Genomic DNA, 72,089 nt, shown 5'->3' with positions numbered 1-72,089 from the left:
GCACAGTCCGTCCTCAAATTTTGTATAACTTTAGACAATTCCATCTCATCGGTAGGGCAAAGCATGAGGGAGCTGGATGTCGTTTTGTTGGAGGTGACGTTTGAGCAAGAGTGTGGCACAATTTTTTCAGCTAGATTTTTTCCAACATTAACAAAGTAATGATTTACTTTGTTGATGTCATTTTGAGGGTCCGTCATAGAGAGTAGGCTTGCAGCTGAGATTTCCTGCTTTGTTGGAAAAGTCGTTCTTTTTAGGATGTCCCATAATTTTTTCTTATCAGTGCTAGCATTTCTAACTTCCCCTCTCTCATAATCTCTTTTAAGTTTTTTTAGAAGTCCGTTGCAGAAATTCCTGTACCTTTTGTAAGATTGTTTCAAAATAGTATCATCTGGTTTTTCTTTAAGTTTTAGATGCATTCTATCTCTATTTCGCATACATCTAAGAATTCCTGCAGTTATCCACGGCTTTTTAATAATTTTCCTATTAGGTATGCGAACTAAAGTAAGATTTTTTTGAATAGTCGAAGTTAAGGCATAAATTAAAAACTCAGTAGCAGTGTCTACATGACTACAGTTGAATATTGGTGCAAAGTCATAATTCTTTAGGTCTGAATCTAGTTGTTTAAAGTCTATACGTTCGTAAGTTTGTTTCTTGTAAGTGTATTTAGTAGGAGTTTTGTCTAAAGTAAGGAAAAAGAAAATGGTGTCATGGTCGGTAATTGATGTCTGAGCGACATAGCAATATGCATTTAATTTAGTTCTTATTATGACGTGATCTAAGCAAGTACGCCCATGTGTAGGAAGAGTATGTGCTGGTAATAGTCCTTGTCCTGCTAGAATATCCAGATAGATGGAACTTTTAGGGTCAGATGTATTTTCACGTATATCAATGTTAATATCGCCCGTAACAATTAAATTTCTAAATTTAGAATATTTATTTAAAGTTTCATCTAAACTTTCCAAAAAACCTGTGATTTCTTTATGTCCTGGTGCTCGATAGATAGATAAGATAATTATATCATTGTTAACATTTAAAACTAAGGCATTAGCATTAACTAACTCAACTTCTACTACATTGATGTTCATATTATCTATAAAGTATACAACAACACCTTCATTTTGAGTGGTATTTCGAGTGGTGTAGGCAAAACTATAACCTTCGATTGGTGGAATGTAAGGTGTAGAGGGTAACCAGCATTCGGTCAATATAATTATATCCCACTTGACTTGGCTTCTAGTTAAGAGTGTTAAAAAGCTGGGCATATTTCTATTTATACTGCGTATGTTTTGACTTAGGACTTTAAGACATTTATTAGTATTAGGGATTAGTGTTAGGGAATCTTCAATATTGCATAGTGAAGAAAAGGCTACTGAGACTTCGTCAAGGTTATTAATTATTCTTACGTCTTTATTACAATTATCGAATTTTATTTAGTAACGAGGGCCACATATTACAGGGGAACAACGAAAAAATTAAGTGATACAGAATTTTAAAAAAGGTATTAGAATAAAAGAAGTTATGTTTGCGACTTAGATAAATAAAGATAATACTGTGATAGGGATAATTCAATGAAGAGAGACACTTGGTTATATGTATATTTATAATTGTTAGTATAATGTAAATCGTACAGAGTAGAATGTTATGTGCATTGTGTATATTTGCGTTTTTACACCCACTAAGAGTAATTTTTACCATATATGTATTTGACATATTCATTTTATGAAAGTAAATCAATAATAAATTCTTGTATGTATTCTTTAAACTTGCAGTAATACTAAATTTATATTTCAGTTTTAGTATAAAAATATGTTTAATAATTATTTTGCAAAACAAAGAATAAAGGAATAACAGCAAAAATAAATTATATCTATTATGTATACTTGAATCCATGCACCTACTAAAGTTACACCTTAATCTTATCAAAAAAATAGTTTTAACATTTACCTTACAATACAAATAATAATGAAAAAACAATAAAAATAATTTATATCTATTATGCATACTTCTATTAATGCACCTCCTATGCCTTATTTTCAACATAACCGTATATGTAAAACTAGAGAACTTGTAAAATAAACAGTGAAAGAAAAACACTACAGTTATCAAACATATTGAGTTACGGTTCGTGGTAATAAAAATATGAGTTACAATATTTTTTTGAGATCTTCTTGCTGGTCTATACGTGTTATAGGTGAACCTTCTATTTTTTGGATAAAAATTCTGCCAAAAGAGGTCCAGCACCTGTGGTATCCTTGTTCTCGCGATTGCTGTCTGGCAAAAAAATATAGTCGTCGAGCTCTGCTGGTCAGAAAATCCGAAATAAAAATAGTCTTCTGTGGGCCTTGAATATTGAGGTTAGTCGTGTTAAGGGTCGGTTGACGTTGTAATTTCTGGGATTTATTGTAATCAATGATATGTTTTATAAATGATGATTTTCGCGTCGTAGTCGTAAAGTCTACCACAATAGTGTCGTTTTTCGATTTTGGACGGTAGATGTCTCTTATTTCTACATTTTCACGGAATGCGGGTTGCTTTATTATGGAACCTACATGACTTATAATTTCTATTAAATTTTCTTTACTTTCTTTCTCTGTTTTTGGAATGTTTCTAATTTCAACCGACGTAGATCGCGAGTTCCGTTCTTGATATTCTAATTTATCTTCGAGTTCTTTTATTCGAGATTTGAAACTTTTGTTTTCTGACTCCAATACAGCCACTTGGTTAATCAGTTCATCATATCTTTCAGACATAAAATCAACCGATTTTTTAATTTCAAAATTCTGGTCTTTGATAGAACTCAACGTGTGGTTGATAGCTTCTAATCTTCTGTCCTGTTTGCTTGACAAATCCGTAATCATTAATCGTATTTCCGAGGCAAATGAAGTTGTATTGTCTGTTAGGTCTTCGAACGAGCGTTTATACCTTTTTTTAATGTTAATATATGTTTCACTGTCATCTAAATCATTCAAGGCTGGTTCATGCAATTGGGGGCTACTCTTTGACATATTTGTATTAGGTGGAGTGCGTTGCAATGACATTTTTTGTTATTGTTATAAGTAGCGTAGGCCGGTTTGTAGCGATTTGCGTCGGCAAGCAATGCAAAAAGAAAACCGTTTGTAGACGGGCGTGATTAGAGGTCAAGCGGGTGCGTCAACGCAGCTGATTATTGCGTCACCGTGTCGTTGCACTTTGTGATGGGACAGAAGCACATGGCAATCAAGTATCACTACACACACTATGTACGATCGTTTCTAAATAAAAAGCACTATGCACTATTCACACACGGTCCTGCTAAGTATAGGCGCCTAGTAGTCTAACCGGTTTCGTTTAGCGATTTATTTTACTAAAATGAATTTTACTCCAGCAACAAACACGTCCGTACAGTTCGAGCATCCACGAGCGAGCGACAAATATCTTCACCTCCAGCAGCAACAACATCATTATAGAACATGGTATCAGGGAAACAATTAGATGTTATCTTTGATTTAACAAATTTCCAAAAATATTTACTGTTTCTTTTAATTTGAATTTCAGCTTTATAAATGTAATTCTCATAACAAACGATTTGAGTATTCTTTTGTCTATTGCGTAATAAGCTGAAAGAATCATAATCCATGAGTCTATTGTATATTTTCCATTTTTTGTGATATCTAAGTTTTTCTGCAATAATTTTCTTTAAGGAATTAGAATACCAAAACGGATAGCGATATCCACAGACGGTTTTATTGGGTATCATATTACAGATAATTTCATTTATGGTTCCATAAAATAGGTCTACTGCATTTGTAATGTCAGTCTCATCAAGCAAATCCAACCAATCCAACTCAGCTAAAACTTTATTAATTTCGATATAGTCTGCAATATGAAACATACGCACAGTACGAGAGGGAATAGAAATTTTACGAGATGTGTAATCGATCTTAGGAGAAATGCTTAAAGTAGGATGGTGTGTGTCTTCGGGTACCAAAGGATCGTTACACCTGGTTACCGAACATTCACAATTTCCAATCACTAGATCAAGGTATCTATTATTAATGTTGCATATAGTGTTATATTGTTCAAAATTATTAAAGTTAAGAAAATGGTAAATGGAGTCCACGAAAATGTCAATAGTAGCAAAATTTTGGAGATTCATTCTATTGTCAAAATACTTCCAATTAGCATTTGAGATGTTAAAATCTCCAACTATTAAAAAATAATCGTTAGGGTAGTACACGATATCCGAAGATACCAACTCATAAAATTCACACAGTGATTCATAATGGTATTTTCCATGAGGAAAATAACAACAATAAAGATGCAATAACCTCGACGAAGGAGATAAATGAAGCGAAACGGAGACTCTCACTACTTCAGCTACCGAATTTGATAATTTGACTGTTGACGATGAGTTAACATGTAGATGTGACCGAACTGCAATTAAGACACCTCCACCAAGTGTGTCTCCACGTGAAGCGTAATCACGATCATTTCTGTAAATGGCATAGCGGGCATCGAAAAATTCGTAGTCCAATATGGAATCATTTAACCACGTTTCACTGAGACAAACTATGTCACAGTCAATGTTTATAAGATTTCTATAAAATATATTAGTCTTAGATCGAAGTCCTCTGACATTTTGATATAAAATACTAAGATCATTAGCCATGTAGAATGATATAGATTAAATTACACACTAAACCATCATAAAAGATTAATATTAACCGTCTAACTTCATAACTGAATAAAAAGTTATAATTTTTTATAAACATTACATTAAAGAACAAGTTGTAATGTACCCATATTACAAACCAATACCAGATGTGAAATAAAAATGTATTAATTCTTTTTATAAAAGCCAAAGCTGCAAAAAATATCTCGTCTAAGTGAAAGCTGAGCCAATAATAACTATTTTTCTTTAAAAAACGTATATGAAACAAAAATTCGAGTAAAAAGCCAAATTCAATAAATAAAAAATCAAGGCATACAACGTTATATAAAAATAAAATATTAAACAAATTGCGATGGCACTTAAGCGATTTTTTTTAAATCAATTGAATTAATAATATGTAAGACAGGACTAGTATTATTCCGACGCACCATGATGCTACAATTTTTTACCCACACATATTTATAAAACTTTTCTTTTGCAGTTTTTTTTGCCATTTGAAGCAATAGTTTATTAGAGCTCGTCAGATGATCATTGAAGTAAATACTAGTATTATTATTAGACATAAACCCTATATCATGACACTTTAGTTTAAGTTTCCTGATCCGCGAGAGGAACTCATCTTTCTTCCAACGGCAGAGAAATTTTACAATTATAGGTTTATTCTTTTTAACACTTTTATCTTTAGCTGCAACTCTTGTTACGAAATCAATGTCCGTATTGATATTGAGATTAAAATCTGCTTTGTCAGCAATGCTCTGAATAATCGTGTTGAGAATTTCATTCTTTTTTTCGGGAATTCCATATATTTCGACGTTAGATCTCCGGGACCACTGTTCTCTGTTATTATTTTCAATTTCAACGGCATCCATTTTAGATTTAAAGGAATTTAAATCCGAGCATTGCGCAGAGAAGTGCTTAATTTCAGATTCACAGTTGTCAACTCTCTTATTTAATTCCTCAAATTTATTATTAACAAAATCCAAGCTATCTTTAATACCAGATACCTCTTCACGAACACAACGTCGTCGTCGTTAAGTAAGGGAGCAATAGATGATTTAATTTCAGTTCTCAAAATAGAAATTTCCGACGTTATTATAAACCTCACTTGATCCAGGAAGGAAGTATCTTCAGATTGACAGGACGAGTCCATTTCACAGGTTGAGGCTCCTCGACGTAAATTAATATTCTCACTACACTTTGACCTTGACATATGACCTCGGATAGGCGTGTTGTCATTGTTGATTTGCTTGGGCAAGGCGAGTTTGCAATGGGGGCAAATCCAGTTAATTACATCTTGTATTGCTGACTTTTTAGTACTTGCTGCATTTAAACAACTATAATGGAACATAAGTCCACATTTGCTGCATGAAATTCCATCTGCCGCACCTCCAGCCATAGATTTACAGCATACTTCATTTTGTTTTTTGATTATAAAAAGCAAAAGAGGAAAACCAAGCCGAGGCCAAGCAACGTTTATTTCGTTCGATAAAATAGCGAATCACTCAAAGCTGTGTGCGACACCAGTAACGAGGACCGGTTTTATTGACCGGCAGCGTAACGACTCGTATGCACTCAAAGTCATTCAATGTCACTGATTATAAACTTGCAACTATTACTGACAAAAGACAAATACACTGATGTGGAGGATTAATCCGCACGTAATTGTCTTAATACAATGTTAGAAGAACTTTATATAAGTAAATGCCCTAAATTCAACTAAGAAAGTCACTGTTTGTAACTATTAAATACGGACACAAACAATATGGCATCTGCTCACTACGGAAGTACAGACGCGACGCGACCTTATCAAACGTTTATGAATTTGAAATGAGATTATATTTTTAAAATTAAATCTTACGGGGGATTGGAGATGCCTGAAGAAAAAGTTTTATGAATTAAATGAGTGTAAAACCATGAGAGTTTAGGTTTTTAGTGGGAGGAATGTAACATATGTAAGACAATTGTCAGTGTGAGGGTATTTTACAGAAAATAAAATAATAATACCCACATAATTATTTATAAAAGAGGAAGGGAACGGCTATAAAAAGTGACGTTTTTGAAGGATTGAGTCAGTACGTCGTTATTCTGCCTGTCGTAAGGTGTAAAATTGTGACAGTGTTCAAGTATTTAAAATCAGTGTCATTGTTGGAACTATGCGTTTTAAAACGTGTATAAGTGTAAAGTGTTATATAGAAACAGTGTTAGAAGTGTGTATATGTAAAAGAGGAACAGTAAATTATGGTTATTTAAGTATTTTCTTATACTTACCACCTGACATATTTACAAATGTCAGAAGTGGGATCCAACACCTAAAGATAACTGGTGTTGTTACTACGCCCAAAGCAGACCAACCGGCGCACGACGACCAACACGGTACGTCTGCGACGGTGATCGTAGACAGAATAGACGCGGAGATAATAAGCGGAAGCGATCACAGCAACCGGAATAACCGAAGTTGTAGTCAAAAGCATAGTTATGGTCGCCGTCCAAGTAGCAGAAGGTACAGTCGAAATCGCAGAAGACGTGAACGTGAAGAACAGGGATGTCTCAGCAGGCGTAGGTGCGTGGGAGCAGGCGTGCCCGTAGTAGTGTTCAACAAAGCAACAGCGACCATGTTTATAAGCCGAAGCGTGAACAGTATGTTTGCCGCTAGCGTGACAGCCGTGCAGATGACTCTTCTAAAGAAGACAATGAAAATCATCTTCCTTGAAGTAAGCATCGTTATGAAGGTACGAGCATTTTATTAATAGTAACAGTAATATTAATCAAGTAGAAGTGCAGAAGCGGCACAATATGGTAACAAAATTCTAATAAGATATTAAGATTCAAAGTCAAAGTAGTCGATATAATTAAAGTCTCCTTTATAACAAATCTAACAGTGTGCTAAATGTCATCTTTTAGTTTACTTGGTTAAAGTCTGTAGAAAAGTGAATCGCGTAAATGAAGTGAAAATGTAATAAAAAAAAAAGTAATACAATTAACAGTGACGTGGTCTCAGTAAACGGCATTGTTTTAAATTCTTTCATTAAACTAGGAAGAACTTTAAGTGAAATAAAAGGTCAGTAGTATATTAAGTAAAATAAGGATAAAACGGAGCCTTCGATAGGTTTTGATAACTCGACAGTTACACCCGTAGATAGTTATGATATTTAAATTATTATTAATAGCATTTTTGCAATAACGGAAGTGCTTAGTGTCTAATGAATATTTACTTAGGTTATGCTGTTACAGAACAAACATTTATAATGTTTATGACTTACGATACTTTTAAAATAATAGCTAAATAAAATTATAATACCCGCAGTATTATCATTTAGTAGAATTGAACAAAAAAAGTCTTATTAAGTCAAAGCATCAAACAACGGTTTATCAATGGTTAGTGTATAGCAATGGTAGATGTAATAAACTTATAGACGTGTAAAGAATATTTTGTTTTATAAGAATTTAATGAATTTAACGATAAAAAGGGCAAACTTATTCTAAAATAATTTGTTGAAGACAAAAAGAAATAAGCTTTCAAAATATAGTTTAAAGATAGTTATAATGTGTTTCAAAAATTATAAAAGTAATAATAGTAATTTAAATACTACTAATATTACTACTAATAAATTAAAGATCTACTCGCTTTAGTGAAACACATTGGGGCCGTTTCTAGTGTTAATATAGATGATAGTCAAATACGTGATATATTTCGACTGACTCAGAAGAAGGGTGGCAATAAGACCATAATAGCGGATTTTTCTTCTGTTCCTCTAAAGGAGAAAATTTTAGCTTCTGTAAAAACTTATAATCGTAATCATAATACAAATAAGTTAAATACTTCGCATCTTAACCTAAGTGGGGAACCCAAGCCTGTCTATATTAGCGAGTGTTTAACCCAAAAAGCAAAAAGAACTTTTCATTTGGCACGTGAGTTTAGCATTAACAACGGCTACAAGTTTTGCTGGACTGCTCATGGAAAAGTTTTTCTCCGTAAGGCTGAAGGCGGTCAGTCTTACAGAATCGACACTGAAAACGATCTGGCCCGCCTCCTCTCCTCGTCTAAGCTGTGACTAGCTGTAGCTGCCGTGTTTATTATGTTTTGCTATAATTTTGTATTTTCACAATATTTTTATTATTTTTTAAGGCTTACTCAGTTTATATTTATAATTTCTTTTGGTTTATACATGACTGTTTTGTGTTTTACTTATTGTAATTATCCATTTTACAATACTGTGTCTTTATCATTCTCTCACAATACTCTTCAATTTACCATACTGCTATACACTCAATCACACATACCTCATCTATACTCTCTCTGTCAGAATACACTGCATCGAAATACAAGTTATCAAAAAAGGTTAAACTCGTACTTACTAAAGAAATGCCCCAATAGACCATCTGGTTATAATGTTGCCCTTAAATGATATATCTAATGACATAGATTCTGCTCAAGTGTCTGATGCCATGGTGTGTTCTCCGGAAGACCTGGGTAATCATATTAATATATCTCAGACTTCTCTAACTGTAATGCACACCAACATTCGTAGTGTATCTTGTAACTTCGATGCATTTGCTGTTCTCCTCGAGAGAATTTGTATCAGGTTTGATGTACTGATTCTTACTGAATGTTGGCTTTCTAATACAACAAATCCACCGTGTATTGAAGGATACACTTCCTATTGTTCGGATTATCAGAACCAAAACGATGGTGTTATAATCTACATCAAATCACTAATAAAGCATTCAATTACTAAGTTTGCACTATCCGATGCTAGTTCTCTTATTCTGCAATATAATAATGAATACGCTGTAGTGGCAGTCTACCGATCACCAGCTAGCAGTAATATTAGTAAATTTTGTGATAGCCTTGATTTATGTCTTTCATCCCTTAAGCACGTCAAATCTGTAGCTGTAATTGGTGATATGAATATTAATATCGCTCCAAACAGTTCCGACTTAAATAGTGGTACATATTTGGACATGATGGCTTTCCACGGTTTTTTAAGCGCTCACAATTTTCCGACTCGTAACGAAAATTGCATTGATCATGTAATGCTACGAACTAACAGACACGCAGCTACGTATATTCTTGATTCATGTGACTGATCATGCGCCGTTGGTTTTGTGCTTATTATGTAACATAAAATATGATAGGTCTAAAATTATGATCTCTAGAATAGACTATCCGTCATTATTTCAATCCCTTTCTGAGATTGATTATACATGTGTGCTTAACTCTACTGATGCCAATACAGCCGCTACACTCCTAACTAATATAATTTCTGAAGCTATAACTGCTCACTCAAGATTAATTAAAGTCTCACATCGAAAACGTCCAATCAAGCCATGGTTGACTCCGGGACTAGTACGATGTATTAGACACCGTGACAGACTGCACCAAAAGAGTAAACGTGACCCGACCAATGTGATACTAAGAGTTACTTACACCAGATATCGTAACTTTTGTACTAACTTGATAAAGAAAGTAAAGATTGCTTATGAGAAAAATGAATTTTTGAGATATAAAAATAATCCAAAAGGTACATGGAACACAATTAATAAAATTACTTATTTTAAGCCGACTTCACCTTCTCCTGCGGTGTTACTAGATCTACATAGTGATCCTCATGTCTCGGTCAACATTGTTAATAAGCATTTTGCTGAAATTGGTGCGACATATGCCAACGCCATACTTACTAAACGTCCTCATAATCAAAGTCCAGAAAATGCTATCAAAATTCCCCATCCTTATATTTCAAATAACTCCATGGTACTTTATGACACCGATAATGAAGAGATCAAGGCTATCATCTCTAATCTAAAAGAAGATTCTGCTCCTGGCATTGATGGCATTCACACAATGGTAATTAAAAGGGTTAGCGTTAGTGGGTCATAATCAGAAAAAGTGTACATTTTGTGTCTTTTCTTGTCCCGCTACTTTGAACGCGTTTTAAAAATACAATTTTAAAGATAATTTAAATATTTTGCCATTTACGATAAATTTACTTATTAACTTAAAGATTTTTGTAATAGTTTAAATGTATTAAGGCTAATAATAGTATTTTTTGTTAGTTGCAAAAAATCTTTCAAAACGCTTCCATACAATTTTTCGTGTCCCATTCACCACTTTACTTTTTAGAAATGGATTTGTTACGAATATTTATGGTTTTATTTGATTTCAGATATGTTTATATTACTTTGCTTTATGCATAATATTAAATAGAACTACTTTTATTGATACATTATTTAATAAATAATATATATGAATTAAGTAAATTTGTCCCAAAATATTGTCTTTTTGTTACTCAGGGCTAGTAACGTACAATTAAAATATGAACGCAATTATTTTGAATGGTGTTTAATATTAGTTTTTATTGGGGCACCATATTTCTAAAAGTCAATGCTGTCGTAGCTACAACAAGTAATGTTCTCGCAGCAGTAGAGGGGTTCAAATGTTTTAGAGTGAATGCGTGAAATTACATCTCAGGGTTATAAACGGCTTTTATTTTGGTAAGTATTCTATAATTTCGTTTTCTTCTTTATGTTATTTGCTTCTTTTTATAAAATCTCAAAAAAGAACTTCAGGGCTTGCACATGCAACACATGGCTCATAAGCAAATATTTAAAAAGGTTAGAATTTCTCAGACGTTATTCTCAATTTTGTTATATTTCGTTACGTAACGAAACTGAGAAAATATGAAACCTAGTTCATAATTACGTTACCATCGGAAGATATGTATATAAAAAAAAATTATGGTATATGAAAAAAATAATTACTTATGATAAAATAATGGCATAAGATAAAAATAATTACTATAATTACTTTTGATAACGTAAAGTAACTAAAAATAATGTTTTTTAAGTTTTTTGCCTGTTTGCTTGTTTGTCTAATGTGTTTGTGCACGCTTATCTCAGAAACGGCTTAACCGATTTAGTTAAAAACATTTTTTTATTCTTCCTGAAATTAGTTGTGATTTTGTAATTACTATTTTTTTCTCTGGAGATAGTGAATTAATAAATATGTAGCTCAAGCGGGTGAGGCTTTTATTTAAAAACAAATACGTTCTGTACTAGCGTTGTTAAAGATCTAAACAATAAACATGAAATATTATTAAATACTTATTGATAAATATTTTTTTATTTTCAGTAAGCGTCATGGCTCCTATGTCAAATGCTGAAAGATAATAAAGATATAGAGAACGTCTTAAACAGACCAATCCTATTAAATATGAAGATATGCGGAATAAACACTTACAAAGTTAATTCCAGTGATAACGACTCAAATTTTGATATATTTTAAAGTGGATTTAATTTTATCATTAACTTTGTGATCTCTAGAAATATAAGTTTATTACGTTACGAACTACCATTATTATATTGTTAATATTGTCACTTTGTTGTTTTCTTACATTTATAATCTGTTAAATCAACGATTGAATCTTTAAAATTATAATTTGTTTCTCATTAAATAAAAAAAACAATAGTTTTATTCATATAATATTCTTAGTTTGTTGTGTATAATGCCTTATGTCATCAGTTTCGTAACAAACATTATCAGTATTGTTACTTATCAGTTACGTTACGAAAACAAAAATGTCCACTTTTCTGATTATGACCCTAGTATAATCCCTGCTCTTACCCATATATTTAATACATGCTTTTCAAGCGGTGTTTTCCCTGATATTTTTAAAAGAGCTCTGATTCATCCCATCTATAAATCAGGTGATAGAAACAGTGTCAATAACTATAGACCGATATCGATTCTTTCAGTCTTCTCAAAGATCTTAGAAAAAATATTAAATAAAAGATTAACACATTATCTACAACGCCATAATATCCTTGCTAACAATCAATTTGGTTTCATTAAAAACAAATCCACAGAAGATGCTACTTTGTTGCTTACGGAAACCATAGCTAAGCACCTGGACAATAAATCAAAAGTTATCGGACTTTTCCTTGATTTATCTAAGGCATTCGACACTGTTTCTATACCCATCTTGCTTAACAAAATGGAAACTTTTGGTATACGTGGCATGGTTCTAGATATCTTTCGCTCGTATTTAACTAACCGCTCTCAGTATGTTAAAATTGATCAATTTGTAAGTGACAAAGCAGGTATTTCATTTGGAGTTCCGCAGGGAAGCGTTTTGGGTCCCACTCTATTCCTATTATACGTAAATATCCTATGCAATATGTCACTGCCCAACTGTAAAATCATTGCTTATGCAGATGACACTGTGTTAATAATACATGGGAGAGAATGGATTGAGGCCAAAAATTACGCCGAGTATGCTATCAGGTTGGTGACACAATGGTATGATGACAACCTTTTGACTATCAACATTGATAAAACTAAATTTGTAGCTTTCTCTCACCGACTCAGCTCCCAACCGACATCTGACTTTGTTATCAAAGCGCATACTTGCTCTCATCAAAACAACTGCAGTTGTCTTAATCTTTCTCGCGCCTTCAATATTAAATATTTGGGAGTTACTATAGATTGCTGTTTAAGCTGGTCACTTCATATTCACAATTTATCCAACCGCATACGTAAAATAATTCCGGTATTAAAAAAATTAAGAAACTCGTGTGATTCTGACATCCTACTCACAGTATATTATGCTCTCATTCAAAGTCTTCTAAGCTATTGCATCGTTGTTTGGGGGGGCGCCAGCAAAAACACAATACTTTCCTTAGAACGCGCACAAAGAGCCATACTGAAAGTTATGCTACGGAAACCTAGGCGTTACAGTACCGATCTACTCTACCGTGACACCTCTGTTCTATCAGTCAGGAAGCTCTTTATAATGTTGGTAATACTCCGCAAGCATAAAAGTATTGTTTTCAGGCCTAATTGCAACCGTAATAAGTCCAGGGACTGTGAAACTTTGTATTCCAGAACGAGGTCTGCTCGCACACACTTTTACATTATCAGCGACCACATTTATAATAAAATTAATAAACATAAATATATATATCCACTACCTTTTATTAAATGCAAAAAAATAATTAGAACTTGGATTCACAAACTGTCCTACATTGAAACTGAGAATTTTCTTCTCAACTAAATAAATACACACTTACATATCTAAAAGTAAACATACACACACACATACATAAACATACTCACACACGAATACGAATCACATACTCTCTCATACGAATAATCACACATACATATACTCACACATACACATACTCACACATCCACATACTCACACATACTCGACGTGATAATTACGCTTTGTTCATTGATTAATAATTTTATAAGTCTAGTTAGTTTTTTCTTTTTTTTGTTTTGACGATTTTGAAAGATTATATAGTGTTTCTTGTTTTCCACTTTATGTTTATACACTTTATATTTATAATATTTAACTGATAATGAATGCTTCAAATGTCTAAAACGTCATTAAAAATTGTAAAGGGGCAAAGACGCTGGTGGCTGTGACACAGTTTATACTAGTACGGCCACCAACGCACTCCTCTTAACTCAAGAGGCAATTTGTAACATTTAAGTTGATATGAATAAATATATTTGATTTTGATTTTTTTTTTTTGATTTGAAATAAGCAGACCAAAACTTAAAGTAACTAAGAAATAGAAAAGGAAAAAAATAATAAGCGTTAATATAGATGTTTCATTAAAGGAATACATATTGAAATTGTTTTGCTTGTAATTCAAGAGAATTAGGCGGTGATCTAGCAAATTAAATTAATTGATATTAGTGCAGTAGTTTCTGCGTTACAGTGCTTTAGATTTTATTCACTGGTCTAAAGGTTAAAATGGTGACATATTGTATTCATTGCGGGCAACTTTTGAAAAACGTGATGTTAATTAAAAAACTCGAGGGAGTTACTCGCTGGTAGCGCCAGATTCCATAATGTAATTGGCACATTGAATAGTATGGCTAGTAAAATGAGCCACGCGGATGTTTTAAGTCTTAATCCAGTTTTAAATGATGAACAGAACACTGATGTAGTCATTTATGTTTCAAGTAAATTCAACAAAGTGCAAAAAATACGTACGGTTATGTTTATATTGTGTTTATCACAAAACTGATGCAAAACCTAAAAGATTAGTAATAAAAATAGTTAATTGTTGTGAATCATTGATATATTTTCCTAAACTATGAAATAATACAACCAGTTAAGAGGAACAGATGCTAATTATGTAAATACAATATAAAATGTTATATTTTATATTCACTACTTCAGTTAGACTGACCAGATAGTTGACTATAAGACAGACATTTAAAAACACGAATTACGTGTTAAGTCTATTGTTACCGTTATCTCTACTCCACGATCTAATGAGCAGGTGGAGAGGATAATCGTATGTTCCAGTAGTGGTTTGAATATAGGAATAGTAAGGCGAGCAGCGTCATGTTCTGTTGGACTCTCATGACTAAACAAATTGTTTATTTGTATATTTTCGAGCTTATTGTCAAATGAGCTACTTTTATATTTTAAATTTGTACAATATAGAAAGTAAAAATATTTGTCACAGTATTATTTACTGAGTATTATGTCAGAGTGTCATTAATTATTAGTTATAATTGAATTGAGTATAACAGACTGGTTAGAGGTTTTAGAATAAAAGTTATACAATAGGAAATAGAATACAGTGTTGCTGGTGCTAGTTAAAAGTGCTTTTTATATAGTAAATGAATCTACTTAATTTAAAGTGTCATTACTATTATAATAACAAACCCTTTTGATGTATAAAAAAGATAATAAATAGAAATATTCTATTTAGTATTGCTAGTGCTGTTTAATACGTACTTTAATTCAATCGTTAGCAATTGCAGACAATAATTGTGTTGTTAAATAATATTCATAATAAAGGAATCGGTTGAACGCCGACTGAGGTTTAAAAAATGAGTAGCAACTTTGAGAGTTTTATATTAAAGTCATTAAGCGTAGATGTAAAGAATAAAATAGAGAATCAATTCGTAATAAAATTATAAATGAAGTATTTAAAAAAAAGGGGTCAAATATATAATAGCATAAAAGAACCGCCGTGTAAGTACCAAGATGAATTTGTCGTTAGTTTTTCGTAATAAAAAGGTTACAAGTTTTTAACAAAAAAACAAATATGACATTTAAGATCTTCTCCCAAGTACAAAAAGTGTAGGGGTGTTTATAAAGCAATAGTGGCCATAGATAAAGATAGAGCGTGGGTAGTGTTGACCAACTTTCAGACGATAGTGATTCTCAAGCCAAATCGGGTAGTCATGATGATAACGAATGTCAGTCTCGAATTATTTAATTTAATGAAGTCTTGTATAAGTTGATAAATAGTCTAGATAATATTTTAGTACTATTATGGATAGATAGATAGATAGATATATGCTAGGGAGGTATGTAGGGGCCCGTGGCGTTTGGCGCTCCTTTCTCTCTTGACTGCTAGGAATAAAGCGTGGCGTTAAGTGAAGTTAAAAGTATAGTATACAGTGTATACTTATGTCACGTAGATAAAGTATACATGTATATGGATTTATTTACTTCAAAGTGAATTGTTATGTTTAATGTATAGTTTTAGATTTAGCTTTAGAGCTACTTGCTATTGCCCCAGCTCAAGAGTGGCAGATTGCCCCAGTTCAAGATGGGCAGATTGCCCCAGTAAAAGATGGGCAGATTGCCCCAGTAAAAGATGGGCAGATTGCCCCAGTAGATGATGGGCAGATTGCCCCAGTAGACGATAGGCAGATTGCCCCAGTAGAAGATGGGCAGATTGCCCCAGTAGAAGATGGGTAGATTGCACCAGTTTTAGTTGGGCTGATTGCCCTAGTTTCAGTTGGGCTGATTGCCCTAGTTTAAGTTGGGCTGATTGCCCTAGATTTAAGTTGGGCTGATTGCCCTAGATTTAAGTTGGGCAGATTGCCTTCAGTTTCAGTTGGGCAGATTGCCTTCAGTTTCAGTTGGGCGGATTGCCTTCAGTTTCAGTTGGGCGGATTGCCTTCAGATTCAGTTGGGCGGATTGCCTTCAGTTACAGTTGGGCGGAATGCCTTCAGTTTCAGTTGGGCGGATTGCCTTCTGTTTCAGGTGGGCGGAATGCCTTCAGTTTCAGTTGAGCGGATTGCCTTTAGTATCAGTTGGACGGATTGCCTTCAGTTTCAGTTGGGCGGATTGCCTTCAGTTTCAGTTGGGCGGATTGCCTCCAGTTTCAGTTGGGTAGATTGCCCTAGTTTCAGTTGGGCAGGATGCTGCCAGATTCGGTTGGGTAGATTGTGCCTAGTTTCGGTTAGGTAAATTGTACCAGTTTCATGTAGACAGATTGTCCCAGTTTCATGTGGACAGGTTGTCCCCAGTTTCGGTTAGGTAGATTGTACCAGGTTCATGTGGACAGATTGTCCCAGTTTCATGTGGGCAGATTGCCCCAGCTTCATGTGGGTAGATTGCCTCAGTTCTAGGTTAACAAATTGCCGCAAAGCTGATCATCTACCAACTTGGGCCAAGTAGACGCGCAGGTAGCTGCCGCGTGCTACCTTAAGCAGACCATCAATGATGACAGCATCACCTTTGACCCCGTGAGGTGCCTAGCAGACTTCTGCCGCCACGTTTCACGGAGGATTCTAATCTTCGCTGGCTCGCAGCCAGTGGGAGTCGAGGAGCAGCACTGTGAGGAGGGACATATTGCCGCAAGTTCAGGTTGGCAAATTGCCGCAGGTGAAGGTGAACAAATTTCCGCAGGTTAAGGTTAGTAGATTTTTGCAGGTTTAGGTGAGCAGATTGCCACAGATTAAAATGGGCAGATTGCTGCAGCTTAAAATGGGCCGATTGCCGCAGTTTAAAATGGGCTGATGGCCGCAAGTAAAGGTGGACAGTTTTCCGCAGGTTAAGGTGAGTAGATTTTGCAGGTTTAGTTGGGCAGATTGCCACTGATTAAAATGGGCAGATTGCCGCCGCTTAAAATGGCAGATTGCCGCAACTTAAAATGGTCAGATTGCCGCAGTTTAAAATGGGCAGATTGCCGCAGCTTAAAATGGGCAGATTGCCACAGCTTAAAATGGGCAGATTGCCGCAGCTTAAAATGGGCAGATTGTCACAGCTTAAAACGGGCAGATTGTCGCAGTTTAATATGGGCATATTGCCGCAGGTTAAGGTTAGCAGATTACTCTAGGTTCAGGTGGGCAGATTGACCCAGGTTACGTAGGTAAAAATTGGCCCTAGTTTAACATAGCAGATTGCCTTTAAATATTGTTTGTGAAAGCTGTAAATTATTTTTGTAAGAGACATTGTTACAGTCAATTATGTAAGAGTTATGAACCATAGTTATTCTCTTTTTGTTTTGTTTTTTTGAAACACGAGGTCGTGTTTCGGTGCAGGACGGCCGAACTGTAAGACAATTGTCAGTGTGAGGGTATTTTACAGAAAATAAAATAATAATACCCACATAATTATTTATAAAAGAGGAAGGGAACGGCTATAAAAAGTGACGTTTTTGAAGGATTGAGTCAGTACGTCGTTATTCTGCCTGTCGTAAGGTGTAAAATTGTGACAGTGTTCAAGTATTTAAAATCAGTGTCATTGTTGGAACTATGCGTTTTAAAACGTGTATAAGTGTAAAGTGTTATATAGAAACAGTGTTAGAAGTGTGTATATGTAAAAGAGGAACAGTAAATTATGGTTATTTAAGTATTTTCTTATACTTACCACCTGACATATTTACACATACATGTAAAATTCTTTTAATAGTTCGTGTTCTGAGCTTTATTTTACTGAATAAACTTTACGGGCAACATACTTTTGTATGAGTTAAGGATGGTGACTGTGAGTGTAAAAACAAGACAACTACGGAAAATTAAATTTGGTTAATTAAGCGTTTCCGCCCCATTTTTACCACAAAACAAAAATTTTACTCTTAAAATGGTAAAATTTCAAAAAAAATAAGAAGTTTTGAACAACTAATTACAAGTGCCTCAAAAAGAATATCAAGTGAGTGCATTCGATGTGGGGAACCTTCTAGACCTCAAATGGGCAGGTCTGAAGTTATCATTTGTTCTAACAAAGTTTTTAAATTCAGGTACAAGTTATGGAAAATTTCTCTTTTCGAAAGTAGAAGGAATGAGAAAACTTTAGTTTTGAGAGTATTTGAATTGTTTATGAACAATGCTAAGTACAAGCTCATAGAATATGAAACAGGGCTGGATCGAAAAACCATCTAGCGTATAATGAAAATATTTCATCTCTGCTGGTTCCAAAATACGGGTGTGGTCAATTTTAGGTAGCGCGGGAAAAGATAATGACGTGGTATAGCATATTCAAGAAATATTTAAAAAAGAAATTCTAATAGAATTATTTAATTATATTCAAATCTGACAATTAAATTAATTTATTTAAATCTTTTAGCAAATAAAAAAATATAAACTGAGGAGCAATCTTTTTTGTTTTAATTCGGAATGTAAATGTCCTGTACACCAGGTACTCTGTTAAATTTAAAGTAAAATTCAACTAAACTATTTATTGTGGAACTACTACCAACCAACATCTAATACCCCTCTTTGTTAAAGGATTAAAATAATTATAAAATATGACGTAACATGATGATGGATGGGGTGTCCATGACAAGCTATGTGTTGTGATAATGTATATCACAGTAAATTCTCCTAGATAATTATTAGGATATCTATAATCGCTTAACCCTTTATTTCTTAAAGTACGCTTCAATCTAGACCAAAAGGGATGTAATTGATTGGGTGTGAGCTCTTGTAACTGGATCAACAAAATTCTGGCTGTGATTTACGGAATAGTGTTGATAATCAGTGCTGGATACAAACAGAGACATGTAAGAACTCCAACAGTCACTATGAACTATAGAATCTTCAATCACACTTTTTAGCACCGGTCTGCTCCTGTTATTGGTTAATCTAAGACAAAAGTTGTCTGTCAAATAACCATTAGGAATTAACGATCCTGCCTCTGTTGTATTTTTGTTTACGTATGAAAAATTCATCAATTTCAATTACTCCATTGGCACCAATTTAATTGAAACTCTCATCACAGTACCTTGTATAAACTTTTCTCAGCGCCCCAAAAAAAGAAACAACCTTTGGCTTTGAATAGAAGCCTGTACAGACATCTTTTACGTATTCGTCCTCCACACAAGCATAATCAATTGTAAAAGCTCATTAATGAAAAACGTATATTATAAAAATATGTTCGGTTGATGGCAGCTTTCGAAGAACATCATTTTTTGCATTTAAATAATCCGCCTATTTTGTTAAAAAAAAATTTAACCCTTTAAATGACTTCAAGTTCTTTTAGAACACAAATACTTCCAATTATTGGAGAAGACGTGAACTTGATTATAAACTTTCTGAAGTCAAAGAACCTTATTTGAAGAAATATGAGTTGTGATTTCTGTTTTGAGGGTGTTGAGTACATATAGAAATAATAATTTATACCCCTAGTTTTTATAATAAATAAATGGTTAGTCGTAACATGGTGGAGATGTGTGGTACAGAAAACAGAATTACAGTAAATAATGTGGACAAAGCGAAAAGTTTATGGGTTTAAGATAATTTTTAATTTTTAAGTGACTAATCTCTATTTGAAAGTTTTTTTGAACAATGTTTTTTAATTTCTTAACATATTTTTTTGCATTTTCTAAGGACAAAGTAGTGAAAAAAGAAGCAGGTATTTTTTGGTCTACCATTACCTTCTTTGTGGGAAAAATTATTGTACTCGGTGTATCTTCTGTACACTATAGAGACTGTTGAGACGCTAATACTGTAGATTTCAGCAATACTTAAAAATGTGTTTTTCTGGTCATATAAAGCTATGCTTTTAGCTCTTTCAGTTTAACTTACTTGTTTACTCATAAAGGACTTGATTTTAGAATTAAAATTATATAAATTTTTGTAATTTAGCGATATTTTAAAAATTTTGCTTTTTTTTTTGCAAAACTATAAATTAATCGAGAAATTTACAGGTCAAATGACAAAAAACCGTAACAAAAATATGTTTCAGAAGTACCAAAAATTATGTAATGTACCAAGAACTAATAAATTATCTGCTTTCACTTTCCTTTTGCATCGTTGGTTTTTTTTTTTACAAACTGTATTACATAATTATCAATTTCAATATATTTTTGGATAAATTCGACAAAAATAATTTTTAGACAAAGCGTAACCTCAAGCCTCTATTTAATAAAAAAAAATTGGAAAAATTTAAATAGAAACAATTTTTTGGTCATCATAGCGTAAGATTTCTCCACACCAAATGTTCACACTATGATTGTTTAAATAATTTTATCACTGTTTACTTTTTACTTAAAATTAGAAAACAAAACAAACTGAAAGACTAGATACCATTCAAATCGTTTCGTGTTTAAAAATCAAAAATCTTTTTTTCTTTAAAAAGAGTAAAACAACTACCTTTTTTATAATTTTGTACTTTTACAAAAGGATAATATAAGAACAGATATCAGAGTTCCGGATGTCCTTGCATAAGGGCTAAAAGTATAATTTTTGCAAAGATGAAGATTTATACGACATAAGAGATTGTGTTTACATAAATTTCACTAAAAAAAACACTTGCTTTTTTTATAAAAAGTATGTCAAAGCAGTCAATCCCCTAGGCATTGTAATTGAACATACTTTTGATTATAAAATGTGCACTTGATTAACTTATTTTTATTTGTATAAATCCACTTTATAGCTATGCAAATTCTTTGGAATTAAGGTAAGTGACGGTAACTTCGTGATAGTACGTAGTTAAACTTTCTAATTGAGAATTTACTTGTTTAAAAATAAAATACTAATTTAAATTAAAACTATTTAATACGTCTGATCGATTTGGAGATCACAACAATATTAATTCTTAAAGTTAAAAAATATTTGTATTACAAAAGTAATAATGTATTACGACATTTAACATGAATTTTTACGAAACAATAAAAGTGCTTATAACAATAATGGGAATACTCCGGTGGTCTCGCTGAGCCAGCGGAATAATCTCGCTTAACCTAATACTGAGGGTTTGGGTGAGTGCATAACTAGGTTGGTTTGAGGTTTATTGACTCTTTCAAATTTTTATCGAGTAGTTTAGATTCACTAGCTAAGAATCTTAATGACGATGAGTTCCGCGAAACGAGAAAACAATATCCCTCTGATAAAGACTTTCAGTTGTTAAAGCGGAAAGGTGTTTATCCATATGAACATATGACTTCGTTCAAATCATTAGAATTATCATCTTTGCCGTCAATTGAGTGTTTCGCTAGTACATTGACTGGTGAAAGCATTTCAGTTGATGATTATAAACATGCTCAAAAAGTATGGTCTCATTTCCACTGTCAGAGTATGGCTGACTATTCTAATCTTTACTTAAAAACTGATGTAATACTTTTATGTGATATTTTCGAAAATTTTAGAAATGTTTGCATGAAGACTTACGATTTAGATCCTGCTCATTACTATACCGCTCCAGGGTTAAGTTGGGATGCTATGTTAAAATATTCCCAAGTTGAACTAGAATTATTGACAGATTTTGAATAAAATGCTTTTGTCAAATCCAGTATTAGAGGAGGCATATCGCAATGCAGTAATCGCTATGCAAAAGCAAATAATCCACACATGAAAACTTTTGATAGTAATGATCTTATTTCATATTTAATTTATCTTGATGCAAACAATTTATATGGGTGGGCTATGTCTCAATACTTGCCTTTGTCTAATTTTGAATGGGAAGATCCTTATGTAAATTATAATGTACCAATCACCTCTGATATTGGATATATATTAGAAGTAGATCTAGAATATCCCGATAGCTTACATGATACTCATTCCGACTTTCCATTGTGTCCAGAAAATATTTGTGTAGGTAATTCGAAAGAATCTAAATTAGTTACAAATTTATATAACAAAAAAAAATATGTTATACATTATAGAAATGTTTTGCAATGTGAGAAATATGGTTTGCGAGTACAAAAAGTTCATAGAGTATTAAAATTCAAGCAAAAACCTTGGTTAAAAAAATATATTGAATTAAACACTCAATTACGAACTTTAGCAACATCCGACTTTGAAAAAGATTTTTATAAGCTGATGAATAATTCTGTATTTGGAAAGACAATGGAAAATATCGAAAAAAGAGTAAACGTGAAATTATTAACACATTGGGAAAATCATGGAAAAATCAAAGGTGTTGAGAGTCTCATTGCTAGCCCCGAATTCCACAGTCTTTCCATTTTTTCTGAAAATTTGGTCGCAGTCCAACTTCGCAAAACTAAATTGTTTTATAATAAGCCCATATATTTAGGTTTTAGCATATTAGAGATATCCAAGACTTTAATGTATGACTTTCACTATCAGTACATGAAAAATAAATTTACCAACATAAAATTGTTATATACTGATACTGATAGTCTGATATACCAAATGTTTTGCGGTGATTTTTACAAAGAAATTAAGGAAGATTTAAATTCATATTTCGATACTTCTGATTATCCTTGAAATAATCAATTTCACTTTCCTAAAGTAAATAAAAAGAAATTAAGATTTTTTAAAGACGAGAACAACGGAAAAATTCTTACTAAATTTGTTGAATTGCGATCAAAAATGTATGCAATGAGTGTTGAAGATCGTACTATCACTAAAGCTAAAGGGGTTAATAAAAGTGTAACTAAGAAATTAAGTGTTAGTGACTATAAGTCATGTTTATTTAATAAAAAAATACAACTTGCTGAAATGTATAGATTTAGAAGCATCAAACATGTTATATTTACACAAAAAAATAATAAAATTTGTTTGTCATACAACGACACCAAGCGACATATTTTGCATAACTCTATAGATACATTAGCTTGGGGTCATTATAAGTTAAGATAGTATTAAGATGTCATATTTATTGTATTAGTTAAGAAAATATATTATAAAATGTTATGTATTTTTTTATATGTACATATTTAGTTTTACCTTAAAAAAATATGTATGAAACATTATTTATTATGTAATAAATGCTAATGTAAAAAAATATTATTTGGTTTTATTAAAATGCCTTTCAAATGAAAATAAAACAAAGTAAAATTTTAGTAAAATAATTTATTTAGTCTTTTTGTTTAAAGTGATATTTTTTTAGGTTTGGTGCACTAGAAATTTCTTTGGTGATACTATGTACCAACTTTCGTGTAAGCTGGTGGTGGTTATTTTTGTTATTTTTCTTGTTATAATATTTGACCCTCACATCTGCATGTTTCCAGTGCTCCTCCGGTGGTACATCAACCAGTTTTTTCAGTTCAAATATCTCAATTTTTATGAGATGTGTTGCATTGGATCCATCATCTTCGTTGGTAGTAATATATGAGGTACCTTTGTTCGTCGCTCGCCCCACCGATGAAGAACGTAGTTTTGTCTTTTTTATCTTCGGAGGAGGTTCTTGAAAGAACTCGTTTAGAGAGTCACTGCTCTTTGATCTCTCTCGCTTCTTGATAGGGTATGGTGAGGTACGTTCATCGTCAGATGTTGAGAAGTAATACTGTTTATATGTGTTTTCTTCATATTCTGTCTTATTCCCACCCAGGCATCACGAAAGCTACAACAATGAATACAATAAATTACATTGTTTATGCTGAGTTTGATTAATACAAATAGACAAGCACAGAAACATAAGTGTAGATTTTAGTTCTTAATTAACAGTAGGTCTTATAAAACAACATTCTCCATTTTATATGTTCTATGTATTTGATAGCTTTTTTTTTTTTTTTCTTCATTTATTTATGTACCACACAAGATAGAAAGTATAGAAAACTTATAACAACAGGTAAAAAAGTGTACAAAGGATAACTTATCTCTAATAGAGATCTCTACCAGAAACCCTTGAATGTAGGAGATGTTATAAGAAATGATTCGGGTGCGGTATTTTAATATTATGTTAATAATAATAATAATAAACCTACATACAAATATACATAATATTAATCAATATTCCTATACCTACATAAATATACTTATACAAACATACACACACACAAACATATAAATATATACAATGACATAAAAGAGTTGAAACAGAAAAAGAATTAATAAAGAAAAAGACAAAGCGACTACTAAAGATTCTAATTGTGATGGAGAAAAATGTTGTTTTAATTTGATTTTAAAAGTATTTAGAGATGGATTGCCCGACAGTATAGAGTTAGGTAGTGAGTTCCATAAGTGCACTGCTTGAACTGTGAAGGATTTTTCATAGAAAGAGGTATTACATAGAGGTACGCAAGCTTTCTTTGAGTTACACATGAGCGTACAGGTCTTTCACTTGGAAGTGTCAATTGAAAACGCTCCCTTAAGTAAGGAGGAGAGGATGACTTTAAAATGTTAAAAAGCATAGTGAGAATGTGCAGGTTACGACGTAAACGCACAGGAAGCCAATTCAGTTGTCGACGGAAATCAGACACGTGGTCAAATTTACGTAAGCCGAAGATAAAACGAATACACATATTCTGAAGTCGGTCAAGTTTGTCGAGAGCCTCTTCATTAGCATCAGGATAACAAACATCAGCGTAATCTAGCAGTGGCAGAAGAAGAAATTGAGCAAGAATGATTTTAGTGCGAATGGGTAAAAAATCTTGAAGGCGTTTAAGAGAGTGCAGAGAATAATGTATGCGTTTACTGATTACATTAATGTTCGCAGACCACGACAACTGGCTATCAATTATGAGACCCAAATTTCTTGCTGAATCAGACAACAGTATTATTGTCTCGTTTAATGTAATGCAAGGCAAGGTCTTAAAATCTACTCTAGCACGTAATTGCCTACTGCCAATTATTAGAGCTTGAGATTTGGAGGGGTTAATAAGAAGGCCAAACAAAGTCGCCCACTCACTAATATGAGCGAGATCAGTGTTAATGTTCAAAATTGCAGTGTTTAAGTCTTCAAGAGTGGCGTGTCTGTATAGCTGTAAATCGTCAGCGTAGAGACAAGCGTAGAGGTATTGACAAGATAGGATTTTGGTAATTTCATTTATAAAAAAGGGAAAAGAGCAGAGGAGAGAGTACGCCGCCTTGAGGTACACCAGTTACCAAATCAACCCAGTCAGAGCAAAGCTCTCCGGTGTAGATTCTTTGCTTGCGACCCCGAAGATAAGAGCGAAACCATTCAGTGGCAGCAGGAGAGATGTTAAGTGCGGAAAGGATACCAAGCAACACATCAAAATCCACAGAATTAAACGCGTTACTAAAGTCAAGTAAAATAAGTATAGTTAATTTTTTATTATCCATCGCGAAACGAATATCATCAGTAATTTTAATTAACGCTGAACATGTACTGTGTGATGGGCGGAAGCCGGACTGGAATGTATTTAAAAGATTGTTTTGGAATAAATAGTTAGAAAGCTGTTGAAAAGCTGATTTCTCAAGGAACTTCGAAAGGACACGAAGGATGGAAATAGGACGAAAGTGTGAAAAATGAATAGGATTAGATTGTTTAGGTAACGGGAGGACATGTGCACTTTTCCAGGCAGTAGGGAAAGATTTTGACTCGAATGAGAAGTTTAGAATGTGAGTAATAATAGGAGTTACAAGATGTAGCACTAGCAGCAACATGTCACGACTTAAGTTATCACTTCCAACAGAGGAAACAATCACTTCCAACAGCTTTAGAGGAAAAAAGATACGATACTCTTTCTAACTTCTTCTACTGTCACTTCATGGAAGGCAAAAGGATCACAGTTAGGCTGGGTGGCCTGAGCCAGTTTTCGAAGACATAAAGTTTTATTGGATTTGGCCATACGCACGGGGGAAGTAGAAAAGTAACTATTTAGAGAATTCAAATCAATGGACTGATAAGAAATGTTACGAGATTTACCCACGCCTAGTGACTCAAAGAATCTCCATGTTTGAGAAGGAGAGAAATTGTCAATGCAGGAAGTTATATACCGGCGTTTTGCATCTCTACACAACCTGTTACACCGATTTCGCAGCTTTTTATAGACAGCAACATTCTCTGGACTCAGGTGCCACTTGCACTTTCTCTTGGCTTTGTCGCGTTTCTTCATTATTATCTTTACGTATGAAGTGAGCCAAGGGGTAGGCGGGCGTCTAAAACGGACTGGTTTAAGTGGTGCATGAGCGTCAAATAAAGATAATAAGTTATTGTTAAAAATTTCAACTTTTTCGTCAATGTCAGAAGATGAATAGAAATGAGACCAATCCATTAAACTAGCGTCTGAAGCAAACGAGTCGTGATCAATATGCTTATAGTTACGACGCATTAACACTTTGCCTCTTCTCTTAGCCTCCTTACAAACAGGAGGTCATGGTACGAGAAGGGGGCTGTCAGTTGACCATGTATACGTACGTTCTCCGGTTTGGAGGCCATAATGACATCAATCAAAGAGGGGTCAGAATTTGGAGGAAAATGTGTTTCAGAGAGGGTAAGAATAGAGAGATTAAAAGAAGTCATTAAAGATTGTAACCTTTTAGCTCTGGAGTCTTGTTTTAGAAGGCAAGTTCAAGTCGCCCATAATGATTGTGTGTTCATAAGAAGAGACAAGGCTTTCAAGCACTATTTCAAAGGTATGGAAATAATTAATATTCATGCAGGGACTATAAACAACAAGAAGGACTTTAGTATGGCGGCAATTAATTTCAAGAAAGAGATATTCTAAATTGGCTGAGTATTCATTGGGAGAATGTTGTAAGATCTTATAAGAAATATCAGTTTTAAGGTAAATACAGATACCACCGCCTCTTTTATAAATACGATCATTTCTGATGAGATTAAAGTTTGAAATGGAATAAAGAGAAGAAAGGAGAGAAGGTTTAAGCCATGACTCTGAGACCAAGATACAGTCGACGGGTGCATTGTTAAACGACACAAGAAGGTCGGTGTAGTGCGCTGGTATGCTTTGAGCATTGATGTGCACCAGATTCAAGCAAGAGCTCACATTGAATACTGATTGAAGTTTACAATCCAAAGAAAAATCACTAACTCCCAAATCACTACCATCAGTTGTTACACTATAGTTTTATGGTTAAGTTATTATGCAAAACTATTATTAAGGCTTGAAATAATAAGTCCACGATATTTGAACACAAATAGAGTTTATTCAAACACAATACAATAACTTGGATAACGAATTAGCGTGAAGCGCGAAAGGGGCGTGCGTTCGGTGTCGCGGTAGCTATGCGGACTGGTCACCGGCGTACGCGCAGCGCTCGCCGCGTGAGTCTTGCGACCGAAAGTGGGTCAAACGTTCAAGGTCGCGATGACCACTACACTACCCCCCCGCTGAGACCGAAGGTTACGGAGGGCGATAGTAATCGGGGAACCTGACTATCCTGCCACTTCTCGTCCTCTTCACTGCAGCTTCCGAGCCAGGAGTTGCAGCTGATGTGATAGCAGCATGCTTTTGAAGAATGTCTTCTGCTTCTAACCCGTCTTTGGCTATATAGGCTGGTTTGACGCGGTCAATGGAAACAGTGACCGTCCTGTTGCGCAGAGCCAACTTGAGAGTCTTCTCCTTCCTCTCTAGCACCTTGTAGGGTCCAGTATACGGGGGTTCCAGGGAGTGTCGACAAGCATCTTGCCGAAGAAAAACATATTCTGCCGTGGCCAGCTCCTTGGGTATGTAAAATGTTTTATTTTGATGTCTACTTGCAGGTTTTGGCGCCAGACGCGCCATATGGAAACGAAGACGAGATGTAAAATCTGTCAAATCCAGGGTCTGGTCATTGGCTGGCACGAAGAACTCTCCAGGAAGTCGGAGTGGCTCGCCGTAGACAAGTTCTGCTGCGGACGACCCTATGTCTTCCTTCCAGGCGCTTCGAATCCCTAATAATACCAGGGGAAGTACCTCTGTCCAGCTGGTGGTTGAGTGACACATGATGGCAGCTTTCAACTGACGGTGAAGACGCTCCACCATGCCGTTGCAAGCAGGGTGATATGCCGTGGTAGGTCAATGCTGTGTACCCAAGATGGTGGTCAGAGTACGAAATAGCTCGCACTCAAACTGCCGCCCTCTGTCAGTGGTGATTTTGTGAGGACAGCCGAAGCGGGATACCCAGCCAGCGATGAAAGCGCGGGCACAGGATTCGGCGGTGATGTCGACGAGTGGGTACGCCTCAGGCCATCGCGTAAACCGGTCGATTGCAGTGAGGCAATACCTGAAACCATAAGAAAACGGTAACGGGCCCACAATATCCATGTGGACGTGGGAGAAACGGTCGGAAGGAGTCTGGAAAGTGGAAGTAGGAGAATGGGTATGGCGGGAAATTTTGGAAATTTGGCAATCTGTGCATTTCTTTGCCCAATCTCGGCAGTCTTTCTTTATTCCAGGCCACACGAACCGCTGTGTTATCAGTTTGACAGTTGCCTTAATCCCTGGGTGGCTTAACCGATGTAATGCATCGAAAATTGATTTTCGGAACTCAGCTGTCAAGTACGGTCGTGGCTGGTGCGAAACATCACAGTAGATGCTACTATTCCAATCAGTGGTTTTTATTTTCATTAGTTTGAGTCCTGTAGTCTGATCTTTAAGAAGTTCTTGCAGTTCTGGATCCTTGTCTTGAGATTGTGCAAGATTCTCATAGTCTATTGATACTGATACGGCTTCTATTCTCGACAGGGCATCCGCAACTACGTTTTCCTTGCCCGCCACGTAGCGTATGTCAGTGGTAAATTGTGATATAAAATCTAAGTAACGAAACTGACGTGGCGAGCATTTCTCCCGGTTATGCTGGAAAACATATGTCAACGGCCTGTGATCGGTATAAACTGTGAATGTACGAGCCTCTACCATATGCCTAAAGTGACGAATGGCGTCATAAATGGCCAGCAGCTCCCGGTCGTAAGGGCTGTATTTCTTCTGGGCACTTGACAAACGCCGCGAGAAAAAAGCTAACGGCTTCCACGAGCCGCCGGTACGTTGTTGTAGCGCCGCACCAATCGAGGTGTCAGAAGCATCTGTGTACATTGCTAACTCTGCATCTGCAATTGGATGAGCTAATAAAGTAGCATTAGCTAGACTTAATTTGCATTTGATGAAAGCATCTTCCATTTCAGCTGTTAATGTAATACTTTGCGAAGATTTCGTCTTCGGTCCGGAAAGAAGTATATTCAACGGTGCTTGAACTTCTGCTGCACCAGGTATAAAACGACGGTAAAAGTTGTACATGCCGAGGAATCGACGCAACTCTTTCACCGTATTAGGAATTGGAAAGTCCTTTATAGCCTGTACCTTATCTGCGAGAGGACGAATGCCGTCCGCTGACACTTCATGTCCGAGGAAAATTATTTGTGACTTACCGAACTCGCACTTGGCGGTGTTAACGAGTATTCCATATTCTGCCAAGCGCTTGAACAATTGTTGCAGGTGACTATAATGCTGACTTTCTGACTCGGAGAAAATCAGGATATCGTCTAGGAATCCGTAGCAGAATGGTAAACCTCGAAGAACTTCATCGATGAAGCGTTGGAAGGACTGCGCCGCGTTTCTTAACCCGAAGGTCATAAAAGGAAACTCGAACAGTCCGAACGGAGTGGTGATCGCTGTCTTCTCGATGTCCGCGGGATTCACTGGAATTTGGTTGTACGCCTTTACTAAATCAACCTTTGAGTACACTTTGCTGCCGGCGAGTTGATGTGCGAAGTCTTGGATGTGTCTGATGGGATACTTATCCGGTATCGTCCTTGAGTTCAAAGCCCTGTAATCCCCGCAAGGTCTCCAACCGTTCTCCTTCTTGGGAACCAGGTGTAGGGGTGATGCCCAGGCACTGTCAGATCTACGTGCCGTACCATTCATCAGCATATCCTCAAATTCTTTTTGAGCAATTTTCAGCTTATCTGGTGGAAGTCGACGTGGGCGGGAGGATACAGGTGGTCCAGGAGTTGTGCGTATATGGTGAGTAGTATTATGTTTTACCTCACTTTGAGTCCCTGCAGGTCGAGTGATGTCAGGATACTCACGAAGTAGCTGGTGATACTTGCTTTCACCCGACACTGCCTTGACTGAAGCGACCTCGGCTGCTTTTTCTCCTGCTGGACGAGCCAGCGTAGACAGTAAGGTAAGGCCGTCTACTAAGCGGTGGTTCCTCAGATCTACAAGCAGGTTATAAAATTTGAGAAAATCAGCACCTATAATTGGCTTTGTTATATCAGCTACGACAAACCTCCACCGATATGTGCGTCGCAGGCCAATGCTCAATTGCAGATGTACCCAGCCGTAAGTAGCTATCTGCGATCCGTTTGCAGCAAACAGGTCATAGTTCACCCTGGCGCGTGTTTCACGAAGAGCTCGAAGTGGATATACACAAAGATCAGATCCTGTATCTACAAGAAAACACATTTTAGTTACATTATCAGTAACAAATAAGCGGCCAGGTGCGTTGTGGCAGTCGTTCGCCGCTACTTCCGGCTGCCGTTGGCGTTTAACGCCGATGCCGTTCGGTAAGTACACGGCGTTGTACATCTGCTGGCCCGTTCACCAAATCTACTGTGGTACCAGCAGTAGCCGTCCACGCGTGGCCTTGATTTAGATCGGTTGCGATTTGAATGATTAGCGCTTCGACATCTACTACGGGAATGAGAACGATTTAACCGACCTGTTAAAGAAGCTACCTGCCGCGTCAGCTCGTCAATGCGTTGAACCATGTCACTCATGCTGCTGCTAGAACCTGGATCCACTCTTGAGACTACTGGTGTGGGAGGTGCAATCTCATAGACCCTATCAGCCAGTTCTGCCACTTCCTCTAAGGAACCTGTCTGCGCCGCAATCACCGTCTGAATGCCATGAGGTAACCTATTTGACCACAGCGTCCGTAAAAATGTGTCCGATATTGATTTGCCAGCTAATGTCCGTAAATGCCGTAAAAATTGCGATGGTTTACGGTCTCCTAATTCCTCATGGTCCAATAATTGCTTCACTTTCTTTTCTTGCGACTGGGATAAACGGTTTATTGATTCTATTTTTAGCTTATCATATTTGCCAGTTGAGGGTGGATCGGTAATGACGTCTTTCACTTCAGCGGCAAATTGTTGGTCTAATTGTGCAACAACGTGGTAGAATTTCGTCGAATCCGATGTAATTCCCGATATAATAAATTGCCCTTCGATCTGAGCGAACCACAGCGCAGGTTCTTGAGCCCAAAATGGAGGTATCTTCAAACCGATTTTGCACACTTGGCTTCCGCCGCCATTATCATTAGCTTCGTTCGCCATCTTTTAAATACGCGACGCGCACACGTGTTCTTTACGGGGTCACCAATATAGTTTTATGGTTAAGTTATTATGCAAAACTATTATTAAGGCTTGAAATAATAAGTCCACGATATTTGAACACAAATAGAGTTTATTCAAACACAATACAATAACTTGGATAACGAATTAGCGTGAAGCGCGAAAGGGGCGTGCGTTCGGTGTCGCGGTAGCTATGCGGACTGGTCACCGGCGTACGCGCAGCGCTCGCCGCGTGAGTCTTGCGACCGAAAGTGGGTCAAACGTTCAAGGTCGCGATGACCACTACAACACTATGAAAACTTTCAGACGAGGAACATGTAAAATAATTATCCTTTAAGGCTTCATCAATATCTGATAATTCATAATTTATGAACTTTATATATGAATATACTTACAGCAATAATAAAATGATATAAGAACAAATATAAAACGATAAAAATATATAATTAAAATAGATCAAAAATATAAATAATAAATATTAATATCGGCTACTGTTTACAGTAGTTTTGTGTGCTATAGACGTAAATATCGTCGGGAAGTAATACTGTTTATACGGGTTTTCCTTGTATTCTGCCTTATTCCTACCCAAGCAGCATGTAAACTACAACAATGAATACAAAGGAAAATAAGTATAAAATAAAATTAATTTCTACGCTATCTAAAAAACGTTAGAGAGTGGTAAAAAACATAAGTTGTAAAAAATCACAGTAAAATACAAAATAACATGAATAAAAAGTAATACTCACATCCATAATGGTTTCCAAGTGGTTAGCACTTACTAGACAACACTCGCACAATAGTTCTTGACAAGAAGACACTGAACAACTTAGTGATGAATCCAAAAAAGATACACAGTCGTTTTATACTAACTTGCACAATGTAGCGGAACAAACCTATTAAAATACCGGAAGTGATAACGATAATATTCAAACTGAATGCTTATCACTTATGACTAATAAAGAAACAATGGCGTTAGCAATAATGACAAATCTGTTACAAGTTTGAGCATGTCTAAAATTCCACAATAACAACTAAAAAATAAATCAAAATAATAATAATAATAAAAGTCTTTATTGCACATTTACAAGAATTACTTGCGATGAATGTATTAGGACATAAAATGCACAAAGGCGGCCTTATCACTAAAAGTGATCTCTTCCAGGCAACCAATCCAAGGATAGGATACATCTAAGAGTGAGGGCAAAATGTGGTGCAAAGCTTAAGTAAACTTAATAAATATAAAACCTATATATACAATACATAATACATATAGACACATACATATAGATATACATATATATACATTCATACATACTATATTGCAAATAAATAAATACATAATTATTGTAAGGAAAGAAAATACTTAGTTAGACGACTTTTGAATATAAGTAGGGATTTGGAGTGACGAATGTCTGAAGGAATCATATTCCAGAGTTTTACCGCTTTCACAGAAAAGGATTCACCATAAAAGCGCGTGTGAGCAAATGGACACTTTAGTCGGTTGTCAGATCTTGATCGAAGTTGAAGTTGAGAGGATGTATCAGCGCCCAAGAAATGAAACCGGGATTTTAGATAAGAAGGACTGAAAGGATTATAGATGATAGAATAAAGGAGTGAGAGGATGTGCAAGTTGCGGCGGTGTCTAATAGTAAGCCATTTGAGTTTCGTACGGTATTCTGAGATATGATCAAACTTACGTAAGCTAAAAATAAATCTTATACACATATTTTGTAAACGTTCGAGCTTATTAAGGTGATCCTCCGTTACGTCCGGGTAACAGCTGTCTGCATAGTCCAAAATAGGAAGTACAAGGGCATGGGCTAATGATATTTTGGTCTTAATTGGTATAAAATGTTTCCAGCGCTTCAATGAGCCGATTGTAGCAAAGGTTCTCCTACTAACTTCTGCAATTTGACCGGACCAGGAAAATGAATTATCAATTAGGAGACCAAGGTTCTTCACAGAATTACTGTATGTAAGAATAGAACTGTCAAAGCGAATAGGACGTAAAGCGCTATAATCGATTTTAGATAATTGTCCAGGAGAACCAATTAAAATAACTTGGGATTTCATAGGATTTATATGTAACCCATAGGATTTGCACCAGATACAAATTTTATTCAAATTAAAATTAAGTTTAACAATAGCTTCATCAATGTCACGAAGCAGAGCAGAAACGTAAACTTGTAAATCGTCTGCATACAAATGGAAAGAGGATGAGAGAGATTGGGTGATCGTATTAATAAATATGGAAAATAATAAAGGGGAAAGGACACTGCCTTGCGGCACACCAGCAGACAGGAGATGAAAGGAAGAAAATTCATTAAGGACACGTACACATTGATGACGATCATACAAGTAGCTACGAAACCACGTCACGACCTCGGAGGATATATTGATGGAACGCAAAACAGCCAATAAGAGTTCGAAATCAACCGTATTAAATGCATTACTAAAATCCAACAGAGCAAGAATGCTCAGTTGTTTGCTGTCTATATTGGAGCGAATATCATCACATACCTTGGTGAGAGCAGTAACTGTGCTATGACCTTTGCGAAAGCCAGACTGATACTCAGTGAGAACGTTATGCTTGTGAAGGTAGGCATATAGTTGGGAATGGACGATACGCTCCAATACCTTAGACAGGAAGGGTAAGATAGATATAGGGCGATAGTAGGAGAAGGATTCAGGCTTTTTAATTTTAGGGATTGGAAGTATATGAGCTTTACGCCAAGCACTAGGAAATTTGCCGGAGGATAAGGAGAAATTGAAAATATGGGAAAGTACAGGTAGAATAATATTGAGGGTTAAGAGAATCATTTTACGGTTGATTCCATCACTCCCCGTGGCATCCGATTTAATTGAAAATAAATGAAACTTGATGTTGCTGTGATTAACAGGAGTGAAATGAAAAGAAGGATAACCAGGGACAGGTAGTGAAAGGAGATGGTTAAGAGAATTAAGTTTTTCCCTGCTATCCATTGGAATAGCTGTAGCAAAAAATCCGTTCAGAGCGTCGAGATCAAGATTATGCGAGATGGTAGATGGTTGCCGGCCAATTCCAAGTGTCTGCAGAAATTTCCAGATCTTAGAAGGTTTACTGTTTTCAATTGAAGAGTGTATATACTGTCGCTGGGCATCTCTACATACTTTATTGCAGCGATTCCGGAGATGTTTATATTTAGTAAGATTAATGTCATTGGGGTTTAATTTGTACTTACATTTGGCTCGGTTTCGTTTCGACATAAGGGCTCTTATTTCATGGGTTAGCCAAGGGGCGGGAAGGTGTTTTAGCTTAATAGGACGGAAAGGGGCGTATTTATCAAAAAGTTCTGTTAGAAGGGAGTTAAATAGTTCAAGCTTTTCATCTATTGTGCTAACGTTAAAAATAGAATTCCAATCAATACTATTTAGGTCTTTCATAAATAAATCATTTTTAAAATTTTTAAAACTACGACGCATTACCACGGTTGGTTTTAGCTTAGGGGGGCGTATTTTATAAGAAAGGTAAATTAAGTCATGGTATGAAAATCCATCAGCTGAAAATTGCCCATGGCTTTCAACGTGGTGCAAGGAGGAAACAAAACTAAGGTCTAATAAAGAAGGCGAACTATTTGGAAAATAATGAGTAGCTTTAGATGGGAGAGTATTCAGATTGGAACCGTTGGTGATGTTTAGTAGACGCTTGGCACGTACATCGTTCTTAATAAGGCCGGTATTAAAATCTCCCATAATAATAGTATGGTCTGCATTAGTCACATACAACTCTAATAAATTTTCAAAATCATCAAAATAGTCTATATGAAGGGATGGACTATAAAAGACACCCAATAAAAGTTTTGCTCGGCCAATCAAAACCTCTATGAATAGATGTTCAGCAGATTCAGAATAATTTGAATCTGATTTGCTGAGTATAGAGAACGGAATATGGTTACGAAGGTAGATGGCAACACCGCCTCCACCTTTACCTATGCGGTCGTTCCGTATTAGGTGAAAGTTAGGAAGTGAAAAGGAAACAGAAGGCAAGAAGGGCTTAAGAAAGGTTTCGGAGACTAGGATGGCATGAATATTGGCGTTGCTGAAAGAGGAAACAAGATCAGGGAAATGCGCAGGAATGCTTTGAGCATTAATATGAACAACGTTAAAGTTTTTGGGGAGAGATGAAAAGGTAGAGTCAAGAGATGAGCAAAGGGGGACATAAGAGCTGCGAAAGCTATTATTCGATTATGAAGCCGTGGTAAAACTACAAAAGTCGTCGTCGTCGTCACTAGTAAAAATTAAATCAGTAGCAATAGAATTGATGTTCATAATATATTATATAAATATATGCTAAATGAATAAAAATATACACAGATAAATAAAAATAAAATAAAATATCAAACTAAAGTAAATATAATAAAAAGATAAGATATTTAATGATAATAATAAATAAAATAATAAAGATAAAAAGTAATAAAATATGTATACCATTTTCCCAACGCCCACCAGTATCACATAAGAGTACAATCAATAAAACTTTAAAAAAAAAAAAAACAAAAAGAAAAACGAAAAATTCTAAAATATTGAAAATAGTAGAAAACTATAAGTAAACTAAAATAATAATCTTAAAAAAAAAAATTAAATAATAATACGACTTAGTGACTTATAAGCACAACAAATATATATGTACATACAAAAACTTTGTAAGAGCCATATTACCAACAAAGTAGGAAAAGAGAGAAAAAAAATAAAAAAATAATAATAAATAATAATAATGAAACTACACATACACTATAAACCACATGACTAATAAGAAACCAAGATAGAAGTTATACAAGCAAAAGAGTAATAATAATAAAAATTGAGAATACTAGCAAAGGTAACACATGAAGCAAAATAATTAAAATTATAAAGTGCTAAAATTCTAAAACTATTAATAGCTGGCTTTGTAAATGCATTATAAAACTTACTTAGTCTATGCCTCAGTAGCAATTTACAAATGTCAAATCCTTACTGACAATTGACAGCTGACAGAGTTGTACGAAAATATAAAATGAAACATTAATAATAAAATAGTATTGTGGGTACTTAAGGCTTAAACAAGTAACACTAAGTTGATAATACCCATCAGCAATCACATAAGTGGTTTGGACAACTATCAGTATATTATAATAAGTACATATACTTAAAATTTGGCCAATATAAGAGAAAACAAAACAATACAGGAAGCAAAACATAAAGTAATAAAATAATGTAAAGAGACAAGTTATTTTCTAACCACTCTCTTAGCCCTCACATTGACGTTCTTACTGTCTTTGGAGTAAACATTTGATGATCCAGTGGCTGCAACGGGGTTTAATTGAGGATTTTCACTGCTAGCAGGAGCTAAAGAGTTTAATTCAGCCATAGTTGTGATATGATTGTGTGTACCGTCAACACCCACAACCACCACATAGCCGCTCTTGGTCCAGCACTTGGAAAGACCCAATCGCTGTCGAGCCGCCAAGAAGGTTTCATGCCTTTCCTTGGTTAGGAACTCGGATAATGTAATTCCTGAATTTTTTAGACCAGTCTTAGCATACCAAACCTTATATCTGAGAGCTATATCACGAAATTTAACTAAGATAGCTCTGGGCTTGTTAGAGGATGTGCGGCCAAGGCGTTGACAGCGGCTGATACTTTCAAGCTTTACATCTGGCATTTTGAGACGCTCTGATAGAGTTTTGACAACAGTCGAAGCCACATTAGCATTAGTATCATTCTCTTGAATACCGTGAATGAGGAGGATTTTCCTCCGTGATCTCATTTCAAATTCATCATGTTGACGGGCCAAAACACCAAGCTGCAAATGAAGGGCCTCTAATGCACCGAAAACAAAGCTTCTGAAGGAACCAAATTGTGAGGCAATATTAGAAGTGGGGCTAGTTGCGGGTATAGTGGAGCTTTGGAGATTTCTTTGAAATTCTGCCATTCTTGACTCGAAAAGTTCCTTCAGCTCACACATATTATTTTTAAGGGAATCCATACTGTTCCAAGATCAGCCGCTTGTATATGTAATAAGTGATATATTAATAAAGTTTTCTTACTGTGCTGGAAGTGGTGTACTGATTGTTATTTCTATCTCTATAGATTTGTATCAGAGGATATAAATACTGGTAGGTGCAGGGACTTCTTAGTGCATAATTATAGCTCTAAATGTAATATTATAAGTAAAATAATATAAGAGCAAAAAAAACACGTGTGCACACTTTAGCATCTACCCTACTTGTTTTTTTACATTTTTATTCTCTCATTTCGATTTTTTTTTGTTAGATTTCATAAAAATATAAGTGATAACGATAATATTTAAACTGTATACTTATCACTTATGACTAATAAAGAAACAATGGCGTTAGTAATAGCAAATCTGTTACAAGTTTGAGCATGTCTAAAATTCCACAATAACAACATAAACTACACAACAAAAAATAAATCAAAAATATACATTAAATGAGAAGTTTTTAATAAACAAAAGATTTTTATTCTTAGGTTAGGTTAAGTTGAACATTTTTTTACATTTTTATTCTCTCATTTCGATTTTTTTTTGTTAGATTTCACAAAAATATATATATATTAAATGAGAAGTTTTTAATAAACAAAAGATTTTTATTCTTAGGTTAGGTTAGGTTAGGTTTTTTTTTTTTATGGAAAAAGGACAAGGCAAACGGGCGTTCGGGTCACCTGGTGGTGATCACCGCCGCCCACGACCCCGTGCAGCACCAGAGGAGCTACTTCTTGAAGGTACCCATATCGTACCGACCTGGAAACACTGCCGCGGGTAGGCCATTCCACAGTTCGGTGGCGCGTGGAAGGAAATTTCTACGAAACCGCACAGTAGTGGAGTGCCACATATCCAGATGGTGTGGATGATATTTAAGTTTGTGACGTGCTGTGTGGTTAGAAAATTCGGCGGCAGGTAACAGGTCGAACAGTTCTTCAGAACACTCACCATGATAAATGCGATAGAGAATGCACAGCGAGGAGACGTCTCTACGCAGAGCCAAAGTGTCAAGCCATTCACAGCTTACTGGGTCCTTAATGATTCGAACAGCTCTACGTTGTATGCGATCAAATGGGTCAAGCTGATACTGGGGTGCACCAGCCCAGAGATGAAAACAGTACTCCATGTGTGGCCGAACCTGGGCCCTATATAGGGCCAATCGGTGTTTTGACGTGAAGTACCGTCTCGCTCTATTTATGACCCCCAATTTCTTCGAGGCCAACTTGGCCTTGCTTTCCAGATGATCGCGATGTCTGTGAACTTAGCAGAGCATTGTCCAGCAGATCAAAAAAAAATAGAGTTCTCTTCGCATGCACCTGAGTTCTATAGTTCCTGATAGAGGTCACAAAATGCAATTGGAGTGTTTTGTGACTTATCCAAAGCCTTTGATTGCGTAGACCATGTAACTCTGTTGTTAAAACTAAAACATTATGGTATACAGGATACTGCCCTTGACCTTATTGCCTCATATCTAAACCAAAGAATCCAGACGGTTAGTATAAATAATGTAAAATCATCTGGATCTCCTCTAAAGATGGGCGTTCCACAAGGATCTATACTTGGTCCTCTTTTATTTCTTATTTATATTAACGATCTGCCTTTTTATGTGAAGAACCTATGTGATATTGTACTTTTCGCGGATGATACCTCTTTAATATTTAAGGTTGACCAAAATAAAATAAACTATGACGAAGTGAATAGTGCATTATCGCTACTATACTATAATTAAAGGAGAACCTCTTAATAAGCTATTTTCTTAGGTGTTACTATAGATTCCAAACTCCAGTGGAACGCTCATCTGGAAGCACTTGCAGATAAACTCAGCTCTGCCGCGTTCGCAATTAAGAAAGTAAGACAAATGACGGACGTTGACACTGCCCGATTAGTCTACCATAGCTATTTCCATAGTATTTTATCTTATGGAATGCTGCTATGGGGCAGTGCTTCAGATATAAATTCAATATTTATCCTCCAAAAAAGAGCCGTAAGATATATTTATAAACTAAGAGCGTGAGATTCTCTGCGAAATGTTTTCAAAAATGCAGGTATTATTACAGTTGCTTCCCAATTTATATACGAGTACTATAACATTCTCTTTGTCCGACAAAATATACATTGTCATAGTGAACATAGTGACAATCATATGATAGAAACGAGAAATAAAGATAAGCTTGTTACACCAAGTTTTCGCCTCCAGAAAGTTAATAAATCCTTTATGGGTCTGAGTATACGTGTATATAATAAAATTCCGCAGTGTATTCTTAGTTTGCCACTACAAAAATTTTAAATATCTGTAAAAAAAATTCTGACAAGTAAAGCGTATTACACTGTTCAAGAATATCTAGAGGATAAGCATGTATGGAATTAATGTCTATTGAATGTAATGCAGGATAGCTGCCAGCTAATGTAATAGATTGTACCATTGAGTTTGAAAAGAGCAACTGTTGAGTTTCTTGCCGGCTCTTCTCAGCAGAACTGCCTTCAGAACCGGTGGTAGCTTTTTGTTCATATGTTCATTCGACGATTCAAAAGTGCTTATAATAATTGCCTATTTGAATAAAGAATATTTTGAATTTGAATAGTTCTGCCGTTTTTACCCCTGAAAAAGTTATGTAAAAAAATGATCTGCTAAATTCCCGTGGCAGATCATTTTTTTGCAAATAAAAATCGGGGCGAGATCTGCACTCATAGGGATGAATAAATGGCTTATGGGTTCCTGATAATTTTAAACAATAGTTCTGTTAATTTCACGAAGAAAAAAATTTTTAAACAGAAAAAAGAACGTTCGTTTCGAAAATAGTTCGAAAGGTAAAGTAATATTTAAAATTAATAAAATGATACTCAGACGCGAGAACTCTTTATTTTTCAATAGAATATAAGTCGTTCTACGATATTTAGCCTGAAAGAAAACTAGAACTCTGAAAAAACTGCCAGCAGAGCATAGTTGATTGTATGAAATATTGAAAAATGTCCATTTCAACTCTTCATATGTAAAAGTACTAAATAATTTTCTATTTTAATGTGCTCAGACTCGGGAACTCTTTGATTTCTAACAGAATATGAGTAGTTCTATTATAAAAAGCAAATTATAAAACTAGAACTGCTGTAAAAATGCCAGCAGAGCATACCTGAATATTTAATTTGCTGAAAAATATCAAATTAATTTGTAGCGAAGAAAAATATTTTTAAAAAATATTAATATCTTGCTCAGAAGCGAGAACTCTTTATTTTTCAATAGAATATAAGTAGTTGTATGATATTTCGTCTGAAAAAAAACCAGAACTCTGAAAAAACTGCCAGCAGAGCATAGTTGATTGTATGAAATATTGAAAAATGTCCATTTCAACTCTTCATATGTAAAAGTACTAAATAATTTTCTATTTTAATGTGCTCAGACTCGGGAACTCTTTGATTTCTAACAGAATATGAGTAGTTCTATTATAAAAAGCTAATTATAAAACTAGAACTCCTGTAAAAATGCCAGCAGAGCATACCTGAATATTGAATTTGCCGAAAAATATCAAATTAATTTGTAGCGAAGAAAAATATTTTTTAAAAATATTAATATCTTGCTCAGAAGCAAGAACTCTTCATTTTTCAATAGAATATAAGTAGTTGTATGATATTTAGTCAGAAAGAAAACCAGAACTCTGAAAAAACTGCCAGCAGAGCATAGTTGATTGTATGAAATATTGAAAAATGTCCATTTCAACTCTTCATATGTAAAATTACTAAATAATTTTCTGTTTTAATGTGCTCAGACTCGGGAAGTCTTTGATTTCTAACAGAATATGGGTAGTTCTATTATAAAAAGCCAATTATAAAACTAGAACTCCTGTAAAAATGCCAGCAGACCATAGTTGAAAATTCAATTTGTTGAAAAATATCAAATTAACTTGTTGCGACGAAAAATATTTTTTAAAAATATTAATATCTTGCTCAGAAGCAAGAACTCTTCATTTTTCATTAGAATATAAGTAGTTCTACGATATTTAGCCTGAGCACGATATTCATTTTTTAGAAAAATATATATTCGTCTTAAATAATTAATTTGATATTTTTCGACAAATTGAATATTTAGGTATGCTCTGCTGGCATTTTTACAGGAGTTCAAGTTTTATAATTGGCTTTGTATAATAGAACTACTCATATTCTAATAGAAACTTAAGAAATCCCGTGTCTGAACACTTCCAAAAAAAAATATTTAGTACTTTTACATATCGTCGGTGCGCCTGCCAAAACCGTTATGTGTATTTTTTTAATTTTTTTTATTCGATAAATAGCATTAAAATAGTACTCTGCATAGCCTACAAAAACAAATATGTAGTATTTCCGTCTAGAAGTCGATTTAACAAAATCGATATGTGCACATAATTTTTATTTTTGGCAATGACAAATTCGTTATGTGCAGTTATGATCCAGCAGCAACGATTCGATGAGGAATGTAATATATTATGTAATGTAATACATTAAACGGAACCGTCACTCGAGCCCTACCTTATCGGTATATAATTAGGCAGAGCTCAAATCTCAGTCACTGCCGATAGAAATAGCAGATTGTATACGACGCGTATGTATCAAATGGGTCAAGCTGTTACATGATGATGCACCAGCCCAGAGATGAGAAGAGTACTCCATATGAAGCCGAACCTGGGCCCTATTCAGGGCCAATCGGTGTTTTGGCGTGAAATACTGTCGCGCTCTGCTTATTAAAATTAAATTTACCTAGTTATTGAAGGGATAAGCATTAAAGGCTTAGTCTATCTATAAACCTTTCCTAACCACTTTCTAACAACCCTTTGAGTTTTCTATTAAACATTTTTTTGTTAATTATTATTAGTATTAATAACCATAAGATTAATATACCAGTACCATACTGTTTTATCGTTATCAGATTAACTGTTTTCACGTAAAAAAGGGCCAAACCAACAATTCCTTACGTTTATCATTACTAATCATTAGTATACATATTTGTTTTAGGTTTAATACATTGTTGTTATTCTCATAATAACATTAAATAAGTCCGATTATGTTCTTTTACAAAACTGATATGAGCATATTTTTCTTACTTGTAAGAAATGGTGGTTACAAAACAAATCTGATATGTGCATCAAAATGGTTAAAAATTTTTATTGCAGATGAAGGGTACATTTTATCATTTTCGCTTGTATCTCAGTTCAAACATAACATATTTTGTCACCATACTGCATTTATAATTTTTTGATAAAGCTATTATTTAATAAAAAAAATAGTTTTTTGTCTCTCCTGAAAACTTGACTAAAAACACATAGCGGTTTTGGCAAGCGCAACGACGATATGAAGAGATAAATTTTACATTTTTCTACATTTCATATTTTCAACTATGCTCTGCTGGCAGTTTTTTCAGAGTTCTGGTTTTCTTTCTGACTAAATATCATACAACTACTTATATTCTATTGAAAAATGAAGAGTTCTTGCTTCTGAGCAAGATATTAATATTTTTAAAAAATATTTTTCTTCGCTACAAATTAATTTGATATTTTTCGGCAAATTCAATATTCAGGTATGCTCTGCTGGCATTTTTACAGCAGTTCTAGTTTTATAATTAGCTTTTTATAATAGAACTACTCATATTCTGTTAGAAATCAAAGAGTTCCCGAGTCTGAGCACATTTATAAATAAATTATTTAGTACTTTTACATATGAAGAGTTGAAATGGACATTTTTCAATATTTCATGCAATCAACTATGCTCTGCTGGCAGTTTTTTCAGAGTTCTGGTTTTCTTTCTGATTAAATATCATACAACTACTTATATTCTATTGAAAAATAAAGAGTTCTCGCTTCTGAGCAAGATATTAATATTTTTAAAAAATATTTTTATTCGCTACAAATTAATTTGATATTTTTCGGCAAATTCAATATTCAGGTATGCTCTGCTGGCATTTTTACAGGAGTTCTAGTTTTATAATTAGCTTTTTATAATAGAACAACTCATATTCTGTTAGAAATCAAAGACTTCCCGAGTCTGAGCACATTAAAATAGAAAATTATTTAGTACTTTTACATATGAAGAGTTGAAATGGACATTTTTCAATATTTCATACAATCAACTATGCTCTGCTGGCAGTTTTTTCAGAGTTCTGGTTTTTTTTCAGACGAAATATCATACAACTACTTATATTCTATTGAAAAATAAAGAGTTCTCGCTTCTGAGCAAGATATTAATATTTTTTAAAAATATTTTTCTTCGCTACAAATTAATTTGATATTTTTCAGCAAATTAAATATTCAGGTATGCTCTGCTGGCATTTTTACAGCAGTTCTAGTTTTATAATTGGCTTTTTATAATAGAACTACCCATATTCTGTTAGAAATCAAAGAGTTCCCGAGTCTGAGCACATTAAAATAGAAAATTATTTAGTAATTTTACATATGAAGAGTTGAAATGGACATTTTTCAATATTTCATACAATCAACTATGCTCTGCTGGCAGTTTTTTCAGAGTTCTGGTTTTCTTTCTGACTAAATATCATACAACTACTTATATTCTATTGAAAAATGAAGAGTTCTTGCTTCTGAGCAAGATATTAATATTTTTAAAAAATATTTTTCTTCGCTACAAATTAATTTGATATTTTTCGGCAAATTCAATATTCAGGTATGCTCTGCTGGCATTTTTACAGGAGTTCTAGTTTTATAATTAGCTTTTTATAATAGAACTACTCATATTCTGTTAGAAATCAAAGAGTTCCCGAGTCTGAGCACATTAAAATAGAAAATTATTTAGTACTTTTACATATGAAGAGTTGAAATGGACATTTTTCAATATTTCATACAATCAACTATGCTCTGCTGGCAGTTTTTTCAGAGTTCTGGTTTTCTTTAAGGCTAAATATCGTAGAACGACTTATATTCTATTGAAAAATAAAGAGTTCTCGCTTCTGAGCAAGATATTAATATTCTTAAAAAATATTTTTCTTCGCAATTAGTTAATTTGATATTTTTCAACAAATCGAATTTTCGACTATGCTCTGCTGGCATTTTTACAGGAGTTCTAGTTTTATAATTGGCTTTTTATAATAGAACTACTCATATTCTGTTAGAAATCAAAGAGTTCCCGAGTCTGAAGACATTAAAATAGAAAATTATTTAGTACTTTTACATATGAAGAGTTGAAATGGACATTTTTCAATATTTCATACAATCAACTATGCTCTGCTGGCAGTTTTTTCAGAGTTCTGGTTTTCTTTCTGACTAAATATCATACAACTACTAATATTCTATTGAAAAATGAAGAGTTCTTGCTTCTGAGCAAGATATTTATATTTTTAAAAAATATTTTTCATCGCAACATGTTAATTTGATATTTTTCAACAAATCGAATTTTCAACTATGGTCTGCTGGCATTTTTACAGACGTTCTAGTTTTATAATTGACTTTTTAAAATAGAACTGCTCATATTCTAGTAGAAATCAAAGAGTTCCCGAGTCTGAGCACATTATACGATTTAATATGGTGAGACTCAAGTGTCTCTAATAAGTCAGCGCGATTACGAATGAAATCAAGTGATTTTAATTTAATTGGTTGATCCTTATCTAAGCGACCTTTGAACTCCTCCCAGTCACGGAATGCTTTCGCATCTAATTTTTGAGTAATAATATATATCAACAGTGTATCCCAGTGTTCCGTGGGCTCCCCAAGGGAGCTTAACGCACGAATATTTCTATTTTTCTGATTAATTACACTTTTAAAAATAAAGGAGGACTGTTTATTTATTACCTCAATATGAAATAAAGCTGAGATGTGGTGCTGAACTAATAATCGCTTATTATCAAACCGCTCACACAAAAGAGTCCATGCAGTGATGTAATTCTTCGCTGAAAATTCAATTGACTGGATGACAACTGCAGCAGTCCCTTCTAACGAAGCACGCAAGTAATGAAACTTGTTTATATCATCAATTTCGCTATTTAAATGAATGAGACTGGTAAATGTATCTCGAAACTCGAGCCAATTGCTATAAGAACCACTAAATTTTGGCAATTGAATCGTAGGTAACTTGACCAGCTTATGACTATTTATATGAGACACTTCATTGATTAATTTAGACCTATCATCATCTCGATGAATTTTTTCTATTAATTGTTGTGCTCTAACAACGCAGGTGAAATACTGAGATTCAAATGACATGCGTTCTTGTAATTGTATATCTAGCACATCCAAACATTCTAAGTTTGTTTGAACCTCATCAAACTGATTATAAACAGTTTCGATCTTACCTAGTCTTAATTGTAACTCACTGATATCGGAAGCCGTCAATGAAGCAGGATCCAATGAATTAATATAACTGACGAACAGTGTCAGTCGACCCTTATAGCTTCCGCGTCTCTTAATGAATTCCTTCTCTTCAGGCATTATGGGAGATAAGTAATTTCACCTGGAATTGTTTACAGTAAAATCTTAAATTAATACAATTCCTACCTGAACAAATAGAAAAAGGACACAGTAAAACATGTGAGTACAAATTATAAACCTTTGACTAGTATTGTAATGATCTAACTTTGTTAATTAAATTAAAAGTAACAATGTTTGTTAATGAATGCTGTTAAGCCAAAGAATGAAAGTTCAATGAACTAATGTGACCAGTACACTGTATTAATGAATTAATGTCTTACTTGAGTGAATATTAATAGATTTGAGTATATTAAATTTATAAAAATTACAGTATTTATAATATATTTCTCAAATCTTACTCAAAAATGACTAAACTTCACCAATTACCTAGTTACATGAATAAATTCGTGTTTATGACACGTGTAAAATTAACTATTTAATTTTACTAACCTGATACAGCATTAAATTTAATTAAATACCTTGCGAGTGATGGGTTGTATTAAGAGAAACACTTAATAATAAATATCTAAAGAATACTTCTTCAAATCGTGATATGATTCCCCGTGACCTTACTTGACCTCTGCACACGTTGACAAATATTTCCTTAAATATTCTTGAAATCCTTTAATTTAATAGATTTTCCTTATTTCTTCTATTTCCGATAGTGTTCTCAACATCCCGATCGATTTGAATCATGAATACTTCAAATCGTGATATGATATCTCGTGTGCTTACTTAACCTCTGCACACGTTGACAAATATTTCCTTAAATTCTTGAAATCCTTTGATTTAATTGATTTTCGTTAATCCCAGACGGTGTCCTCAACATCCGGCTCGACATGGACCATGGATAGATAGGATTCAGAAGGATGGAAAAATAAATTCACTCGCAATGGTAATCAAAGGCTGCGCAGCCTTTTAATAACAGATTCACAAGAGAATGACAAACATAAACGTCAACAGTTGACAGATTATTAACAACTTACAAACAAAATGTTGCTACTTAAAATATGTTAATTATAATGTATAATAAAGTTAATTATTTAAATTAAAAAGAAAAAACGATTATTTTAAAAACTATTATTTGGTCTTGAACAATCGCCTTTCTTAGGGATCGGGTGGATAAGAGCACTCTTCCATGAATCTGGGACTACGCCGACTGAGTAAGAATGCCGAAACAAACGCGTTAGCACCGGTGTCAGCTCAGGAGCACAAGAACGAAGCACTAAGGGGGAGATGCCATCTGGCCCGCTCGATTTGTGGATGTCCAAAGAGGACAGAGCTCGCCTTACAGCTTTTTGGCTGAACTTAACCTCAGGCATTGAGCTCTGGCACCGCGGGATGGTCGGCGGCGTTGATCCTTGGTCATCCAAAGTCGAGTTCGAGGCAAAGAGAGCGCCCAGGAGATCGGCTTTCTCTTTCGCCTTGTGGACCAAAATGTCATTCCCTTTGCGTAAAGGCGGAAGCGAAGGCTGGCTGAAGTTACCGAGTGCCGCCTTTGAGAGCGCCCAAAACTGGTGAGTTCCGGACGGGTAGTTCTCAAGCTTCTCGCCGATTTTGGCGATATGCTCGGACCTTGCTTTGGCAATTTGCCGCTTAAAGGACCTAGAGGCCCGGTTATACTCTCTTTTTGAGGCTTTCACCTTCGGATCCTTAGTGACCAGCGCCTCGGCCCAGATTTGATATGCCTCGCGTTTGCTCAGGGCAGCAAGTTTGCAAGACGTATCAAACCAAGGCTGTGACTTGCCACCGATAGGCACTACAGTGCTAGGAATATAAAGTTCCATGCCCTGCAGAACCACATCGGCAACAGCAGCGGCACAGGTACTAGAATCATCAGAAGAGAAGCAAACCGGGCCCCAGGGATAAGATGAGTAAAATGTACGCATCCCATTCCAATCTGCTGACTTGTAGTGCCAGACGCGACGAGTTGCGGGTGTTCTGCGACTACCGCGCTTAATGGGCACGACACTCCGTACCAAGCAGTGGTCAGAAGACCCTAAAGGAGCATCGACGACAACCTGGTACTGTCCCGGGTGTGAAGTCAGCAGAAGGTCCAATAAGGAGGCATTGTGGTTGTCCACGTCCGGGAGTCGCGTAGGCGACTCAACCAATTGGGACAATCCGTTCGCCATAGCAAGGTCAAAAACGGCCCTCCCCGCGTGGTCGGTGGTGCGTGAACCAAGCCAACTGGCATTGTGCGCGTTAAAATCGCCAAGTATCACGACCTCTGCAGAGGGGATTTGTGAGAGCATATCGTCGATGGCCAATTGCATGTGCTCCATGAGCCGATCGGTCTCAACATTGCCACTGTGGGACCTGTAAAGGCATGCGTAGATTCGGGTTCGATCGTCCGAGTCTACACGGAGCCAGATAGTAGACAGGTCCCGACCTTCAAAATTTGCAAGACGACGGAAGCTCAGGTCCTCCCTTACGAACACAGCGACCCCGGCATGAGGCATAAAGTTATGTTCTATTTTGTAGCCGGGGTATTGGAGGTAGACTGTGTCGCTCGGTCGGACAATTTGAGTCTCCGTCAGAAATAATAAAGCCGGCCGTGCCGTCTCAAGATGGTGGTGGAAGGCATTCAGGTTGGAGTGAAGATCCCTGATATTGCAAAAGTCCACGTTTAGTGTGGTAGGGGTTGCCGTGAGGCGTACGTCTCGTTTGCCTTGTTTGAGATTTTGTCTTGTGCGCGGTACTTTGCCCTCCCCAGAATTCGAAGGGCTCAGGCTCAAACTCAGGCTGTTTGAGAACTCAGGGAGGGATTCTCCAGCACCGGAGGTGCTGGTACCCTCCTGGGGTAGTTTCTCTTTATGTGCCGCTTTCATATTCCAGGGAGGGGTGGGGGTTGGGCTCCGGAGCCCGGCATTACCAAATGCGAAACGCAGTGGCATAAAGCCACTACTTAACGCCGGTTATAAATGCCGGGGGTGGTAATGATCCGGTCGAGTCTGCCCATGCGTGTTGCCATCGCTGGCGACGTGACTCTACCACACGTACTTTAGTCGCTTCTTACGACACCATCAGTACCAGGGTGATCCTATTCTAGGCCGGGATCACACGGCGGACATTTTTTTACATTTTTATTCTCTCATTTCGATTTCTTTTTGTTAGATTTCATAAAAATATATATATTAAATGAGAAGTTTTTAATAAACAAAAGATTTTTATTCTTAGGTTAGGTTAGGTTGAACATTTTTTTTTTGGGGTGCTATGTCGGTTACCTCCTCGTGGAGCACCCTGGGCAACGGGACGGGCAGCAGCATCACAGTCATGGTGCTGCTGCTCGTCGCGGCTAATAAACCGACACGCGGGAATGCGCTCCGGCGCTCTGTATTGTAAGAGTTGTCCCTTGAGCGCATTGTAGGGAGGGACCCCTGTGATGGCTCTGCGCGCACGCGCTAGGTCATTGTGGAGGTATGGCGGGTTCGGCGTGCGCTTACCCCGCCGTCGGACAGAGCAGTGCTCTCCGTCCTTATCGTAATCCCGTGAGTGGTATCTGTGGTCATGTCTCGCGGCCACGCACGGGACCGAGGGTCTTGCCTTCACCGGCCGGACTGCGAGGAAGAAAACCTCTATAAAAAATTACCCCAACCCAAGTGGCGAAGCAGCGCGAGGGGTTCATGGCTGATGGGATGATCAGTCGCTACTGCTGGTCCCGCCAGGGTACCGGCCGACACCCGTGGCGTATAAGGCTTATCCAAGTACAGGGGGCACTACTTGGATGGACTGTTCTTCCCCCATACTCGTGGGAACTTTATGGAAAAAGAAAAAATAAACCCAACAACAAATGACGGTAACGTGGGAGTTTTAGAGTCCGGTTCGGACTCGGGAGCGGTGCAGAGTACCCGACGTAAGCGCAAAACTGACAAATCTCGGTTTGGCTCGGAAATTGAGGCAATACCTGGCTCCAAATGCCATACGGCAACTAGAAGAAGGCCTCCGAAAGCCCGAGGCGCTGCACAAACACGCGCTCGTAAAGAGCAGAGGCAGCGTGTGGAGAAAGCACGCGAAAAAGATTATGATTTGGAGAGAAGCCTTTCGGACTGGGCATCTCAGCATAAGTCTGCACAGACAACCGACGTAGAGTGTGTCTCGGGGGTGGAAGATAGACGGGATGCTTACCTGTGTTCTGCTGAGGAGCTACGCAAATACGCAGGACAACGTGCAGCCCATATGTGCGCAAACTCAAGGAAGCTGCAGCATCCCTCACTGAGATTGTTGAGGCACTAGTCACTCGTACTGAGAGTGAGGAAGTACGCCGCGTACGCGAGGAGAATCGGCGCCTGACTGTGGAAGTGGATAAACTTAGATCGGAGCTCCAGGCACACAGCAAGGAGGTGCAGAGTCTAAGGTTGACACTTGATAACTCGCAAAATTCGGCCCAGGCGGTTTCGGCGCCTACTCATGATGTTAATGAAGAAATGCTTGAAAGGCTGAAGCGCACCATCATCAGCTCTGTGGGAACCTTGGTTGATGCTCGTTTTGCCGGCATCGAAGAACGCCTTCTTCCAGCAAGACCTTTGCGTCCCCTTTTAGCACATGAGCGACGTCAAAGAGGGATAGCAATATCGACGGAGATAGTGGACACTGAGACTGAAGCTCAACGCAAACCTAAACAGAAAAAGACCATAGAGTGTGTTCAAGCTCCGGTAGCTAGGAATGATGCACTTATGACTGAAACTTGTCCTGAGTCAGTTTCAGGGAGCACTGTCGCCGATATTGTGGAGGAAGTGGGTGGTTCCTGGAATACAGTTGCCAAACGGAGTAAGAAAGGGAAAAAATCTTCCTCTACGAACCCTTCTGCATCAAAAACGCCGACATCAGTAGCTGCGAATAGGTAGCCACCACGACCTAAGTTGGACAAGCCACCTCGCACTAAAGCTGTTATGGTTACTTTGACTACGGAGGCCTTAAGAAAAGGAGTTTCCTATGCCCAGGCCCTGGAACGAGCTCAGCAGGGGATTGATCTGGTGCAGCTAGGCATCACCCAAGGTCTATCGGTGCGCCAGGCAATGTCGGGTGGCCGACTTTTAGAGCTCTCTGCATCATACTCTTCGGAGCAAGCGGACATTCTACATGAACGGCTAGGCGTAGCACTAGAGGGAGTGGCTGAAGTCACTAGACCCCATAAACGCCTCGTTAAGATTAGTGGGATTAGATGATTCAGTCACCAAAGAAAAGGTAATAGACGCCGTTGCGAGTACTGGCGGTTGCCCAGTGAACGCTATCACAGTCTTAGATCTATTACTTGGTCCTAGAGGAATGAGGTCAGCTGTGGTGCGATGCCCATGCGAATCAGCTAAAATCATCGTGGAAAAGGGACGGATCTTGGTAGGTTGGAGCTCTGCTAAGGTTCAGGTTCTGGAGGAACGACCTATGCGCTGTTTTAGGTGCCTATCGTTGGGTCATACTAGGCCTCGGTGTCCTTCAACAGTTGTGCGGGAACATCTTTGCTTCCGATGCGGCAGTGAGGGCCACAAGTTTAAAACATGTCAAGCCACATCACATTGCATGATATGCTTCGACGCGAAAAAGCCGGCAGAACACATTATGGGTAGTGCTGATTGCCACCCACCGCCTGTTAAAGGAACGGAGGCTCTAAACATTGAGGCCTACGTCAGACGTCGAGGCTGTGAGGGCCAGGAGGATATTGCCATGACATAATGGACAGACAACGAGCACATTTCCTACAGTCGAATGCCAACCACTGTGCTGGAGCGCAGGACTTATTACTGCAATCCATAGCAGAGTGGTGCGTCGACATTGCTGTTGTTTGTGAACCATATGTAGTACCGGATAGTGCTAGTTGGCTTGGGGACTTAGATGGCTCCGTCGCTATTTATTTGTTTGTTTGTTTGTTTGTTTGTTTGTTTGTTTGTTTGTTTGTTTGTTTGTTTGTTTGTTTGTTTGTTTGTTTGTTTGTTTGTTTGTTTGTTTGTTTGTTTGTTTGTTTGTTTGTTTGTTTGTTTGTTTGTTTGTTTGTTTGTTTGTTTGTTTGTTTGTTTGTTTGTTTGTTTGTTTGTTTGTTTGTTTGTTTGTTTGTTTGTTTGTTTGTTTGTTTGTTTGTTTGTTTGTTTGTTTGTTTGTTTGTTTGTTTGTTTGTTTGTTTGTTTGTTTGTTTGTTTGTTTGTTTGTTTGTTTGTTTGTTTGTTTGTTTGTTTGTTTGTTTGTTTGTTTGTTTGTTTGTTTGTTTGTTTGTTTGTTTGTTTGTTTGTTTGTTTGTTTGTTTGTTTGTTTGTTTGTTTGTTTGTTTGTTTGTTTGTTTGTTTGTTTGTTTGTTTGTTTGTTTGTTTGTTTGTTTGTTTGTTTGTTTGTTTGTTTGTTTGTTTGTTTGTTTGTTTGTTTGTTTGTTTGTTTGTTTGTTTGTTTGTTTGTTTGTTTGTTTGTTTGTTTGTTTGTTTGTTTGTTTGTTTGTTTGTTTGTTTGTTTGTTTGTTTGTTTGTTTGTTTGTTTGTTTGTTTGTTTGTTTGTTTGTTTGTTTGTTTGTTTGTTTGTTTGTTTGTTTGTTTGTTTGTTTGTTTGTTTGTTTGTTTGTTTGTTTGTTTGTTTGTTTGTTTGTTTGTTTGTTTGTTTGTTTGTTTGTTTGTTTGTTTGTTTGTTTGTTTGTTTGTTTGTTTGTTTGTTTGTTTGTTTGTTTGTTTGTTTGTTTGTTTGTTTGTTTGTTTGTTTGTTTGTTTGTTTGTTTGTTTGTTTGTTTGTTTGTTTGTTTGTTTGTTTGTTTGTTTGTTTGTTTGTTTGTTTGTTTGTTTGTTTGTTTGTTTGTTTGTTTGTTTGTTTGTTTGTTTGTTTGTTTGTTTGTTTGTTTGTTTGTTTGTTTGTTTGTTTGTTTGTTTGTTTGTTTGTTTGTTTGTTTGTTTGTTTGTTTGTTTGTTTGTTTGTTTGTTTGTTTGTTTGTTTGTTTGTTTGTTTGTTTGTTTGTTTGTTTGTTTGTTTGTTTGTTTGTTTGTTTGTTTGTTTGTTTGTTTGTTTGTTTGTTTGTTTGTTTGTTTGTTTGTTTGTTTGTTTGTTTGTTTGTTTGTTTGTTTGTTTGTTTGTTTGTTTGTTTGTTTGTTTGTTTGTTTGTTTGTTTGTTTGTTTGTTTGTTTGTTTGTTTGTTTGTTTGTTTGTTTGTTTGTTTGTTTGTTTGTTTGTTTGTTTGTTTGTTTGTTTGTTTGTTTGTTTGTTTGTTTGTTTGTTTGTTTGTTTGTTTGTTTGTTTGTTTGTTTGTTTGTTTGTTTGTTTGTTTGTTTGTTTGTTTGTTTGTTTGTTTGTTTGTTTGTTTGTTTGTTTGTTTGTTTGTTTGTTTGTTTGTTTGTTTGTTTGTTTGTTTGTTTGTTTGTTTGTTTGTTTGTTTGTTTGTTTGTTTGTTTGTTTGTTTGTTTGTTTGTTTGTTTGTTTGTTTGTTTGTTTGTTTGTTTGTTTGTTTGTTTGTTTGTTTGTTTGTTTGTTTGTTTGTTTGTTTGTTTGTTTGTTTGTTTGTTTGTTTGTTTGTTTGTTTGTTTGTTTGTTTGTTTGTTTGTTTGTTTGTTTGTTTGTTTGTTTGTTTGTTTGTTTGTTTGTTTGTTTGTTTGTTTGTTTGTTTGTTTGTTTGTTTGTTTGTTTGTTTGTTTGTTTGTTTGTTTGTTTGTTTGTTTGTTTGTTTGTTTGTTTGTTTGTTTGTTTGTTTGTTTGTTTGTTTGTTTGTTTGTTTGTTTGTTTGTTTGTTTGTTTGTTTGTTTGTTTGTTTGTTTGTTTGTTTGTTTGTTTGTTTGTTTGTTTGTTTGTTTGTTTGTTTGTTTGTTTGTTTGTTTGTTTGTTTGTTTGTTTGTTTGTTTGTTTGTTTGTTTGTTTGTTTGTTTGTTTGTTTGTTTGTTTGTTTGTTTGTTTGTTTGTTTGTTTGTTTGTTTGTTTGTTTGTTTGTTTGTTTGTTTGTTTGTTTGTTTGTTTGTTTGTTTGTTTGTTTGTTTGTTTGTTTGTTTGTTTGTTTGTTTGTTTGTTTGTTTGTTTGTTTGTTTGTTTGTTTGTTTGTTTGTTTGTTTGTTTGTTTGTTTGTTTGTTTGTTTGTTTGTTTGTTTGTTTGTTTGTTTGTTTGTTTGTTTGTTTGTTTGTTTGTTTGTTTGTTTGTTTGTTTGTTTGTTTGTTTGTTTGTGTTAACGCACACATCGTTAACACGTCTACAACGCGGCGAGGGGAGCGGGCGGCGCGGCACGACCACCGCGACATTACAACGCGATCGCACGCTTTTATTTTTATTTATTTGAAACCTAACCAGAAGTAAACCTATATATATATACAGTCCGCTTTTTAATTTATCTGGGCCTATCTATGGTCCTTCGCGTCCGTCTAATAGGTTATAGTAATTAAAATAGCGTCGTGATCGTAAGCCACGCCACCACACAGCGCGTCCGGAATTCAGCTGAAGGTCATACAGCGGACATCGCAACAGCGAACGCAGCCTACGAGCATCTGGATGCCGCCGCCACACAAGCGTTGGCCACATCAATCGCTGAGGACGAAAAAAAGGGTTTGGTAGCAACAGTTACGTGAGTTCGACCAATTCATTCTATTAAAGTGCACATTCAGTGTCATCATACTCATTATCAAACATTTAGTGAACTTGCTTAATAGCCATCCATTCCCTTTCAAGCATTATACCGTCCATTACAATAAAAAATAAGCAATAATTTATACGTAACTAACTATTGCATCAGATTTTTTTTTCCAATTATAACCTACCTACATTTTACTTTTATAATTTTCTTGCCGATCTTTTCGAAATTTAATTCTTTCTTATCACCAATCATTTCTTTTCATTACTTTATTGCTTTCCAAAAAAAAAAATTTCTTTGCTAAACAGCTTGCTTACGACAGCTTACATACATTGCTTACATACTTACAGCTTACATCGCCCTGTTCTCAGCGCATCGAGTTAGCCTCACACCGAGGGTAATTTGGTAAAGTTGCGTGATCATCACACTGTGCCTGCCACATTTGCTATCCAATTTAAGTATCGTTCAATTACCTACTTATCTAATTACATAATTTTCATAGAATTTCCATCATGACTGATTCTAACTCAGCCCAAACATCTAACAAGTTCGATGATTATGATTCTTCTCAACTCAATACATACAAAAAAAGGAGATCTAGTCATAAAGGAAAGGTCACAATTTTCAAAAATTATATTGAATCTTTATTAAAATACAATAAACCGTTGTCTGATTTAGATATTATACAATTAAATAATAGATTAGAGTCCTACAAGTCCCTTGCAATTGAATTTGATAAAAACCAAGCACTCATCGACGACATTATTGGGGTTTCAGATGAACAGCTGAAGGAACGGGAGCAATTTGAAATGGAATACCACTATCAACTTGCGCTCGGTATCCAGCTGCTACGAGACAATGAAACTGCTTGCGTCAACGGGTCTGTAGTACAAACTCCAACTGCAAGTGAATCAGCAACTAAAGCATTTATTAAATTACCCACCATTGACCTTCCACACTTCTCAGGGGAATATCAAAATTGGCTCGAGTACAGAGATACCTTTGAATCACTCATACACAAAAACAAATCAATAGATAATATTCAAAAGTTTCACTATTTGCGTGCATCTCTGCAAGGTGAGGCTTCAGAAGTTATTAAATCATTAGAAATGTCATCAGACAATTACCGGGTAGCATGGGAACTTATCACAGATAGGTACAACAACACTTCTCAACTAATACACAATCACCTTCACGCAATATTCACCATAAAAAACATTGAAAAGGAATCTGCAACATCACTCAGACAATTACTAGACACAGTAAACAAAAACCTCAGAGCACTTAATAATTTAGGCGAACCCACAGTAGATACAATGTTAATTTATCTTATTACCTCCAAATTAGACATCGCAACAATCAGATATTGGAATGAAACAATTAAAAAAATTACAAGGGATAAGCCTATATTTCAAGATTTAACAACATGTATTAGTGATCATTCCCTTCTTTTACAAAATATTGAAGACGCTAAAAACATACATAAATTAGATTTAAAACCACAATCATCCAAATCAGACAATAAAGATAATAAACATTCTCGCATTCCTTGTCCCTTGTGTAAAGGTCACCATTATCTATACGCTTGTCCACAATTTAAACAAATGACAGTGGAAAAGAGGATAGAAAAGGTGTCCAAGTTTTCCAACTTCTGTGCGAACTGCTTGCATAACGGTCACGAAACAAAATCTTGTCGTGGCGGAGCATGTAAATACTGTCAACAGAAACATAACACTATGCTACACATACATAAGGAACCATCCAAGGACACTGCGCACACTACACTCGCTAGTAACAGTAATTCACAACACACCTCAGTTTTACTTTCCACCGCCGTAGTACAAGTCATCGCCAGTGATGGAAAACCACACTTGGCGAGAGCATTGCTGGACAGTGGAAGTACCTCCTGTTACATCACAAATAATCTGGGTACAAAGCTCAATCTCACTTTCGAACCCATTCGCGGTACAGTCTCAGGCATAAATCAACAACATACAAAAATTTTTCATCGCACAAATGTTATAATAAAATCATATAATAGTTCTTTCACAGCCAATTTGTCATGTTTGGTACTTGATACAATAGCACATTCATTACCTCACATGCGCATCGATCCACAAGGTTTAAATGTACCTAAGCATATAAAACTAGCCGACCCTCAGTTTTATGAACCCGCCCCAATTGACTTATTGCTAGGCGCCGACATATTCTGGCAAATAATTGGTAGGGGTCAGATTCATTTAGGTAAACAACAGCCTACACTACACGAAACTGAATTAGGCTGGTTAGTTTCAGGGTCAACAACAAACAACAACAAACACACAAACAGTTGTTTTTTTAATAACGACAATTCAGATCAGTTATCCCGCTTTTGGGAGTTAGATAGCTTATCTAATTCTCAAATCAACGAACCCTGCGATTCAGATGCTTGCGAAATCATTTTTAGTCAAACAACCACAAGACAAAGTGATGGCAGATTTGTTGTCACTATTCCATTCAAAAAATCACCTGAATGCTTGGGTGATTCATACTATCAAGCCAAAAAACGGTTTTATTCCGTAGAAAACCGTATGAATTCAGATTCTACACATAAACAACAGTACTCAAAATTCATAACAGAGTACATACAACTAGGTCACATGACTTTAAACAAACATTCACAGAAAAATAAATTCATTCATTCAGAACATAATAAATCAATCATACAATCAGGTGCAGACAGCACCAACACAAACATACAGCGCTCACCTGTGTACTACCTACCACATCATGGTATTATACGTGAGTCAAGCACCACAACAAAATTCAGATCAGTGTTCGATGGTTCCGCAAAAACATCCACAAAGCTATCGCTCAACGACATTCAGTTTGTAGGACCTGTTGTCCAAGACGATCTTATTTCTATACTCATACGCTTTCGTCAACATAGATATATAATATCAGCTGATATAGAAAAAATGTTTCGCCAAATATCAGTGGTGGAACATCAGCGGCCCTTACAACAAATCGTATGGCGATACAATCCAACGGAACCCCTGCAGACATACACGCTCAACACTGTCACATATGGCACGGCATCGGCGCCGTACCTAGCAACACGCTGCATCAAACAAATAGGCCTAAATTGTCAAAACACACAAAATCATTCAGACAATTATGATCACAAACTGGTCTCCGAGATCATCTTGCATGATTTTTATTGTGATGACCTCTTGACGGGGACAGATGACGAGCCGGTACTATTAGAAATTGCTAATGGAGTTTTTTCCGAATTAAAGAAATATCAATTTCCACTTAGAAAATGGCTGTCTAACTGTCCGCCCGTTCTTGAAAAACTAGGTTTTAATGATTCAGACAACACAACAGTTAATCTTAGTTCTAACGACCCATCAAAAACATTAGGCATTTTATGGAACATTCACAGCGATACAATTTCATACACAGTACATTCAGAATTTGCATCACATAAGCAAATCACAAAACGCACAATTTTATCCACTATAGGTCATATTTTCGACCCACTAGGTCTCATTAGCCCTTGCATACTCGAGGCTAAATTACTAATGCAACAGATGTGGATAAATAACATCAGTTGGGACGGTGAAATACCGGTTTCAATACAACAACAATGGGCGAAGTTCGTAGAATCGTTATCTTTTATAAATCAATTAACTATTCCTCGGCGTGCATTCCGTGACTCGTCGCGCGATAACATTGAACTCCACATTTTTTGCGACGCGTCGCAACAGGCGTATGGTGCGTGCGTATACATACGTACCTACACATCAGACGGCAATATCAGTGTTCAATTGTTAATAGCCAAGGGACGGGTGGCTCCTTTAAAAGCACTTACCATACCGCGACTTGAATTATGTGCCGCGTTCACCGGTGTTCATTTAAGTATTAAAGTTTTAAACTCACTACGCAATATAAACAAGTGTAAGTGTTATTATTGGAGTGATTCGATAATTGTTTTATCCTGGATAAATTCACCTACACACAAACTACAAACATTCGTCAAACACAAAGTCACAGACATACTCAAACATACTGATCCACAGTCATGGTACTATGTACCAACCAAACAAAATCCAGCAGACATCATCACAAAGTGTACCAATGCACAACAATTACTTCACACACCTTTATGGTTTTCAGGACCTGACTTTTTAAGGAATGATGATAATCACAGCTGGCCTGAACAACCAGGGCATCTCAGCGTATCTGACCTTCCAGAAGTCCGGTCGCAAACACATCTCACGCACATAGATGTACTTAACAGTAATTCATTTGTTAACAAATACTCAAATTTCAACAAACTTACACGCATCGTAGCTTACATACTTCGATTCATTCATCATTGCAAACATAAAAAACAATCATACAACAATAATTGCAGTACAAATAAACATCAACAGGTGTGTCAAATAGGTGACGTCATGCCCTTATCAACTAGTGAACTTAATATAGCTAGGTATCAGTTAGCAAAGATAGTACAATTAGATTTCTTTTCTGAGGAATATCAACTATTATTACATAACAAACAGTTATCTGCAACACATAAATTAAATTCACTTAATCCTTTCATAGGAGATAATCAACTCATTCGTGTGGGCGGAAGGTTAGCACAATCGCCATACAATTACGATCGAAAATTCCCTATCCTTCTACACCCAGCTCATCACATTACTAAAATCATATTCGCAACCTATCACATCACACTTTTACACGCTGGCCCACAACTGTTGTTGTCACACATACGTCAAGTTTTCTGGCCAATTTCTGGTCGCAACCTGGCTAGAAAAACTACACAATCATGTGTAACATGTAAAAGGTTTAAAGGAAAAACTGTAACACCTATCATGGGACAGTTACCTGAACAGAGACTGCACGCAAACTTTATATTTAGTGACGTAGGTGTTGACTACGCTGGGCCAATTATGATCAACAACCGTAAGGGGCGTGGAAGTGTGCTTATCAAATCTTACATTTGTGTTTTCGTCTGTTTTGTAGTCAAAGCGGTGCACTTGGAGTTGGTTACAGATCTGACGACAGAGTCTTACATAGCAGCAATTAACAGGTTCATTTCTCGCAGAGGTAAACCTAATAACATTTACTCAGACAATGGGAAAAATCTGGTGGGTGCTGCTCGTGTGATCACCAACTTTCTCAAAAATCACAGTGAGTCAATTTACAGTTGTGCTGCAGAACAAGGTGTGAACTTCCATTTCATTCCCCCATATACACCCCACTTTGGGGGTCTATGGGAGAGCACTGTTAAATCAGTGAAGCATCATCTCAAAAGAGTACTAGGGATGGCACACCTCACATATGAGGAAATGTACACATTACTAGTCCAAATAGAAGGCATTCTCAATTCGAGGCCTCTCACGCCTCTTTCATCCGATCCATCTGATCTCTCAGCCCTCACTCCTTTCCACTTTTTAATTGGTCGTACTCTAACTGTGCTACCTCATCCACGGATGTCCGACTGCGACCCGGCACGGCTGCCGCGGCATCAACGGGTCGAACTTCTGCGCCAGCATTTTTGGAGACGCTTTAATAAGGAATATATTTCTCAGTTACACCAAAGGACGCGCTGGCATCGTTCACAAGGCGGGCTCACAGAAGGCTCGCTGGTCATCGTAAAGGACGAGGCGCTGCCGGTGGCACAATGGCCGCTGGGACGTATAATCAAGCTGTATCCGGGAGCTGACGGAGAGACTCGAGTAGCGGATATCAAGACAATGGCCGGGACGATCAGAAGGGCTTTTCATAAGATATGCCCACTACAAGATAGACCATCGGACTGAACACGACGCATTCTTACATCAGCTGGGCTGGCCTTTCCATGGTGGCCTGGGAATATGTTAACGCACACATCGTTAACACGTCTACAACGCGGCGAGGGGAGCGGGCGGCGCGGCACGACCACTCCGAGCGCGCCATTACTACTTTGACAGCATCACAAGATTACAACGCGATCGCACGCTTTTATTTTTATTTATTTGAAACCTAACCAGAAATATACCTATATAAAATACAGTCCGCTTTTTACTTATCTGGGCCTATCTAACTTGTTAGAATTTTTTTTACTGATATTTTAAATTTTGGAAGTTTCAAATCTAGAATACATTGTGGAATTTTATTATATACACGTATGCTCAAAACCCATAAAAGATTTATTAATTTTTTGGAGGCGAAAACTTGGAGTAACAATCTTATCTTTATTTCTCGTTTCTATCGTATGATTGTCACTATGTTTACTATGACAATGTATATTTTGTCGGACAAAGAGAATATTATAGTATATAAATTGGGAAGCAACTGTAAGAATACCTGCATCTTTGAAAACATCTCGCAGAGAATCTCGCGCTCTTAGTTTATAAACATATCTCACGGCTCTTTTTTGGAGGATAAATATTGAATTTATGTTTGAAGCACTGCCCCATAGCAGCATTCCATAAGATAAAATACTATGGAAATAGCTATAGTAGACTAGTCGGGCAGTGTCAACGTCCGTTGACACTGCCCGGCATTAATTTAGTTTTTTTAGCATTTAACATTAGATTATTAACATCAAACCAACGAAGAATATGCGATAATGCGCTATTCACATCGTCATAGTTTATTTTATTTCTGTCAACCTTAAATATTAAAGAGGTATCATCCGCGAAAAGTACAATATCACAAAGGTTCTTCACATAAAAAGGTAGATCGTTAATGTAAAGAAGAAATAAAAGGGGACCAGAATGGATCCTTGTGGAACGCCCATCTTTAGAGGAGATCCAGATGATTTTACATTATTTATACTAACCTTCTGGATTCTTTGGTTTAAATATGAGGCAATAAGCTCAAGGGCAGTATCCTGTATACCATAATGTTTTAGTTTCAACAACAGAGTTACATGGTCTACGCAATCAAAGGCTTTGGATAAGTCACAAAACACTCCAATTGCATTTTGTGACCTCTCCCATGCGTCATAAATGTGCTTTAGGAGTGCAGCACCCGCATCCGTAGTGGACTTGCCTTTGGTGAAACCATATTGCTCACTATGGAAACAATTGTTAATATTTAAGAAAATTGTGAGCTGGTTGAACATTATTTTTTCAAATACTTTACTTAAGGATGGCAAAACAGAAATCGGCCTGTAATTTCCAGGCTCAGATCTATCTCCACTTTTGTAAAGCGGCACTATTTTGCTATATTTCATTAAATCAGGAAAAGTACCGGATTCTACACAATTGTTAAAAATTAAAGCAAGGTAAGGAGTAATATTAGGTATAATTGAATTAAAAACTTTAACAGACATGCCCCATAAGTCACCAGTTTTCTTTAAATTAAGGCTTTTAAAAGTTTTGACAATTTCTTCTGGTGACACATTCTTAAACACAAAATTTTGTCTACAACTATTTACATGGGTTTTTAGTATTAATTCTGCTTCCGAAGGAGATGATGGCAGTGAACGTGTTATTTCAGTAGATATATCAGAAAAAAAATTTTGAAAAGTATTTGCCACTTCTAAATCTGAATTTAAGGTTATATTATTAACTTTTAATTTAATAGCTTCACTGACAGCTCTAAATCTCCCAGCTACAGTAGTGATAGCATCCCATGTAGCTTTAATTTTATTATTAGAGTTCAAAATTTTTGCTCTTATATGCATAGACTTAGCCTGGCCACAAACTTTTTTAAATATTTTTGAAAAATTTCTAACTTTTAACAAGAACTCCGGATTTTAATTCCATTGTCTCATATTATATAATTCGTATAGTGTGTTTCTGCTTCGGTATATACCAACAGTTGCCCAGTCGCTAAAAGTTAATTTCGAGTTTTTATATATCTGTTTAACTTTAAAAATGTTATTAAACTCTGTAGAGAATAAATTAAAAACTTTACAATATAGCTGATTCGGATTTAATCCGGTTATTTCTAAGTTTGCAATTCTTTCACTCACTCTATTATTAAAAAGATTAATTTTATTTTCAGTAATTGGTCTAATTGATATTTGTTGATTATTGATATTGTTACAAGTTTAAAAGCCTGTTTTTAGTATGTAACGTTGGCTTCCTAATAAATAAATAAATTAATCTATTATGCTCTGTGCTTACTTTCAATTTTAAAAAATAAAATAAATAAATCAGCTTCACGCTGTTTCTCACACACAGCAGGGTAGGCAGAGGGAACCTAGTGTAACACTCTGTTACACTAGGTTCCCCACTTTCTGCCGAATTCTGGAGGCATTGCGTGTTCAGTGGCAGAACTCAACTCCGCGCTTTACCTCGACACCAGAGCGAAGAAATGAAAAATAAATATTTAAATAAATATTTCATCTCCTCGAGTGGGGATCGAACCCATAAACAGATGTCTGTGAACTTAGCAGAGCATTGTCCAGCAGATCAAAAAAAATGGAGTTCTCTTCGCATGCACCTGAGTTCTATAATTCCTGATAGGTTTCATAAATAGTTCTGTCGTTTTTACCCCTGAAAAAGTTATGTAAAAAAATGATCTGCTAACTTCCCTTCGCAGATCATTTTTTTGCAAATAAAAATCGGGGCGAGATCTGCACTCATAGGGATGAATAAAATAGTTCCTGATAATTTTTAACAATAGTTCTGTTAATTTCACGAAGAAAAAAATTTTTAAAAAGAAAAAAAGAACGTTCGTTTCGAAAATAGTTCAAAAGGTAAAGTCTTCTTCTTCCTGGCATTAATCCCGGCTATTACCAGGGTCTGCCTTCCTACTTACCCTACTCCACTTTGCACGATCTTTTGCGTCCTCGGTGGTTAGACCATTGGCTCTCATGTCCTGCATCACGACATCCAACCAGCGCTTCCTTGGGCGTCCGGGAGGTCACGCCCCAGGAACTAGTATAGCAAGGCACTTGCGTCCGACATAGTTCTTAGGCCGGCGCGTAACGTGGCCAAACCATCTCAAGCGACGCTCTTGGAGCTTATCCGCTACGTCACGGACCCCAAGACTACCTCGAATGAATGTGTTGCGTATGCGGTCAGACCGCGTTACGCCGCACATCCACCTCAGCATCTTCATTTCCGTGACGTGAAGCTCCAGAGTGTGCCGAGATAGTGCTGGCCAACATTCGCTGCCGTATAAAAGAACCGGTCGGACGATGCTCTTGTATATCAGCCCCTTGAGCTTGGGCGGTATTCTGCGGTCGCAGACCACACCAGTGACCTCCCGCCATTTGGCCCAGGCAGCGCTTATCCGGCCATGGATCCAAGGTACCTGAACTTCTCCGACTTAACGGCTGGCTCAGGACCTATAAGGATGGTGCTCGAGTCCCGGCTCCCGCAGGCCATGTACTCTGTCTTCGACACATTTAGTTTAAGACCGCCGTTCTCAAGCGTACCCTTCCAGAGGTTCACTTTACGCTCCAGCGTCAGTCGGTTCTCGGCAATGAGTGCTATGTCGTCGGCATACATCATCAGCCATGGAGGCTGGTCCTGGATGTGAGCCGAGACAGTATCAAGCACTACATTGAACAAGAACGGACTAAGAGCCGAGCCCTGGTGAACCCCCACTGTAATCGGGAAGGGTCTAGTGTCGCCAACAGCAGTCCTAACCATAGAAGCGGAATCGTGGTACATGCCTCTGATAATCTCAATATAGGCCTCAGGGATCCCTTTGGATCGCAATGCCCACCAGATACACTGACGAGGCACACAGTCAAAGGCCTTCTGCAGATCTAAAAAAGCCACGTGCAGAGCTCTCCTTTTTTCCCTGTATGCCTCCATCAAAGTTCTGAGGGCGAAAATGGCGTCCATGGTGCCCGATCCTGGCTGAAATCCATATTGAGACTCAGAGACAGTACACTCTCGGCGGAGCCTGAGGTCGATCATGCGCTCGAAGAGCTTCATGGTATGACTCATAAGCTTAATGCCCCTATAACTACCACAATCTTGAACACTGCCCCTTCCCTTGTAAATAGGGGTAATAAAGCTAAGCCGCCACTGATGCGGCATCTTACCAGTGTTCAAGATATGGCTAAAAAGGTCAGTAAGCATGAGCACACCAAGAGAGCCCAACGATTTCCACGCTTCGATCGGGATGTCGCAATGATTGCCGACTGAGCCCGATCCCAAGCATCCTGAGCAGTCTCGGTGTTAGTCGAAAGATTATGACTTTTCACCTCTGCCAGGAAGTCGGTCTGCATCGGTCCATTCAGCAACCACCACTTGATCCGAGGCCTACGTTTCTCGGCTACTTTCTTCTTCGGAGTGACGTTAAAGTCCATGACAAGAAGACGATGTTGGGCTGTTAGGCTTTCGCCTGGAATGACCTTACAGTTAGTTACCCTGCCCATATGACACCGTCTGGTCAATAAGTAGTCTATTTGAGTTGAGTGGGACCCGCTCTTATACGTGATAAGGTGCTGAGAATTCTTTTGGAAGAACGTATTCACGACGGCCAGATCAGACGCAATACAGGTTCTTAGAATGTTTTCTCCCTCTGCATTGCGAAGACCATGCCCAAAACCCCCGTGAACACGCTCATACGGCTCAGCAGCCCTACCGACGTGCCCGTTCAAGTCCCCCCCAACTAAGACCACTTCGGTACACGGCACAGCAAGTAGCACCCCTTCATACTGCTCCCAGAATGTCTCCTTTTCGGCCGCGCTACATCCCGCCTGGGGAGCATAGGCACTGATTAAGTTTGTGATGACGCCCTCAATCAGTACCCTCACTCGCATCAAGCGGTCGGAGCGACGGTCAACTTCAAGGAGCCCATTCTGAAGCTCTTCAGAAAGCACTACCGCTACACCGTTTCTACCCGAAGGTGACCCAGTGTATATAAGCCGGTAACCCTGTCCGATGTTACGGGACTTATTGCCCTTCCAGCGTGTTTCCTGGAGGAAGGCACACTGGACCCGACGTCTCATGAGTACATCTGCGATGTTCCCTGCATCGTCCGGTCAGAGAGCCAATATTCCACGTTGCAAAGCGGAGTTTCCTTCTGGGTACTAGCGTCTTTAGCCGTGTCCGTACATGACACGGTAGCCCTTGCCCACTTGTCGCAGGTGTAGGGCGATGTGCCTGCGCGTCGTTTTGCGGCGACGCCCTAGCCGTACCCAGTCTGTTGTTTTGTCGGTCCATATAAGTGGCGGTTGGCGGTTTTTAAATAGAGCGACTGCCGTCTGACCTCCAAAACCCCTTTGTGGGGAAAAACCGAGGAAGGGAGAGGAAAATAGAGGGGTAGGATAGGTAGAAGGAGGGAGCTAAGGGAAGGAGGGGGGGAGTTAGGACACCATTCTTACGGACTGGATGAGGATGTAAGAGTGGCGGCTCGAGGATCCGGGGTCGCGTACCCGTATGCCCACAAACAAATATCGGACAGATATTAGTCAGGACATCCTCTGGATATAATATATAATTTTAAAATAAATATTGTCAAATATGATTTAGTAATTTGACTTCAATTAAATATTTTTTGATAGTGATTGTACATTATATTGTTAAAACTATAGGAAGTTACTATGATATTGTTATAAGATTATAAATTAAATGAAATACTTTTACTAATAAAAATAAAGATTGTTATTTAAAAATAAGTATTGCTAATAAGATTAATTTAAATATTTTTAATATGAAATATGTTATAAATGATCTTTATTGTGAATTATGAATATGAGATACATCCGGTAAGCTCAGTTTTGGAGGGAAATTGTAACCTATAAAAACACCCCAAAAACAGAAATGAGCACAGTCTTCCCGACGTTGTAATACTGCCAGCAAGCTCTAAGCAAACGTTATTAAGTGATAGTTTAAGTGCTAAGTGCTTAAGTGTCAGTGCTAAGTAGAAAGTGTTCATAATAAAGCGATTTAAAGAGTGAAGGTTTATAATTGATCTACCCAGTGAGTAGAAGTCTCTTTCATACGCCACTCAATACGCCATGTCTCGAGAAAATAACGGTGCGTGGGTTTTGGCCGTATCTAGGAGATCAATGTCTCGAAAGGGCGGAAAGTGGTGAAAGGGATAATGCGTGAAGTTAATTAAATATAATGTAACGTTAAGCCGCTTATGTCAGCCATAGCCATGCCAGCCAGCCAGTCATGCCTGCCATAGAGCCGAGCCAGCCTATGCCGACATTGACAGTTGACGTCTTCATTGTCCGGAGAGTGGGGACAAGTGGGGACAAGAAAATTCTAGTATTGTGTACGCTTGTAAGCCGAACCTCTGTTAAAGCTTATAACGAAATATATAGTGTTGATTCATCGCTGTGTATTTATTTCCCTTCTGTTTCACTCAGAAGTGGGATGAAGCGCAATCGCTCGGATAATATTGGCAGAGGCGTCCGCCGTGCAGAAGGAACGCCTACGAATCAAGAAGAATACGAAGCGGATTACGATCGTGACGTGTCACCGCCACCCGCCAGAAAAATGTTAAAACATCTGCTAGTGAACGAGGTCGACAGGGCGATACGTGATCTTGATCAAGAGTGTGAGACGTTCGATCGAGCGAAGAATCATCGTTCAGCGTCGCTCATTCCTGAATTTGATCCCGAAGGTGAAGATTGCACAGTGTCAACGTGGCTAAAGAAGATTGAACAGCTTGGAGATATACACAATTGGAGTGACGACATTAAATCATTTTATCTGCAAGATAAACTTCGCGGTCAGGCTCGTAAATGGTACAATAGACTCGACGAATACAATTATACGTGGGGCGAATGGAAACAAATGTTATTGCGAGCATTTCCTAAACATCGTGATTATAGTGTTTTATTGGACGAAATGATGCAACGAAAAAAATTATCCAGTGAGACAATGACCAAATATTACCAGGACAAAGTGGCTATGTGTTTTCGGTGTAAATTATCGGATAGTGCTAGTGTTTCGTGTATTATTCGTGGTCTACCCCCCTCGTTGCAGCCTAACGCACGTGCATTCCAATGTGAAAGACCAGATGAACTTTATGAAGCTTTTCTTTGTGCTCTCGACGACTATCGTGGATCGACGTCTGAAGTTAGAGTTCCCCGCAATGAGGTCAAACAATTACTACCATTGGAGAAGAAAATCAAGCCAGACATTGACCCGTGTCCTCGTTGCAAAAAGGTAGGTCACCTATTACGTAATTGTACACTACCAGACCAACATATTTGTTTTAAGTGTGGGGCTCAAGGTCATATTGCTACTCGTTGTCAGAGCTCTCAAACTAATCGCGAGCCTCTGAAAAGTAATAACAATGTTAAAGACATTAAATTGCTACAAAATTATGATACTACTTACAAGAAGGTAGTAAAGGTTAACGGGGTATTTGTAAAAGCCTACGTAGACACCGGGAGCCAAGTGAACGTTATGCGTAACCAAATAGCTAAGTTGCTTTGTCTTGAAGTTACACCTTCAAGAACAATTTTAAAAGGATTTTCTGGAGGTTTGCTTACAAGCCACGGTGAAGTGAAATTCGACCTTGATATCGATAACATTCGTATAACATGTAGCGCATACTTAACAGATGTTGAGATGGGAGACATCAACCTATTGATCGAACAGCCAGTGATTAACTCTGATAATATGTCGCTTATTGTAAGCAACGGTACAGCTACACTACACAGACAAGGTTCTGACTTCACAACTGGAATTAATGTCGATGAAGATCCTCAGAGGTTCAAAGTATTGACATCATGCCAAGAGACATTGCCACCCGGAATTTCAATTATAAAAATTCTTGTCCCTGGAAATGATGAGAATGTAAATGTCTGCACGGCCGCACGTCATCATGATTTACAAGGTGTGTGCTATTCATTACCCGCCACTTTACTCCGAGGAAGCCAGGGTTACATGAAAGTCATGAACACCGGTGACAAGGACATCGTGTGGAAAGCTGGACAAGTTCTGACCCGAGCAGAACGGTGTGAGGAGCCTACTACAACCAGCCAGGTTAGTTGCAAAGCCATGCCATTATTTTCTAGTTTGCCTATTTTATCTCACATGCCTAGTTTGTGTAAAGTGTCCAGTTTGTCAGATAGGGATAAATCAATAAATATTTTAAATACTTTTGATAGTAGTGATAGCAATACTTGTATAGGCGGCGTATTATTAAACGATATAAAAATAGGGAATTTAAATGATAACCAACGTCATAATTTATTAAATATTTTATTTCAATATCGAGATAGTTTTCCAAGTAGTATTAAAGATCTCGGCTGTACTAAATTAATACAAATGAAGATAAGACTTAATCACAATCAGCCTATATATCGTCAACCGTATAGGCATTCCCTGAGTGAACGCGAAATAGTAAAATCTAAAGTAAAGGAGTTATTAGGCGCAGATATTATTAAAGAATCCGAATCTAATTATGCTTCCCCGGTAGTATTAGTGAAGAAAAAGAATGGAGATAGTAGGTTATATATAGATTATCGTGCGCTCAATGCTGCAACAATAAAAGATAAATATCCGTTACCTAATATCGAAGATCACATATCTAAGCTAGCCGGTAAAAAATATTATACATGTTTAGACATGGCACAGGGATACCATCAATTAATGTTAGCCCCGGAAGACACTTATAAAACTGCTTTTATTTGCCAAGAGGGACAATTCGAGTATTTAAGAGTTCCTTTTGGTTTAGCCAATTCACCATCCGTATTCATGCGTTTAATTAATAAAATAGTAAACTCAATTCAGAATATGTTATCTCACAGTGACAGTTCCGCAAATGAGATTTTAGCATTTTTAGATGATATTTTACTACCCTCGGTTGACATTAAATCTGGATTAAAAATGTTGAAGATTGTTTTATCTAAGTTTCAATTGGAAAATCTTAAATTAAATATGAAAAAATGTGCATTTTTACAAGACAAAGTGACGTATTTAGGACATGAAATTTCTGAGGATGGAGTCAGACCATCAGAGTCGAAATTAACCGCAGTTTCTCAGTTTCCGGTGCCTAAAACCGTTCACGAAATACGGCAATTTATAGGCCTTTGCAGTTATTTTAGGAAATTTATTTATAAATTTGCACAAATAGCCCGCCTGTTAACCGATCTTACAAAAAAAAATATGCCCTGGGTATGGAATACAGAGCAATCTAGTAGTTTTGAAAAATTAAAAATGTGTTTGTGTTCTAAGCCTGTATTAGCACTTTATGATCCCTCACTTCATACAGAAATACATACAGACGCGTGTAAAGTTGGAATCAAAATATCAAATCAAAATCAAATATATTTATTCATATCAACTTAAATGTTACAAATTGCCTCTTGAGTTAAGAGGAGTGCGTTGGTGGCCGTACTAGTATAAACTGTGTCACAGCCACCAGCGTCTTTGCCCCTTTACAATTTTTAATGACGTTTTAGACATTTGAAGCATTCATTATCAGTTAAATATTATAAATATAAAGTGTATAAACATAAAGTGGAAAACAAGAAACACTATATAATCTTTCAAAATCGTCAAAACAAAAAAAAGAAAAAACTAACTAGACTTATAAAATTATTAATCAATGAACAAAGCGTAATTATCACGTCGAGTATGTGTGAGTATGTGGATGTGTGAGTATGTGTATGTGTGAGTATATGTATGTGTGATTATTCGTATGAGAGAGTATGTGATTCGTATTCGTGTGTGAGTATGTTTATGTATGTGTGTGTGTATGTTTACTTTTAGATATGTAAGTGTGTATTTATTTAGTTGAGAAGAAAATTCTCAGTTTCAATGTAGGACAGTTTGTGAATCCAAGTTCTAATTATTTTTTTGCATTTAATAAAAGGTAGTGGATATATATATTTATGTTTATTAATTTTATTATAAATGTGGTCGCTGATAATGTAAAAGTGTGTGCGAGCAGACCTCGTTCTGGAATACAAAGTTTCACAGTCCCTGGACTTATTACGGTTGCAATTAGGCCTGAAAACAATACTTTTATGCTTGCGGAGTATTACCAACATTATAAAGAGCTTCCTGACTGATAGAACAGAGGTGTCACGGTAGAGTAGATCGGTACTGTAACGCCTAGGTTTCCGTAGCATAACTTTCAGTATGGCTCTTTGTGCGCGTTCTAAGGAAAGTATTGTGTTTTTGCTGGCGCCCCCCCAAACAACGATGCAATAGCTTAGAAGACTTTGAATGAGAGCATAATATACTGTGAGTAGGATGTCAGAATCACACGAGTTTCTTAATTTTTTAAATACCGGAATTTTTTAAATACCGGAATAGCAGGTATATTACTACAAAAACAATTGGATAACTCGTTACGTCCCGTTATGTATTTTAGCCGTGTAACCTCTCCCGAGGAAAGTATATATCATAGTTATGAGCTGGAAACACTAGCGGTGGTCGAGTCACTACGTAAATTTCGCGTGTATGTAGTAGGTCGGCATATTAAAGTAATAACCGATTGTACGGCTGTGCGTGCCACCCTCACAAAACGTGATGTGATACCACGTATCGCAAGATGGTGGTTATTAATCCAAGAGTACGATATTAGTGTCGAGTATAGGCCCGGGGAGCGTATGAAACACGTTGATGCACTGAGTAGAAATACAATTGATGCTATTAATATAAATCGTTTAGAAGTGTCAGACTGGTTTTATACCGTTCAGTCGCAAGATGATAAACTAAAAAATATTATTGAACAATTGAAAAGTGGTACCGCGAACATTAGTTTAACAAATGATTTTGTAATAGTAAATTCTAGACTGTATCGTAAAACGCTGAACGGAAATCGTCTTGTCGTTCCAGGACCGGCTAGGTGGAAAATAGTTCAAATACATCACGATGAAATAGGTCACGTCGGTTTGAAGCGTACAATGGATTTAATTAAAAAAGATTTTTGGTTCCCTAAAATGACAAAATTTATTCGAAAATATGTAACAGCTTGCTTACATTGTGCGTACGGTAAGGGTGAACACGGAAAGAAAGAAGGCATGTTGCATCCTATTCCTAAACCAAATGAACCTTTTAGAGTAATCCACGTTGATCATTTAGGACCGTTTTGTAGGACAAAAAAAGGTTACCAATATATGTTAGTTATAACGGATGCATTTACGAAATTTGTCATTGCGGAGCCAACTCGAACTGTAAATTCGGTCGAAACGGTCAAAAGACTTAAAAAAATGTTGGCTTTATTTGGTTATCCGGATAGAGTCGTAACTGATCACGGTAAAGCTTTCACGAGTAGAAATTTTAAAAAGTTTGTTACTGACAAACAATTTAAGCATACGTTAACCGCGATTGCCTCCGCGAGCAAACGGGCAAGTCGAGCGCACCAATAGAACAATCCTTAATGCATTGCGCGCGTCAGATCCTAGTGAAGCCGCTAGTAACTGGCCAAATTGCCTCCCAGATATCATCTGGGGCATAAACAATACTTTAAATGATACCACGGGTTTCAAGCCTTATGATTTAATGTTTTCA

General features: G+C 36.6%; 5 protein-coding genes across 5 annotated transcripts; 2 read left to right on the top strand and 3 right to left on the bottom strand.

The window, feature by feature from the left end:
- Nucleotides 1–27,653: 27,653 nt before the first annotated feature.
- Nucleotides 27,654–28,493, bottom strand: LOC146526478 (uncharacterized). Its single transcript, XM_085207055.1, has one exon. The coding sequence runs from the start codon at nt 28,491–28,493 to the stop codon at nt 27,873–27,875; it is 621 nt and encodes a 206-aa protein (XP_085063181.1). The 3' UTR covers nt 27,654–27,872.
- A 2,480-nt stretch (nt 28,494–30,973) lies between these two features.
- Nucleotides 30,974–31,786, bottom strand: LOC146526477 (uncharacterized). Its single transcript, XM_085207069.1, has one exon. The coding sequence runs from the start codon at nt 31,784–31,786 to the stop codon at nt 30,974–30,976; it is 813 nt and encodes a 270-aa protein (XP_085063195.1).
- A 15,482-nt stretch (nt 31,787–47,268) lies between these two features.
- On the bottom strand, nt 47,269–49,029 carry LOC146526476 (uncharacterized). Its single transcript, XM_085207068.1, has one exon. The coding sequence runs from the start codon at nt 49,027–49,029 to the stop codon at nt 47,269–47,271; it is 1,761 nt and encodes a 586-aa protein (XP_085063194.1).
- A 2,437-nt stretch (nt 49,030–51,466) lies between these two features.
- On the top strand, nt 51,467–51,868 carry LOC146526475 (uncharacterized). Its single transcript, XM_085207067.1, has one exon. It carries the CDS (start codon nt 51,467–51,469, stop codon nt 51,866–51,868), a length of 402 nt encoding a protein of 133 aa, XP_085063193.1.
- Nucleotides 51,869–54,414: 2,546 nt separating this feature from the next.
- LOC146526474 (uncharacterized) lies at nt 54,415–60,754 on the top strand. The gene has a single exon (XM_085207053.1). The coding sequence runs from the start codon at nt 55,224–55,226 to the stop codon at nt 60,522–60,524; it is 5,301 nt and encodes a 1,766-aa protein (XP_085063179.1). The 5' UTR covers nt 54,415–55,223; the 3' UTR covers nt 60,525–60,754.
- The last annotated feature ends 11,335 nt before the right edge of the window (nt 60,755–72,089 follow it).

The sequence above is a fragment of the Heliconius melpomene genome, unplaced genomic scaffold (genome assembly GCF_056956725.1).
Source record: "Heliconius melpomene rosina isolate 202511_hmr_F unplaced genomic scaffold, ASM5695672v1 ptg000031l, whole genome shotgun sequence".
Classification (NCBI taxonomy): Eukaryota; Metazoa; Arthropoda; class Insecta; order Lepidoptera; family Nymphalidae; genus Heliconius; species Heliconius melpomene.
Note: the sequence above shows the minus strand (reverse complement) of the source record. Positions and strands in the feature narration are given on the sequence as shown.

Bases quoted from the DNA above. Each gene is read 5' to 3' on its own strand.
- LOC146526474 (XM_085207053.1), top strand. From the start codon at position 55,224: ATGACTGATTCTAACTCAGCCCAAACATCTAACAAGTTCGATGATTAT.
- LOC146526476 (XM_085207068.1), bottom strand. From the start codon at position 49,029: ATGAAAGCGGCACATAAAGAGAAACTACCCCAGGAGGGTACCAGCACC.
- LOC146526477 (XM_085207069.1), bottom strand. From the start codon at position 31,786: ATGGCGAACGAAGCTAATGATAATGGCGGCGGAAGCCAAGTGTGCAAA.
- LOC146526478 (XM_085207055.1), bottom strand. From the start codon at position 28,493: ATGGTGGAGCGTCTTCACCGTCAGTTGAAAGCTGCCATCATGTGTCAC.
- LOC146526475 (XM_085207067.1), top strand. From the start codon at position 51,467: ATGAGGTCAGCTGTGGTGCGATGCCCATGCGAATCAGCTAAAATCATC.